This window comes from Lepisosteus oculatus, chromosome 2 (assembly GCF_040954835.1).
Source record: "Lepisosteus oculatus isolate fLepOcu1 chromosome 2, fLepOcu1.hap2, whole genome shotgun sequence".
Classification (NCBI taxonomy): Eukaryota; Metazoa; Chordata; class Actinopteri; order Semionotiformes; family Lepisosteidae; genus Lepisosteus; species Lepisosteus oculatus.
Window position 1 is genome coordinate 73,514,745 of NC_090697.1, and position 72,089 is coordinate 73,586,833.

A 72,089-nucleotide genomic window follows, 5' to 3' on the forward strand; every position below is an offset into this window, starting at 1 on the left:
GAAAAGATCTAATTGCACAGATTGCTATTTCAATCAAGGAGTTCAATTACTAACTTGGAGCTAATTAGGAATGAAGCTCACTTCTGCTGAAGACACGAGGCCCAAATCTGGGAATTTTTCCCTTATACTACCTGTATCTCTCTAAGGATTTGTCCTTCAAAAGATTCTTCTGTGTAAGATGTTTTAGGTATTTTTCAAAGGGTGGAAAAACAGAGACATAACAGAGTTTTTCCTGGTACCATCTCTGTGCAGACAGTGCATCTTAAAAGCAAAAACAAAATGGATTCCAATATCTCACTTATAGTTGAGCAAACTGTTTTTGCAGCTTTCTGAAATTAGTTATTTTACAACTGGAATCAATATTTCCAAATTAACCAAAGATGATAATCTACCATGATGAAAACAGGCTTAAAGCTGTGATTTAAGAGAGCAAGATGTCTTGTTCGTGTATGGACAATATTAAAGCTGAAGGCCCTTAATAGTCTGCTGGCTCTTAACTAACCCTGGAAGACAGCTCCTGTAGGCAAACTGGAGAATCAAAAACATCTGAGCTCAATGAGGGCCAGACTGACTTGATTATGCTCCTTTCAATAAAAGGTTGTAGAGAAGGAATCTGTTGTGTGCACAGCCCTCAGCTGCTCAGCTCAATTGTTTAACCTATGAATATAATTTACCTTTTAAAGCAGGTCATATTCTAAAAAGGTGCATTTGAGACAGTGTGCATACTCAACACATGTGTCTAAAAGCCTTTTTTTTTAATGCTGTTGTGTGTTGCATTGCGTATGTCACAGCAACTTTCTCTGTACTCGGCTAAATGCATAATTTACAGATTTGCATAATAGTCCGGCTCAGGTAATCCCACTAGAACAAATCTGTATGTATTAAATTTGGAAAAATCAGCAACCAGCCCTGTAACTGTTTAGTTCTGAAATTGAACATTATGATACAAATCCTATACAGCACTGCTTCTTTACAGAGGTGATGGTGGTAATACACAGTCATCAGATCTTGTATAAAATCATTTAATCTGTCCCTCCTGTGTGGTCATTGGACACACTGTTTGCACTATCTGAAAACTGAAGCCAAACAGCCTTCCTGCTGCACATGGGAGACACAGTCCTTATCAAAGAAGCTGAGTGTTCATCCTGGCCTTGAGGCTCAACAGCAATAACCTTCTGCTCCTGGAGGGCACTGTGTCTGCAGGTTTTCCAGTCCTGTTGCACGCAGCAACACTTGAAGAGCCAAGAGAAGCTGTTGAATAACAGTGAATCCAGTAACCAGCTGGATTAGCTTGCTTGTGTTGGAATGTAAACGTACAGACACACCTGCATCCAGGCCCATGTTTGGGTGCCCCTTGAGCAAGTAAAGCAGATACATTGCTCATAACGTTATCTGGCTTTTATGACCGCAGCAATATGAAAGGTATGCCTTGTGAGGCAATATAAATTGGTACTTTAGGGAATATATTTCCATATACAAACAACACCGGTTCATAGACTTTGCTCGTTACAAGTTCAGGTATTGGAATATACAGCAGTGCCCACTGGGTGATGGTAGCATCTCCCGGTCTGTGTCCAGATCTATGGCTCACAGATCAATGTGATGGCTGTTTGAATTGCCTGGATATTTTCAGAAGCACCCAGCACAACCAAATTACAAATATTTAACTAAATACAGTATTTGAACCAATTAAAAAGCTGGAGTGTAAAGACCTTGTAGCCTCCAGTTATTTTGAATAAAATATAAGGTCCTGGCGGTATTTTATGTTAACATTTATCTGCTTTTCTGTGTATATGAGCTGTCTATGGTGAAATATTTTAGAAGTGCATGGATTAAGGTTGGCAGGCAAGGTGCGTTCATGACTGATATTGCAACTCTGGTATAATTTTACTATTTGCTGCTGCCCGGAATCTTGACCTGTGAGGTAAACATTGCAGGAAAGGAGAGTAAGACTCACGCCTCATATTAATTAGTACAATGGTGCCTTGAAAGAATGCGTCCTGTTGGAAACACAGTAGATGCTGAGTCAGCCTATTATCAGATTTAGCAGTGGAGAGTGTGTATGGGTAGTGATGAATGAGCTGCAGGATGATTAATACCTCTCTGGGCCCGGCGCTGATGTTAGCCCATTGCTTTCCCATGGGGACACCTAACACAGCTGTCAGGTACTCATTAACTTCCCCCCAATGCATTGTTGTGTGTAACGTGCAGCCTGTTTTTGTGATGCATGCCGTTTAACAATTTCCTTCCCACATAGCAACAGTGTTTAAAGATTTTGCTTTACTCTATTATTAAGTATTATATGCCGTCATGTTGTGTTATTTATTTACCGTTTTATTGATTCTTTTATCTCTCACTGCCTTTTCTTCTCTGCAACAGTGGGGTGAGCCAGGCTGTGGGGCGCCCGAAAGGGCGTAGCGGTGGCTCTGTGGCTCAGGATCTGCGCCTGTGGCTAGAAGGTTGCCGGTTCAAATCCCGCGGCTGGCAGAGGAATCCTACTCCGTTGGGCCCCTGAGCAAGGCCCTTAACCCTAACTGCTCCAGGGGCACAGTACAATGGCTGACCCTGCGCTCTGACCCCAAGCTTCTCTCCCTGTCTGTGTGTCTGTGTCTCCATGGAGAAAAGCTGGGGTATGCGAAAAGACGAATTCCTAATGCAAGAAGTTATATAGGGGTAATAAAGAAACATTATCATTATTATCATTATCATTATAAAAGTGTTCTTGGTTTACTTATCTGGTTCAACCCATCCAATTCAGGGCCATGGTGAGGGAGTCTATTCCAGCAAGCAGTGGGCGCAAGGATTCACCCTGTACGGGATGTCAGTCCATCACAGGCCACAGACCGACACGGACATGCTCATACTCACATCAGGGCACTTACCAGAAACCAATTAATCTACCAGCGTGTCTTTGGCCTGCGGGAGGAAACCGGAGCACATGGAGGAAACCCATGCAAACATGGGGAGAACATACTGTACCAACTCCATGCAGCAGATAACGCCCAGATCTGCAACTGAAGCATGGGGCCCCAGCACTTCAAGCAATAATGCTCACCACTGCAATACTTTGATCTGGGTAAATACAAATATTATTCATAGTATTGTCGCGCCACGCGCGCGCAAGGCGGGCTGAGAACAGCACCTGGGGCCGGGACTACGGGACTGTATACAGTAGGGCGGAGGCTGGGAGACAGCCTCTTCCCTTCGGTTGTGTGTTAGTGCAGCGCTGTAACCCCTGTCCCTGTGTGTGTACCTTTCCCCGGTTCTGGTTATTAAATGTGTAGTTCAACCCCTTTTCCTGATTTCTACGCCTCCTCCATCCCCTGCTGAACCCCACTGTCGTTACAGTACAATACCGTTTTGGAGGGCTTGAGATGAATTTGTTTTCAAGTTCTTTGAATCTTCTATACCGAGAAGAAGATAAACCCAAGAAACTCAACAGTCTATCGCAGCTATATTACAGTATATTACATTGGTGATCCTAGGATTGTGGTATCCGTAGAACTGCTCAGCTCTGAGAGCAGGCCAAACACTGCTATGTCAAGCAATCAAATATTTGAAAATGAATAGACTGTACAGTCTAAATAATGGAAGATTATCTTGCTGTGAAAAAGAGATAGAGGGTGATCGATAGACCTCAGTAATGAATTCAGGCAGTGAAGCTGTTTTATTAACTGAGAGATGGGATCAACAGTTTATTTAAAGATGTAAAAATACGTGATACCGCAGTCATTCACAGTACAGTACCCCATCAATTTGAACTTTTTTCTTTGAAAAAGAGATTTTACCAGAGCTAAAACTGTCTGGCATTGGCCTCTATAAATGGACACGCATGCACAAAACCACTCTACTTCATTTTAATGCAAATCCTCAATTTAGCCTGGTAATTTGTAAATTGGCGGGGAGTTTGTATGTTCTCCCCAAATGTATGTGGGATTATCCTGGGTGCTCTGGTTTCCTACCATAGGTTAATTGGTTTCTGGGAAAATCCTGCTCCTTTCTCATGTGTATTGCATAAAGAGGTTAGATAATAGATTTGTTTTGTTAAAGACAAGCATCGTGTCTTCAACACTCCAGTCACAATACAGTAGGTTTCATTTTATTGTATGGGATGTGACTACAGTATAAAAAAAAACTGGTACTATTGCAGTTAGAAAAAAATATTTGTGTGTTATTTTGCATCAGAGATGTGAATGAGCCAGGCACCTTTGAAATTGTGCGCATTTGGATATTTGTGAGTATCGAGACGAGACATTCCATATGGACAGTTTAGAGTGAGCCGTTTCACTTAGTACGCTTGTTAACCACTAGGTGTCACTATTTTTAAATGGTGGGATATGAACTGGTTTATAAGCTGCACAGACATAGAGTTCGCCGTCGCGTTCTGCGCTGTTAATTAAGGGCTGTTAAGAGTACTATTAATGGCTCAGCATTGTTCATTAATGCATGTTAATTGACCCTTTAACAGAGGTGTTTCATTTCGCCACAATTTACTTTCTATGTCTGGCTTTCAAGCTTTCTCGAAGTCTCGTTGCATTTTTTTCCTTTGGTTGTTCTGAATCACTTCTGCAGATACGGCGACATGATTCCAGTCATTTAATCAAGAAACGTCAGCCCGAAGTGCGGTAATTTCCCTCTAACTTGATAGCCGAAATAACACAGGTGTCACGCATTTAATGACGCCTTAATGCACTGCACCTTGCAGCTGTCACAGCAGTAAGAATTGTCTTAATACAAATTAACAAAGGAATTCCAGTGCCACACAGCCATCTCCTTAATAAAAACTATACCTTAAAATTACCGGCTCCGTAAGTGTACTGCTGATAATGTTTTTCTATTTGTGGAATCATTATTGTTTTCAAATGAACTTGGTCTGGAGATGTAGATGTTTCAACTCTTCACTTGATATTAAGTGTTTGTCTATTTCACACGCGTTTGATGACTGGAAAATCCGATTACGGGCCGGGGAATATTGGTTTTTATGTTTTGTATGACATTATCTGCTGTTGTAATTCTTCACTTAAGGGGAAGTTATTGAAAACAGAACTTCAGTTACAAACGTGATGGTTACACCCATAGTCATTTACCCCTAAATGATGAAAGACGTTGGTTAATTGATACATTTGCAAGTAAATGCGTTTGATAGTAATGTACATTACACAACCAACGTATTTAAAAAAGCATCTGTTTTTTATCATCTATTGAGATACTGTATGCGTGTTTCCTTTTCTTTTAAAATGACGTCGAACACCCACCTAAAGACAGTGATTTGCACTATTTAATATAGGAATGTATAACCTTAAAAGATAATAAAGCACAATCGAGCAGCTAAACAACTTTTCATTCCTGTGTGATATTCTCTCAGTTCTGTATATTCTTGTGTATGTTCTGCGAAGAAGAGGAATAACCTGCCCTTTTACTTTTATTTTGTTTGTTTCCAGATTTTCTGGGTGAGCGATATTTCAGGATGTTTGACCATGTAATCTGACTGGCTGTTTTTGGAATGTCTATATACTGTATATTCCTAATTTGATAACGAACAGCGAAAGTAAAACAGCACGTTTTACATAAACCCGAAAAATAAAGCATTCTCTTGCAAGACGCTGATCTGTACTGGAAAACTACGAGAATGAATCCCTCTGGAAGGAGAAGGAGCTGATTGCCTCATTACTGTGTCACTGAGCAGCTACAGTATCAGTAAGGGATGAGGTGAGAACACTTAGGTTACTTATTCTCTTAACAAACTATTTAACGGTGCAATCTGGCTTGAAATTGGGATAATATGTAATTTGTCTGCTTTAGGCTCTCCATCACTATAGTGTATGCCTCAGCAGAAGGACAACATTACAATGTGGAATCTAAAATTGTCTTCCCTGAATTTAGATGATTGAAAAACAGAAGCCTTTCTTAAATCTTTTACCAAGCATTTTTTTTTTGCTTGGTAAAAATCATACATAAATTAGTTTTATTTAATAGACAAAAAAATTAGTAGACAGGGAAAACGTGATTTAGACATTACATTGTAGTTATATATGCCGGGGTACGCCCAGGTATTCAGCTCATCCTTTCTATTCTTTTATAGTCTGGAAAGATTTCCTTCTATGTACAGTGCATACATACACACATAGATGCTACACTGTCTATGTGAGATGTAGCAAGAAAATGCTGTGTGTATTTAATAAGCCTTGAACAACAATGTTTTTTTTTTTCATTCAGTGTGGAACAGTTTATTGAAGAAATAATTTTGGTTTGGTTTATTTGTTAGCAATATATGACTATCACACCTAATTTATGAACCCCTGGTCCCTCTCACATTTATATATTCTATCAGGACTCCGAGGTATTCGCTCATAAACCTACAGCTGGACTTGGGCACCTTCAGTGTGGAGTTTGCATGCTCTCCCTGAGTTTTCATGGCTCTGGTTTCCTCCCAAAGGCATGCTGGTCAGGTCTGATTAGCTATTCTGATCTGTACCTATGCGTCTCCATGGCCTGGCAATAGTCGAATGAGGACTGTCGTGTCGCCACAGCTCTCAATAGAACAAGCGTTTTTTTTCCGATAGCTGGAATGAATATGGCTTTCACAGTCTTTATCTTATTCCGCAGCAGCATGAAAAAGGCAAGAGTCTAGACTCACGAGCTTGTGTTTTAATCTGTCTCATGGGGCGCCGAGCACAGCCGCATGGCTGAAAGTTTATCCAGTGACAAGGGGATTATGACAGGCAGACCACATATGCAAAAGAGCTGATAGTGCCCCTGACTGTGGCGAGACCAAAGAACGAGGCCTCGTTTGTGCACTGCCCCCGACAGAATCATCACGGCTGGCTGGTGTCAACTGGATTAAAGCTGGTATTTCAGTGCGAAGGGGGTGGGTGCGTGTGGGGAGGGGGGGTGGACAGATGGCTGATAAAGCTAACTAGCATCCCACAGGACAGACCCCCAAAACAAAGAATGGGCCTGCCTTATGAACACCCATTAGATCCCAGTGCAGCTAAGCAACCATGGGCCTTGCTGCTGTGACAGGACATTTTGCTTCCTTGTGTTTATATGGAAACATCATATGTGACCTGGTTTCCCAAAGAAATTCTCTTTAAGGACATTTCTTAATTTAGAGTTTTAATACTTCTGCTAAGTCCTTAAAAAAGCTTTGGAGGAGCCATATCCAGCATGTTCAATGAGTGTTATGATGAATTGGTTTTTGATGCATGAGAGATATTGCCAGTATCAAAGGCTGATACACTCAAAATACAGGTACATTAACTACAGTATGTGAACATTGCAATGATATTGTAACTGTGGGGTATTTACACTTTGAAATACATGTATTTACATATAAATCGTATGATCAATATTATAACTGCATTATAACATTAGCAATGTGCAATACTTTGTCTGATCTCTATCTAAGTTTTGAAACATTGCTAGTTCTGCAGTGTCGTTACATTTTTCAATACATGTAATTGCCCATAATAATCTGAAAACTGAACCAGTAATTAAACTATAAATGTACTTTTTTATTTTAAAATTGTAACTTGTTTGTAATAATTAAATAATGTTCTTATAATTTTGGTTATATGATTATATAGCTAAATACATGTATTTCAATGTAGGAATGCTACATTATCACAAAGTAATAAAAGATGTCTTCTATCAATTATATTATTACACTGTAATTACTGTACCTTTTTTTATTAAGTGTGTCCCAGAACTCTTCAGGAATGCTCTCTTTGAACAGATTTGGTTAAGGAGGAGCAAATGCAATAGGTATAAACGTCTTTTGAACTTGATGCCTTTAAATATAATGAAATAAAGCTTTCTTCATTGATGAAGTCTTCAATGAAGTACTATATATGCCGATAGTATTTACAGAGGGATTTTCAATGCATGTTTTCTTCATAGCAAGACTGAGTGATGTGCTCCCTTAAAGTACTTGCAAACAAGGAAAATATTTGAATGTTTGAATATGAATATTGCTCAAACAGTGCTTGGAGTTAAAAAAATTGGAGCAAATTTCCTAAGCTTTGCACACTGTCCTGTTAAAACACTTATTAAATGTAGTACAGCCCTCATTTCATAAAAGGAGTGTGTGAAGATAAGTGGTACTATCTATGTTCTAAAAGTATTTTCACGTCTCTCATGGATATAATAAAAATGCTAGGAATCAACAGATTTGAATTCTTTTTTCCCTCTCTGATCCATTGTTCCTTTGTTCCAAGCCTCCTGTTCACATCATCATGACCACTCATGGCCCTGTACTATGTTACATATGTGCTGGGTAGTGAAAGGGATTAAACACCACAATTTCTCCAAGCACACGTTTCCACTTTCTGTTCCTTTTTGTTTAGTTAGATACCTGCACAGTCTTCAGTGTAACATCCCTGGCTTTACTTGCAATTGTGTATATTTTATTATCTAAAAGCTTTCTCAACTCCAGTGATTTCCAGGTATTAATCCATATTTACATGATTAAGTCCAAGAGAGAGTTCTATTTGGTAAATTGTCAAAAAAGGTCACACGGTCAATGGTAGGTAATGTAAATATTGGGTTTGGGGGCTCTTCATGGGCTTTTTCCACATCGATTTTTGACCAACAGTTCTCCAAGATAGTGCCAATGAATACCAATTTTTGTCTTTACTTTACATTTTGTATAGTGTTACTTGTCTTAGAGTTCATGGAACATTGATTTAAAAACTTTTTTGTATGTGCTTTTCATAATTAATCGTAGCTGGGTGAGTTTACAGTATGTATATGCTGTATTCTTATTTCTGTAAAAGCTCTGTGATTTCTTATTCTGAAGAGAGTGATATCAGAAGAAAATAATATTGTTTGGTTTTGTTTGTGATCTCATCATTTATAAACCCGGTTCATATGTTTTCAAAAACACCAAATCAAGAAAACACTATGAAGCATTGAAAGCTTTATATAAACAACCTGAAGGATCAAAGCTCTGTTTTATTATTACCATGTCATGTGTCATAGTCACAATCTAGATGGGTACAAAGTTGTTTTAATTATACTGTTTGTACAGCCTTACTCTCCTGGGTATTGATTAAAGTAGTACCTGTACATCCTATTTATAACGGTACTGTATTTCATATAAGCTGGTAGAGGTATTACTAAAATTTGATCTCTTTTTAAAAACTTTTAACTTTTGATACTCTATCATACAAATAAAAATAAACACAAAACTTTCACTGCATGACAATTTGTTCTCTTTTTGGCGAACTGAACAGTTCTATATATACATATAATACCGGAGTGGCTGTGTTAGTTATTTTTATATTTATCTTATTTTATTGTCAAACAAAAAGGTGACTGTTCTTGCTAGTACTGAAGTGTTGCTTCCAAATGGAAGTATTCAGCTCATCTGCCTATGTGGCAGTTTTGGTCATATTGAAACTGCTTTTTTGGGGCTTGACAAGTCTGCTTTCCTCCTTCTGCAGAGAAGCTCAGCTGCCTTACCTAGATTTATTAGAATTCCATTGCAAAGCTGCCTGGCTTGTTTGACTGTTTTGGCTCAAACATTCCTGTTTTCTGATGGAATTTCAGTAACAAGCCAAAACCTGTACATTTGTTTTCCCTGTTTTGTTATATTCCAAGATTTTCCCCCCTTTGTGAGCTTGGCACCTTCATTGTCTCCAGTATCTTTGTTTGGTTAACTTTTAATTGCGCTTAACATACTTGTTTGTACTGTATGTGTCTGTCAGATGCCAGATGGAGAGATGCTAATATTTGCCTTGCGATTTTTCTTTTCTAATCCCTGGCTTCACACAGTAGCATAATACAAGCATTTAGATGCTTCTGAATATTGTATCTGATTGCAATATTTTATTTTGAGAAGTGTTAATGGATGTTCCAAAACACCAAATCTAAATCAAGCTTCTTGACAGACAAATATAGGAGAGAAGATATTGGCTGGGGCGTCTTTCCTCTGAAGGGAGAGTTTTGACAGTAAGCAGTGTAAGGTAGATGTGGTTGGTGTGCCAGTGAGTTGTAGCTTAATTTGATAAAGAACATGTCTTTTGAATCCCTTGATGTTCAATGCTGAGCTTGTTGAACTTGCAAAGTGGATAATCCATTCCACGCAAATGATCGCAAGTCATTACTGCCTAGCGTGAACTCTTCTGAGGTGCAATTCCAGCATCTGCAGTGCATTATAGAGGATTTGGAGGATCGTCATTGAAACTTAGACATGGAAAAGTCTGCTATAATGATTATGATCAGAAGTATTTTTTCATCTTTCTGTCTTCTTAATTACAGTAGTCCGTTAATTTGCAGAAAACCATATAGTGCACTTTTATTTGTGTTTAACATTTTTTCCAGTCGTTCTTTTTGACTTCCTCTTTACCAACAAAGGATTTTTAGTGTCTTCTTTATACTGTTTGGGTCACATGTGAAATCAATATTTTGTTCCCAAAGGGCCTGGTTAACCATTTTCAAACCTAGTTAACTGCACCCTCAGATAAGACTCGATGATCTGTCTTCACGCACCATGATGAAGAATAGTATTCCAGCTTTTGCTTGATTAGATTGTGAGCCTGTGCCTCCAGAGTTAATTTATGCAAAACTCTTTATGCCTGGCTGTCGGGCTGTCATCAGACTCCCAGCAGGATCTGGTGAATTATCATAATATCTTCTGTTAATGCTGATGCCACTGAGCAGTAATATATGAGGGCATTTGAACTGTTGTCAAACAGTTGGAGAGTTTTGGGATGGTAGAGAAACATAATGAAACTCCTCTTTCTTGTATGATCTGTCATGTACACTGCAGACCTCATCTGACAACATAAGAAAAGTATTTTTATGTCATTTGAGAATGAAGAAAAATCACTGATAATTTTATAAGAGCAGCACCAGGAGAATAATTTCTATCGCCCATGTGATTGAAATAAATTGAAAACCTACCTATTTGAAAGAACTCAGACACCTCGCTTGAATTCTGAGACATGCATCCTGAACTTGTCTCTTGCACATGTTGACTTTTGAAAATGTCATGCAGAGAACTTATCTGGTTCCTGGATATGGAGATATTTTGAGATCTATCCTATAGTGGAGGTCTGAGTTCCAGTGAAACTGAAGTTGTTTTTGCTGTGCTTGTCAGTTATAACAGAGTTAGATTTTTTTTTAAAAAGGTATTAAGTAGCATTTGCTGTATATTATATTATTTTTATATCAGGTCTTGCCTTGTAACGTGATATTTCCAGTTGATCTGTTCATCTGACTTTACATTTGCAGAGTTGATGAAAATCCAGATGTTTAGATGAACAAGTAATAGGTTTATTCCTTGCTGAAAAAAAGAATAAAGAAAACACGTTTCGGCCGTGGAGCCTTCTTCAGGTGTGAAAAGAAAACTCGGCCGTGGAGCCTTCTTCACACCTGAAGAAGGCTCCAGGGCCGAAACGTTGTGTTTTCTTTCTTCTTTTTTTCAGCATGGAATAAACCTATTACTTGTTCCTTTGCAGCCTACGCATGCTGACACAGCTACCCACCTGAACTATTGTGTTTAGATTGTGAACAGTTTACATTAACTACAAAATCAATAAATTCTGAGAACATAAGTGAGGTTATTAATGAAAGGAGGCTGTTTGGCTCTATCTAGCCCATTTAGTAGTTACTAGTTTATTAATCCTGGGATCTCAGGGCAAATTTGTTTTTATGGAACAGATTTCTTAGGCTTTTTTTCTATGACCTATTCTAAAATTGAAACAGAAGATGGCCAGCTTTGATTTTGATTATGAACAATGTGCCTGTCTGGGAGGTTTTGGCTCTCTGTAGAAAGCTGAGCCAGGTCATTCTGTACATGACTGAGAGGACCATATAACTGCCCTCCTGTGCTACATAAACGCAATTATTACTCTTATTTGTAGCAGTTTCAAGCTGTTGTTTTGAAGTCTTTCCCTAGAGAGCCACAGCATATTTGTTTTATTGCTTAAGTTGCTTAGTTACTCTCATTGTTTAGTTAAATGGTCAAACTACACTGTGCTCTCCAAGCCACATGAGTGTTTAACAGGTACTGTACAGCTTAGGTTGGCAGCTTTTTCTTTCAATTTTGGTTCATGCAGGTGTGCAGAGCAATTTAAAAAGTAATGGCTGGTCTTCAACATTTAAAATCTTGTTTTCCATCTTGTACTCTATTTATCATTTAAACATTGTAGATTGGTAGAGTCAAAAGTTTAAAAGACTACACTTGGAATGCCTTTAAAGTAAAAAAATGGTAATAAAACAGGCTGTGAGGGTAAGCTGGTGTACTTGTTGTCAGAAGCCCAGATGCGTTAGAGTTTTAAACTTGGGTCTAAAATTTTTAAGATATAACGTCACTGGGTATAATGAGTCACGTCTTTTCTTGAAAAGTTGTTTTTAAGGGATTTAGGTTTCTAGCAGTAAATTGTGGGATGGGGGAGGAGGGATTTTGTAACATGCTTCTCCAAAGAACATCGCTATGAAAGGTGCTTTGGTAACAATATCTCCCTTTACTGGGGTGTTTAATTGAATTTGGGCAGAAGGTTCTGATGCAAAATGATAAGTCTGGCAGAGAGGATGGGGGGAGATTTGGTATAAGTCTAGACAAGTAAAAGCAGTGAAAGGGGATCATTTTGCAGAGTGGATTAGCCTGGAGGAGATATGCTTGCTTCACTGATAAGTGCTCATTCAGAGTGTGACTTCACGACATGGTTTAAAGAGGATTATATTTAAATAGGAGCCTCGATTTAGTTCCTCCCCAGAGGTAATTTTGGTCGGTTTTCGTATTTGAACTGAGACACAGATATCACATGAGCTGAAGACTCATCTGGGCTGTTTTCAGCTGTTGTTGTTTCCCAAAGAGGTCAGATGAAATGTACAGACAAGTTTAAATGAAAAAGTACATAAAAACAATGTTGCATAATAGTCTTTTTTAGAGCATGCTAAAACAGGCCTGGAATGTTGATGTCTGGAGTCATTCAGGAAGTTTCAACGAACGTAAACATCTTAATTGGGACAAAAACCCAGTGGACAGTTGCATAATGATGCAAATGGAATTTAAATACAGTAGCTCCAAAACAATCCATCCCTCCAGGAATAGGAGAATCTTTTCTTATCAATGCATTTCAGATTTTATTCTTAAATAAATAAAAAAATATACAGTACATAAATAACAGTGCATTTCAGATATCTTTTCTTGTGTGTCACCAGCCTTACTGTGACTGTTTATTTCACACAGACGGATATTGACAGTGTTTGAAAGTTCAGGTGCAGGAGAAGAACCTCTGATGAAATTTCTGCCAAGCCATTGGCATCATAACATGCAAACAGAGGAGAAAATCCTGTGCATAAGTGTTCAATTTACAGTACATCCCCTCCCTTCTTTCCAAGAAGTAAGACTTTGACACTTCCAAAGCACTTTTTTTTACTAGAAACAAAATATGAAATGTCATTATTTACATCTCAGGTTCCCTGTTTCTCTCTCATATCCCTTCTTGCTTCTGTAAAAAACTTTATGCTCAGTTTTATGCAAATCCTGCATATACTGTATGCCTGTTTTGTGCAGAGGCATTTTCTGAGACATGGTAGTCTGGCTGTAAAATTTCTGCAAATATCAACTTTGCTCTGACCTGGATTTTCCATTTGTTAAATGTCTGAAGGGAACTGCTCTCCTCCCCACTGAGAGCTGGTGTGTGGTGAGCGTTCTGGCGCACTATGGGTGCCGTCGCATCATCCAGGTGGGGCTGCACATTGGTGGTGGTGGAGGGGTCCCCATTACCTGTAAAGCGCTTTGAGTGGAGTGTCCAGAAAAGCGCTATATAAGTGTAAGCAATTATTATTATTATTATTATTATTATTATTAAGTGATGCTTCTTCAGCAGAGACACTGCTGAAAAATGTAACTCTCTAAGGGAACACATTTGCATATTTAAAATTGTGCTCTACAATGCAGAATTTTACACAAGCATCATGGGATATGAAAAAAGGGAAACTAAGACTTAATTGGCTGCATTTAATGTTTTACAAACTAAAGTTTTGAAGGAGGTTTTTTTCCTGAAATTATTAGTTCTGTCTTGTTTTGCATAATTATTTCTACTTTTCTGCTGCTTCGGTCATTATTTGTGGAGTGCTGATTGCCTTTAAATGGAAACTTTGGAAAAGACTTCTCAATAGTTACCACAAGGAAGTGCGCAGGGGAAGAATATTAATGTTGCTCCCTTTGACCCAATGATAAAACATCATTGTGCAGGATAAAAAAAAAACCTTCCTCATGTCACTGCCCTTTTACCCATCTGTGAGAAGTGTTTATCAGAAAGTATGCTGATAGACAGGTGAGAAATTTAAGCTGAATCAAAAATGTGAAGAAGAAGGTACATATTTTTGTAAGAAACAGGAACACAGTTCCAGGAAAATAGTGTACTTTTAGCGTTCTGTTAAAATGTGATCGATTCTAAAGTGACACACATCCAGTCTTGATTTAAGGCTGAGTCTACCTAGATCGGAAAGATACATGTACCAAGTTGCACTTTCTTTTTATTTTCATGGTATTGTGAAAATGTGACAACTGAGTTCTTATTCGTCAAAAAGTCAAACTGCAGATGACCAAGCCTGATTTCTAGAGTCTTTGTTTTGTCAATGTGTCTACTGAGAAAAAGAAAAGGCACCAGCTTCATTTGGGCATATTTAGCTGCCCAATGGGAAACAACTGAAGTGCATTTTATTCCTGCCTTGGCAAGAAAGAGCCAATCGAAATATGTACAGATCTGTTTTTTGCCCTGATAAGGCTGATCCCCCTTTATGAAAAACACTTGGTTAGTACCCGTATGGTAATGCAGAACACAAGCCAGCTGAGATGAACAAAAACCAAAACCAAAACAAATTGATTGTGCCTAGTACTTTAAGTATTTAATTTTTTACAAAAGATGTACCCCACAACCATATAAGGGTGGATGGTCTAGAAATCAACTCAAGCATGTCTGTAATGACTTTAAGTAACAGCTTGTTTTTGTGAATGTTTCTCTTCAATTCTTTGTTTAGAAGAAAGCCAAACCCCCCAAAATGGGAAGTATCTGTGTTTGCAGCACTCAATCAAACACAAAGTTTCAGGAATAAACTGGGGGAATACATAGGTTGTCCTTCTCATTGTGATCTGTAAGGCTTCTCTTACACAAGTCTGAGACCAGAAAATATTCTGCGGCAGTAAATAGCTACTTAGCTAGATTATCTCCCTACTTTTCTACTTAACCAATGAAGTGACTGGCGGTAAGGAGACTCGGTTACACCTTTAATCCTTCACAGGCTTCAGCATTTACTTGAGTACTTTAAAAATAACCATTTCTAGACCATCTTCCTTTACAGTTACTAGTGCTTTATACTGTCAGTCTTGTCATCTGCAACTTTTGTTTTTTTAAGGAACAAATATGTTCATTTACTGTATCTCTGAGACACATTCCAAAAGATTTTTTAATTACTCTATAAAATGGCAGATGGGTGAACACAAAAAAGGTTCTGATGCGCCCAGTTCAAGAGAATGCTTTTTAAAAAAAACTGATGAGTGCCGCTCACAAAGCAGCAAAAGGAAGATAATGACTCCCTTCTAAATAACGGTGGCAGTGTGGACAAGTCTACCAATTGGCCTATGTGCATAGTACCTGTAAAATATTGATACAAGCCTGTCATGTATTGTTAATAGGGCTTTTATCTCCTGTCACTGCCATTCAGTGCTGGTTATCACTGGGATCTCGTTAACAAAATGCCCCTTTAAGGCCCCTGTAGTGTTGATGAAAAGTCAAGGTTCCATTATCTCGCCTCTTTTGTACCAAGCCAAGCCTTTTTACAGGCAAACACGCAACCCATTAATCAGCTGGGTATTTTGAGGGACTGCTGTAAAAATAATTCCTCAGCCAAACATCTGTTTTAGAGTACCTGATTGTGTCAAATTGTGCTGGCTAAGAGCGTGCAGAAAACCATTTGTATGTTCCTCTCCACAAAAACTTAATGGTAATGGTGGGAAAAATAATATGATTCTCGAGTTCTTTTTTTTATTTTTGTAGCGTTTCGAAACAAACAACAAATTGTTCACCCAAAAGACGGCTTATAATGTTATAAAACTTTTGCACTGTGATGTGGAGTGCTGTTGTGTCTTTCATGTTTCATATTTTACAGCACGTGTTTCAAACAAACAACGCTGGCTTTGACAAGGTACAATTCTTTTCCAGATCTCTCCAACCTAACACCTTAAGGATGCCGAAAATGACTTTGTAAAAAAAAAACAGTGACAGCACGTTATGAATATTGATTATCAGACCCCTCGTGTGGAGCTGTATGTATTTTGAATCCTCCATTTGGGGTTAAAATACTGCGGGAGCTCTAACTAGGTCACTCCTTCTCTCTTCTCTAAATACACAAGACAGATTCTGAGGCGAGAAACTAAGTAACTGTTATTTTACAGTCAGCATTGTGAGAGCAAAATGGAATGATTTAACATTGCTAAAGGAATCTATTGCTTTAAAAACGGTCTTGTTTTGCTGCAAGTATATATATATATTTTTAAGCCAAGTAAGGCATTTATTTTCAAACATATGGCAGAGGTGAAGTATAGTTCTTATACATTTCGAGCTTTTCACCTCTCGAAGGCCTCCACTACTACTCAGTGTTACAATATTGGATCCAACTGCTTTGGTATAAGAAATAGGTAACAAAAAAAGTAAAGGTCAGAAACTTCCACATGATACACAAATCTGACTTGCAGCTGATGTTCATACATTGGTTCTATGAAAAGTCAGCTGCGATCTGTTTTAATTAATGCTAGTGGGATATATGGTTCCTGTCACAGCCTTTTTAAACTACTTCCAATCTTAAAATTGAAGATGCTTTATTTGGCCACACATTGTTAATAGGGATCAGGCACCGTTCATGGCATGCACTGGGGTCAGTGCATGGAAATACTGACGCTTTTAATTCCCAAGGGAAGTTTCCTCAACAGAGGGGTGGATGAGGCACCTTGATGTGACAGGACTGATAAAATCAAAGTAGATCTGTGTCTGCTCTGTTGGTGAAGGTTTCTGTATTTCAGAACAAGACACCTTTTTGCTCTTTGTTGAAGGCCACTGAAAACCCTCTCAATGACTGTGAAAACTGCGCGGGTAAGCAACTTGCTTTGACAACTGAAGGTGGTTCAGCGTTATTGCACGTCTGGTTTTCGGGATTACCAATCTTTGAACATAAATTGCATCATTTTCTGTTACCTAATAGCACCACTTCTGTGCAAGTTCTGAGTCATGCAATAAGTATATTTAGGTCATAATTCTAGTAGGTGAAACATCTATACAGCAACTTATTTGGGGATAAATCCATTAAATTAGATGCGCTGATGCACTGAAGAGATGTACCAGCGCATGGAGAGGTATAGTATTTTGGTACTATTTTTTAGCCAATAAATACCCAGTGGATATCAATATAAACCTCAAGCAGTTGCGACTCCAAACTACTATGGAAAATATCACTGCAGATATCAAAGGGCAAAGTTTATGTAACAAAGATAGCCCAAAATCCTTGGTAAAGGATAAAGACATTTCCTGAAGTGCACCACGGGGAAAACAGACCTCTAGGGTTGGAGAATGTGCTTTTTCCATTATTTTCTGAGACCAGGTCTTGCAGCATCCTGGGAGATCATATCTCAGTGGCTATGATGTCCTCGTAGTGAATGTCTGCGCTTTGGATGTCCATGTCTAGGTCTGTCCGACTCTCCAGCTCGACGGTGAGCTCTTTCAGGATTTTCTCCAAGTCCTGATTCTTCTTGTACATCTGCAGGTAATTGTGCTGCAGCTGCTTCTGGTATCTGATGACTTTCTCTTTCTCCCTGTTCCAGGTTAGTCTCTCCAGCTGGAAACTGCTTGCCATTCTCTCCTTCTTCTGCTTCTCCTCTCTCAGCTCCGCCCTCAGTTTCTCCACCTCTCTCTGAAGGGCCTCTGTGTCCTCTGGTCCTCCCTTCTGGCCCCTGCCTCTGCTCTGTCCGGCCAGCCCCCGGACGCTGGCCTCGGATTTCCTTCTCTGCTGCTCCTCCTTGGCCAGAGCCAGGTCCTGCTTCATGTTCCTGATGTCTGTCTCCAGCTGGCCCACCTTCTCCCTCAGCAGGTCTGCCTCGTTCTTCTTGCGCTGCAGCTCGTTCTCGCAGACCTGGAGAAAACGACAGCAGGCCCGGGTAACGAGCAGATCTGTGCCTTCAGGGAATGTGGCAAAATAATCAAATCCAACCGATGGAGTCAATCTGCGGCTCAGTGCAGTAACTAACCTACTCCTGCCTGAACGTTTTTTTTTTTAAACTGTGCTTTAAAAATATTAAGTTTTATTTACTTTTGTAAACAAGGCCCCAGTGTCAAAGTTTTAAGCATCTTAAATGTCTTCTGCTCCTCCACGTGCTTAAAAGCCATTGTCCTTCTTATAGTAAATTGTCTTTCTCAATGATGAAATTCCTATAAGTTAATTATGAAAGTCTTTAAGTACTTAAAAAATTTAAAAAGAATAGTTGTAGAATCCCACACAAACTCCTTAATAGTTAATGCAGTGATTTTTATAGTCAACTTGAATTAATTATACTCAGCATCTGTATGTTTAATTCATTTGTAAAGTAAGTGTAAGCAAAAGTAAGGGATAGTTTAAGACACAGTGTAGGGCTAGACAGCGTAATTAAAAAGTAAATAATGCTGGCCTTTTCCTACCTCCACCTCCACAGTTCGTGCACGGACAGTCTCCTCCAGCTCCTTGATCTTCTGCTCTAAAGCTTCCATCTTGCTTTTGGTTTCCCTCAGGATGGCTTTCAGGTTAACTATTTCATTCAGTTTGTGACTTACGTCTCCCTGAGATTCCTTCAGCTGCTGTTTTAGCAAGGAGATCTCTCCAGATTTTTGGCATACCTACAAAAAACGTGGAGAACCTTTTGACCCCAGGGAATCTGGTGCTAACTTTATGCATTTCCATGGTTATGCAGAAGCGCTTTCGATTGAGCTCAATTCCAAAAGGCATTGGGGTTCTGGAACAAGGTACCCAGCCCTGTGATTGAAGTCAACACCCTGGTTTCTTTTAACGATCAGCTGGATGAGATCCTTGGATCAGCTAATTACTAAAGGGGCTACAGGGGCTGAATGGCTGCTCATTGGTAGTTTTACACAGGTTTCTCTAGCACATGTCATACAGCATCATAGAGGAAAATCTAACACAACTCAGCACTACAGTAAGAGCATTGAAAGACTTACTTCCCACTGCGTTTCCTCCAGAGTTGGAGCCAGCTGGGTCTGCTCCTTCTCGTAGGATTTGAGCTTGACCTCCAGCAAGTCTCTCTCCTGCGTCAAGTGCATCACGTCGTCCTGCAGCTGCTTCTTCTCCTGCTGGAGCTGGAGGACCTGCAGCTGCAGGGTCTGCTGTGCCCTCACTGCCCTCTGGGAGACCTGCCGCAGCTTGGTGGAACACCTCTGCTTCAACCCCTCCATCTCCTCCTTGCAGTACTTCTGCTTCTCCTCAAAGAGCTGGCAGGTGTCCACCTCTTTCTCCTCGAAGCTGACCTGCAGCTCCTGCAGCTCCGTCTCCCTCTCGAGCAGCCTCTGCTCCAGCTGCTGTATGAGGGTCTCGTCCGTGGAGATGGGCGACCGCACGCAGGCGGCGCTGTCCGAAAAGGCGGCCTGTTCGGGCGGGGTGCCGTCTCGGCCCTGCGGCCTCGGCCCGGTCTCCGAGGAGGGTGCGGCCTTGTTGTTGGCCACGCTGCAGCTGTGTGCACGGCCACTGCTGCTGCCGTTCTGCGACGGGCTGGTGTTCTGAGCCGAGACCCCGCATCTAATCTGCGGGCCCTGCGGGCAAGTGCTAATGTTGTCTATCTGACAGCTCCCGCTGGTGCTGTGGGTTGGAAGACTGGACATGGAGTTGCGCCCCGAGTCCGATAAAGTACCAGAGTTGTTATCTGGCTTTGGCTCCGGCCCATTTGCGGTTTCAGCGGGGCTCAGCCTTTTGCTTATGATATGATTCAAGTTGTTATGGCTTTCTGTAGAATTGCTGTTCCTTGGAATCACTGGTTTAAATGCTGTAGGCCGTATCAATCCCTTTTCAGTGCCCTGACAAAAGAAAATACGAGGTTACATTGGCAGGACACCATAATGTGTTTACAGGCAAAACATAAGGAAGGTCCAAAACATAAGGAATTTTTTGTTTCTGGTCCCCAAAGCTCACTTTTCACCATCTTGTACTGGTCTCCCTTTTTTATTTCCACCACTATTACCTAGAGCTGGGCGATAATTCGATATCGACTGATATGAAAATTCTTATTGTGATAATGTTTTTGGCCATATCGCCCAGCCCTACTATTACCTTTACTCCATAAAGGCCTGTACTATCTCAGTAAAGTGCATTCACCACATTTTGAACTGTATGGAATGCAATACTGTAGATTCAATTTCTCAATCTGACTTGTTACAAGCATTTGGAACCTGATCTATAAACTGAAAATAAATGACACCCTTCTAAGTAATTAGGCTACTTGATTTGCATGGAAAACCATTAGATTACAAATCACTACAGGGTGCTTTTAAAAATCCTTAATAAGTGACTGAACAAAAATCCTGTGGATGCAAATGAAAGAGCTAAACACAGGGATCCTCTTCTTGCAATTAACGACTTTTATGCATTTTATGCGTTGTTTGATATCTGGAGGTTGAAAACAATTAAGTTGACCAATAATCAGGAATTCTTTTAAAAAATAGCATCAGCACCTGTCTGCAGTTCCATGAGCTACCACTAATAAGCTCCTTCACTGAGTTTAAAAGGGATTTGTAAGAACTCGCATTTGGGGAAAACAAATCATCATGCTATCCCTGGTTTAATGTGCATACAATTAAAAATCAAACAACCCATAATATATTGTGAGAGGTCATGGGGTCAGTCCAGGGTGCTCGTTACTGTAACAGAAGAAATGTAGCAGGCTGTTGTTTAACACTGTCGAATAACCCCTTGACATCACAGAACTTGTTAAATCAGACATTCAGGTAAAGACAGATTGTACCAAACATTTACAACATGCAGTTGTTTCCTTGGGTTACCACAGCTTGTCATAAATCTGTGCTATTTTGCATTTTGCCCTAATTCCAGTTTGCTTTTTTTTAACTTGGAGAACAGGAGACTCTACTTTGCACATGGAATTCTGGGAGTCCGGAACAAGTGGATGTTACAGAAGCCGATACGCCATTACTTGTTTCGAAAAAGGGCTGGATAAGATCTGAGATTCAGTTTTGCAACCAAATGAGTTAAATGGGCTAAATGATCTCCTCTTGCTTGTAACCTTTCTTATGCTCTTATTCTGCCTTCAGTCTGCGGGTTGAATTTTGAAATCCTAAGGTTAGGTTACCGAAACAGTGATGGGTACTAATAAATGTAATTAAACTTCTATTTTTAGATTCTTTTCCACTTGTAGTCACACCATGATCACATTTTAATTGCTTGTGGGCCTCTTTTAATAGCTCTGGACCTGAGAGAAAAGCAGTGCACACACTAGGCAATATGTAGAGTGTGTATACATTGCTAATCTAAGCCTATGATGCCTGAGTGGAGGAAAGTTGAACATTTTAATATGTATTAGAGGAATGAAAAGCAGAGAAATTTGTAAAGCAAGCTAATGATTTAATTACACTCTTGTGAGCCAAAACCTACACTGTGAATAGGCAATTAAAACTAATTACTTTTTCCATCTAGCGTATTTTGAGCAATTGGTATTTTCATCCATTCAAAATAGTGCTCTGCACAGATCAAGTAAAAGGGTTATTTTTTGTTAAAAATCCATTAAATTGTTCATTTATGTTATTGTAGTGTATATTGAGAAGTACAGGTCCAGCCTGTTTATATGGATATATGAACCCACATGCTGCAAAGCTCAGGTCTGACCTTAATAGAAGTACTGTAGTTCAGGGTAGAGGGAAACAAAAAGAATTGTGCATTTTAGATTCTTTGTTCCTTTCCAGTGATAGAATATGCAAAAGACTGGAACTGCAATGCTAGCGTCTATGTGCAAAAGGGAAATATAGAACAACATTTCAAAACTGCACACAAAACGTATGATATGGACTTTCAGTTACAGAAAAGAAAAATCTCAATTAGCAGTAGTCGGTTTTTACAAGGCCTAATACAAGAGGGAAAGTGGCCATCATCACATCATTCTGTGTGAGCCAAGTCCTGGCTAAACACAAAAAGTCATTCAGGGATCCAGAAGTAATAAAAAAACGTTTGCTGAGGCTGTTGATTGTCTGTTTGGGGATATCAAGAACAAACATTTTTGGCAAGGTTCAGACAGCTGGTGCCTGAAATAAAAGAGTTTCTCAAGTGGTGAATATGCCCAATTAGAGGATGACCAGTGGCGTCTAGATTTAGCATCAAGCATTTAGACTTGACTGAACTGCTGAATGAGCTGAATGTCGAGCTGCAGGGACAAAATAAAAATGTCATCGACATGAACAGCAGTGTCACCACGTTCAAAACAAATTACTCACATTAAGATGGGATATTCTTTTCTCTAAAATGGGGAACATTACCGGTTCAGTGTAGCATGAGTCACTTGCTTTTATTTGCTGTAATTGTAGGGATGGATATCATTATTGTACTGATGTGCCCACAGTCTGTTTTTCCTATATCAGAGCTTCAAATTCACAGTGGTAGATCGCGCTGGACTGGCAAGTGGAAAACTAGATCTTACATTAAAAAAGGTTGGGCACCCTTGCTTAAGACCCTATAATCCATGACTGGAATTTATCTTGTTTAACAAATTATTTCCATACCAAGTGTGAGCATACTGCATAGGAATGTAGCCTCCAGGACTGTACAGTCATACATGCCGTTTTCTGCTACTACCACTGAACTGCAGGTTAAGACCCCTGCTAGCTGCTCCTACTGCACATGATGTGGACGAGCACTTTGATTTCCACAGCAGTGTAATGAACACAGTGACCATCTTTACTTAAAGAAATAAAAGCTCATGGTACTATACACCTGACTGTTTCATCCAGTTCATGCTGCACAGGCAGTCCTAAGTAAAAAAAATGCTCTATCCCACTGTACACAGGCCTTTCTGTAATGATTTACGGCACCAACATTTCCCATAAAGAACAGAAACCATTGAAGAGAAGTGAAGAAGGTAAGCTTGTTGAATCAGCATTCCTGCTCTCTGACTTCATGCATGAACACTTGGAACCTTTCCACAGTCTCAGGTTCTGGCTTGCTTTGGGTATAAAGAGCTATTGAGAGGAAGGTTTGCTTAAGCATAGCCCTGGCAATGGATGAAATCTTTTTCAGAGATCAAGGCATTCTTACCTCATCAGTCTTGAGCCTTAATGAAGTTGACCTGACAACAGAAAGCCTTCAGAGTTTCGGTAAAGGGCTCACGGATTATTTTCAATCTACTGCATTTATCTTGTGTTGGCCTTTGTCAGAGCTTAGCACCAACTGCCTCACAGCTGGGCTTTTTTCCCCAGCCATAGAAGCATTTAATTCTAGTAAGGATGGCAGGATAAAACAGCTGACCCGAAACACCGCTGTACGCAATCACTTGTGTTTTCTGGTTTTTAATAGTTAAATTGGATTCTTTTACATTGCAGCACCATGGACAAAAATAAAAAAGTTCAGAGTTGTTGTTCTAAAAAGCCAATGTTTGTCTGTTGTGCGGAAGCTAGTGTTTCCATTTTTAGAATTACTAACCTAATTAAGCATATTGGTTTGTGGAATTTTGACTATTTTTATTTATCCCACCAACTAAAAGATGCAAAGTACAATTGTAGGAAGGAGACGCATGGCAACAGCCTCAGCTCCCAGAGGGCACATCCATACTGATTCCATCCATCCATCTTCTAATCACTTTATCCAATCGCTGGGGAGCCAGAGCCCATCCCAGCAAGCAATGGGCCGGATACGCCCTGGACAGGACGCCAGTCCATCACAGGGCTCACACAGACAAGGACGGCAACACACACACATTCACACCAGGGCCAATTTTCCCAGAAACTAATTCACCTACCAGTATGTCCACGGGGATAACATACTGTACAAGCTCCACGCAGATCACACCCTAGTCTGGAATTGATCCCAGGGCCCCAGCTCCGTGAGGCAGCAGTGTTAACCACTGCAGCACCATGCCACCTCCTTAGTTATTCAAGTATTTCAAAGTCAACCCCATGGACATCCCCAGAATTAACACATAACCACTTTGCACCAGAAGATGCACACAGAAACTTAGGAGAAGTGCATTTAAAACTGGGAACAGGTGGTGCTGTTTTACAGAAAGGGTTGCAGGAGTCTGAAATAACTGGTGTTTAACTTCATTAGTTTAACTTCCACTCCCCTGCACATAATTGTTCCCCGGCTGCACCAGTGGCTGTAAGTGTGTTTCCCAGCACTCCTCCCTCCACCTCAACACCACCATTGCAGCATTTTCTCCCTGGCTCATCTGGGGAGAAGGGGTGTGACAAGGCTGATCATTTCCTTAGCCAGGAGAGCTGACAGCAAAGTCAAGACCATTCCTTTATATTTGTCGGCTGTCATTATCCAAATCGAGTGATCTACTGAAACCTAAGAAGCTGGATGGACCAAATGACCTCCTCTGTTTGTTATGTTCTCTGTGGCACTGTGGCTGGAAGGTTGCCGGTTCAAATCCTGCGGCTGGCAGAGGAATCCTACTCCGTCGGGCCCCTGAGCAAAGGCCCTTAACCCCAACAGCTCCAGGAGTGCTGTATAAGTGGCTGACTCTGTGCTCTAACCTCAAGCTTCCCTCCCCCTGTCTGTGTGGCTGTGTGTCTCATGGAGAACAAGCTGGGGTATGCAAAAAGAAATTCCTAATCCAAGAAATTGTATATGGCCAATATAGTGATCTTAGCTTATAAACAAAAGATGAACTCCCCCTTACTTACCTTCTCGAGCTTCCCAGAAAATGGCACCAGTCTGGGGGGCGTGATGTTGCCAGGCTCCGTGCCCGCTGGTCCCTTTGGGTCTTCTGCCACTATAGTGGGCCTCGCACCCTGGCATTTGGGGGCGGCTCTGGGCTTGTGGCTCACCTTGATATAGAAGAAGTCCTCGCTCCTGCCCGCTTGGGAGACCGCTTTGGTATTGTTGTTGGCCGAGTCCTGAGCAAATCCGTAGCGCAGCAATCCGTCGGCATCCCGGCGCGTCTTCTTCGCCTGGGTGGTCTTCCTCAGCTTGTACTCCGTAGCCCGGCAGTGCTTGCTGTGGAGGCTGTGACCCGAGATCAAGCTGCTCACGCTGCCCATGGTTCTGCTGGCTCCAGCAATGGCACGGCGGAAGGGGAAGCACGTTTGGCCTTAACGTGTGCTGTCGAGATCTGAGTGGTAATGGTACGTAGCCCGTTCATAGCCCCAGAAAGAAACCTGTATGGCTCCCATTGGCGAACCTGGATAGAGAAAGGAAGTCGTTAGGCATCGATCACCTCTCCATTGACAGAAACTAATTTACACCAAAAGAGGTTGAGATGTCCTTTGTGCTGCAATCAATCATCTTTCATATTTAAAGCACTGGAAATCAATTGTTTTTGTGATTACAGATGGTCTAGGGGTTCACGTGAGTCTTTACACCTCTTAATAATTGACCTTGAATGTGTTAAATAGTTTTAAAATGTGCCGTTTCCTATGGCAAGAAAAAAAAAAGAATAGGACCTGAAGCTGTTAGACAAATCACAGCTGGAGCAGAAAAGCTACAAAAGCAGAACAGGAAGCTATTGAACACTGACTTTGACAGTGGGCAGGTCTTTTACACAATGCCCAGTCTTTTGCAGTGCACATGTACTACAGATCTCATTCTGGATGTGCAAAACAAAAAGGCATACATCAATATTTCAGGAATACCGCACTAAATTAAAAATGTTAAGCAACTTTATGAGGCTACAAATAGAATAAAATCCTATATTTGTGCTTCATTCATGTCATTCATCCATTAATGGTGATAAGTCTCAGGGTAGAGATGGCTGGCAGTTAAGGTTTTATTATTGAGATTCCACTGACTACTTTGAATGAAATAGACCCGTTGAGAGAAGAGCAGAGGGCCTTAAGGAGGTCATCTGTCATAGTGCACGCTCTCTCATCTAACCTAGCCAGTAAATGATATTGAGAGCTGAAGTACAGGGCAAACACTCTGGCCAAGAATGTATCTGTCTATGTCAGACAAAACGGGAGGTGGCAGAAGTATGGAAAATATAAAAAATGTATGCCAGTTCCAGTAATGTTTAGTGAGTAAGAACCCTTGCAGTCTTGAGCAAGTTACTTAACAGAGATCACACCAGTTAAGGGTCCTGTTGTATAAATGGGTCTCCAGCTCCCCAATGTAGATGAGACTTTGTTCCTAATTGACTTACCTGGCAAAATAAAGGAAAGAAAAAATGACAATTTTTTGCAGAGAAGTCTTAGAATAGTTAAACGTGTAGAAATTTAATCAAGGGCTCATAGGTTAACATTTTACAATACACTGGCAAGACCTCATATAGAATACTGTATGCAATTTCGTAACCATGGCAAAAAAAACAAATTTTTGCTCTGCAAATGGTCAACAAAACAACACCCAGGTACAACCCTGGGCGCACAGCAATGGCCGAATAGTAGAACTGAACACTCCTAGACTTTAACAGAGAAGACTATGAGGGGACCTGATTCTAGCACCGAGAGTCCTTAAGGGTGGAATTCTTCAGAATGCACAGTGAAATGCTAAACTGAGGACACAAGTGGAAACTACATGGAATTTACCATTCGTGGCACAGCTTAACACAAAAAGGATGGGGATCTGGACCAGTCAGCTAGTTGGTCAAACTGATAGTCTAGCTTCTATGAAGAAACCTCTGAATCAGATAACCCAAACATTTAGCTACAAGCAATCAACTGGGCTAGACAGGCAAAATAGAATCCTCTCGTTGGTAACCATTCTTATGTTCTTAATAGGTAAAGGAGTTTGCTCTGAGCACTGCTTGAAGTGTGATCCCCTGTTATTCAGAGAAAGAGCCTTGGTCATGTCACTGGGATACCTCAAGCAGTGCAATCTGTGCTGCCAGGAGCAGGTTTGAGATTAGACATCGACCCCTGCAGACTCAGGTGGAATACCAGCAGGCTCAGGTGGGACACCTAAGCTGACGTCAGCAAGAGACAATCTTCTGCTCCAATTCATGCTGCACCACCTGTGCACTGCTGTACACCTTGAACTACCTGATGGACAGGTGGGTCAGAGGAGTCTGTCAGCACTTCTTTTTCCTCTGTGTGTGTGTACAGGGGTCAGAGCCATGTGCTGAGATGTCAAAACATTGGCGATTCCACATGGGGAAGATATCAAACGAAAAAACAAAAACTGTGCCCGTCACTAGACCACAAACATGGACTGTAGGGCTGTAGGGCTCAACACTAAATGGACACAACTTCCTGCAAGAACACATCACTGATTATAAACAGGGCAAATTAACGCCAAATTTAGGCAACCTGTCTTGAGCTTAGAACTAAGCACCACAAGCGGTAAGTACAAAATGTTAAATGTGCTCACTTAGTCCTATCTCATATTAGTCAAAACTGAAAGCACAGTGATATTAAGCCTGAATCTGACATAAAACCTGAGTTTTCTAAAACACTATTATTGTAATCCAGTGAGTGAACATGGAAAAGTATTATTTTTTCCTGCCTTTATTAATGTATGATTTTGGGTTGCTGCTGGTACAATACAGATGAGGTTGAACACATTTCATCAGTACAATCTTTTTAAATTTACGGCTTGTAGATTCTTTTAGCGATGATCCAGGTGGCTTTCCTGCTTGTTTTCCCTCTATGAGCACTTAATTTAATTGGGATGTGAGCCATGCTCATGTGGCACAGTGAACTGTACTATAATTAAAAACCTCAGATTTAATTTTTTGGGGGAATTGCTTCCAACTTCCCCAGCAACGATCACCAAGCCACAGTTCACTAAGTATAGGCTGCACCACCTTTGGTGTAAATGGGACCCAACCCTTCTTTATGGTCTCCCATCCAAAAACTGCTTATGGGCCCAGGTGTTGCCAAAGGGACATTACAGCTCGCCAGGGACTAAGCTGGAGCTGTTTTAAGTCATCATGCTGGTAACAAAGGCTAGGGAGGGGGCTTCAAAAGTTGATAAATGGGGCTTTAGGCATCTAAGCCACCTGATCCCTGCTTCAGACAACCATTTACTGAATTAACAGGGAGATTTAACTGCTGTGCATTCTCTCTGCTGTAATAAGCAGTGGAATTTCATTTGCCTTTTAGAAGCCAGACATTTTGCAGTTCTTTTAACTACACTGTTAAACGTGTGACGTTTACAAAACGTTTCCACCTGCATTTTTATGTCAGGTTAATGCATAACAGAGAGAATGGGACTGTAGAGTGTCAGGTTCCTTTCTTTTTCTACCAGTTTAACAGATTTTACCACGTGAATGTAGGCATGTAAACTCTAAAAGCTTATCTGGTGTAACAGCAGTCTGCAAAATGAACTGAATGAATTCTCTTTTTTCTGATTTTGCATCGCGCCGTAACTGTGACCCCACAAGCAAGTATTTATTTTTAAACTCACAATGCTTTATTTTTAAACGAAGATATGTGAACACCGCATGTACGTCCTTCAACAAAAAACACCGACTCCGAAGACGACCTCACAGGCACATTTCCCACGCTATACAACTACGCTTGCTCCCTTTTTCGTGAGGAAGTCAGGTACTTTAAAAGTACAGACAATGGTGTAAAAAGTCCGTTTTTGCTACAGTTATCTGCACACCACTGCACATATTCATTCTTTGGTTTGATCTTAATGGGTCTTGTCAAGAATGCATTTATATTTCAGTGCAATTGCGCACATGGCGCGCTTGGGGTAACGTTATACGCTTTTTATTTTGTCTAAGTCTCTCCACTAAATCCACAAATCCCCGAAAAGACGAGACAAGACTGAGAAAAAGCCAACGAGCGTTGAATGTAGGAAGAGATACGACTTACTGGCAGCGCAAAACATCCCCTTGAAGTGACAAGTAGACCTGTCCTTCTCTTCCTCGGCGCACAGAAGACATGCGTTCCCCTGTATGAACCAGTCAGTGAATATATCAAGCCAGCAGCCAGCCAGCAACCATGCAGAGGGGCGGGTTTCTTTCATTCAACAACCACATTTTTGCATAACTGACATGTAAATACTGCCTTGGAATGAGGAGGGGGGGAACCTTTGCCCCCCGGGGGGTAGAGTGTACAATGGCTGCTTCTTAACGCAAACGTGTGCCGCTAAAGTGATTAACTCCCATTCCTCACAATGGCTTCTTCACGCTGACTTTTTCTTCGTTCAGCCGGCACACTTTCTAATAGCCCCCACAGCCCCCCCAGATTTCCTTTGCCTCCTCCACGCGTCGTTCTGTGCCAATAATGAAAACGCCGAGATTAAAAGAAAAACCAGTTCTCTTTGTTAGCTTACGTGTGCCACCTCTCTGTTTAAAGCTGATTTCCCCCCCGAATGTTTGCTGAGGAAAGCAAGATACTGCTGCCGACGACGTATTCTTGAATGGATTCTGAAATACCCCTTATGGTTGAAACACAGGATTTAACAAAAGGCGTTTTTAACAGAGGGAGCTACTGTATCAAAGTTTTCCTTTTCTATTCAACACGAACGGCGCGATACGTTTGGGGACTCTTTTCAAAGCAAGAGTAACAATATCTTAAACGTTGGTGGATATAGTGACATATATTGATACACGAGTCTTTTATAAGTTCGTTTTTATATATTTAGCTGAAATCCAGCTCTAGTATCCAGTATTACAGCACGTGTTAAAAAAAAAAAACACATCGAACCAACAGCTCCACTTTCCAGTTCACAATGGTTTTGTTTTGTTGTCGAATGGTCTTGATGATAACTGAAGTTTTATCCAGGACAAGCGCCTTTTATTTTTTTTCTCGTCGCGCAGGACAACGTATTTCTACCGCATTTGTTAACTCATCCAAGCAAATCATTTTCCTATCCGCATCTAAGAGCTTTCAGCAGTAAGCCATCGAATTCTCAAACGGGGTTGAACAGGTGCAAATTTATAAAAATCACAAAGCAATCAAATAAATGGTGCTTTTTCTGGGTGGTAAAGCTAGGGTGCTCATTTAAAGGTTCAGAGTGAGTAGGAATTTGTTAGTTGATGTCCTAAACTGTAAAAAAAAAAGCGGATTTATTTTAGCTTGCCAAACTGATTGTCAAAGAAGGAGTACAGTATACTGAGAAAGCCACTAAACACACAATAAATTCTATTGTTTCCAATACCAATGTACTGCATCTTAATGCCATTCCCTGTATTTTAATAATCGTTATTTCTTTGCTGCAGCATGGATACCTCTATCACAGAATAGCAATGAGCTGTGTGTTGACACTGGGATAGTTTCTGGTCCTCTATGATGGTTTGCATTATGGTCTTGGCCACAGGCCCCTGCAGGCTGCCCCTAGGCTGAGCATTATTCTGAGATTGAAATGGCTGAATTCATGCCAGTGGGCAGGACAGGCACCAGACGCACTGCAAGGGGTGAGGTGAGGAGGGGGGAGGCAGACAAAGCAACAACAAGGAGTTGTGGAATAAGAGCTGCTAGATCTTCAGGAGGGAGACATGATGGCACAGTGGTTAACATTGCTGACTCGGGCCCTGGGTTCTATTGCGGACCGAGGGTGCTATCTGTGTGGAGTTTGCATGTTCTCCCCGTGTTTGGGTGAGTTTCCCCCCACAGTCCAAAAACATACTGTACTGGTAAATTAACTGCCTACTGGGAACATTGACTGAGGTGTGAGTGTGTGTGCCTGTGTTTGTGCCTGCTCTGTGATAGACTGCCATCCTGTCCAGGATATACCTGGTCTTGCACCCATTACTTGCCAGGTTAGGCTCCAGCTCACTTGCAACCCTAAAAAGAGAAGACGAGGAAGGGTATCTACGGGGCTGACACACTGGTGTATGAGAAATAATCTTCCCTTCAGAAATGCACCAGTTTTTCAGAACAAGTACTCCGACCTACTGGGTTAGCTCAGTAGCCTAATAATTTCAGTAAACACAATATTAATTCATTAAACAGCCTTTCTTGAAACAGGGGCAACAAAATGAGTACTAAGTGAAAGAGACTAATGGGACTTATATGGTGAATGGTATTGTCTGTATGTCCCACACAGTGCGTAATAACCATGAAGAAAATTAACTACTCCATATCGAATTTCAGCTGTGTGTTGCTGAAACTATTACAGCGGTATACAGTGGATGATATTCCCTGGATTCATTTCTGTTATATGAATTCCTTGTGTCGCAGTCTGGGGCTGTACATTTTAGAACTTGTTTTCTAGGACATTGATTCATTTTCTTTGCTCGTTTTCCCCCCAGCCTCTAAGCAAGCCAGCTTACTTTTAACTGGAGGCTTCCCAGAGCAAAAAAAGGAAGAAAGCAACTAATTAATTTGCTTCTCAGTTGGGAAACCTAAGGCACACAATGCTGCTCTGGCTAAGGCAGAAAATTATGGTGCCTAGTACACGGCAGATGACTGCAATTGTGCTTTATTATTGCCTCCCCCACATCACTCTGAAAAATCATTTAATCCTTGGACCAAAAATGAGAAGGCATCAAAAGCAGTTCCTGCGTTGAATGCCCTCAGTAAAAACTCTGGAATAAAACAGGAGTGTTTGTTCTAAAACATTCTCCTCCAGGTCACAGTGAAGGGCTCACAAAGCTTAGGCTGCTTATTGGTCAACAGTTCATCCACTTTGTGTGGAATTGTCTTCAATTTGCCTTCCAGGGACGGAGGAGGACAATCAAAATTCTGCATTTCTACAGCAGACGACGCTATAGCAGAATAAATCTGATTGTAGAGCAGGCAAAGGTGCAGTGATGTCTTTTGTGAAATTTTTAGTCCTGTAAAATTAGGAGGCGGCTTTCTGTGTCTGTCTCCTGCTGATTGTCCCAGTAGTACTATAACTGGAAAAGCTTAGGAAATCCAAGCTTGTTTTGCAGCTCTGATGAATCTCCTTTCGTTTGTTTAATTCATAGATGTTTTAAAAGGTTGTGGACTGTGACTAGTATTCACTGGTGCTGTATGCGGTTTTGTGAACTTCAAAATTGTCTTCTAGCGTTTCTCAGAATTTCTTAAGCACAAATAACCAAACCTAGACAGATTTTACCCCTCTCAGCGCTTCTGGTTTTCTGTAGCTGGTCTTGCATGCTAAAATGAAGCTGTTTTCAGCTCTATTATATAATGACCTATATCAGTGAGAATAACATAAGACTGGAAGCTCTTTTTTCAATTGCATCTCAAAAAGGAACAAAAATTGGATGTAAGGGGAAGCTTACACAAGGAAGAAGAGATGTATGTTGCTAAAGAGAGACTTTTAAAGACCAAAAGATGAGTGACAGATACCAAAAATGAAGAAGTTACAACGATGACGCAGTTCAAAAGGAACACTGGAAAATGTCATGACGTTTTGTATTGTGTTTCATTGCTATTGATCTCATTTTGGGGTCAGCAATGCTTTCGCATTCTGGATTATATTCTGGACCTGGGTGCTTTCCCTGTGGAGTTCGCATGTTGTTTCTCTGTCCACTAGCATTTTTCTTCAGATTATCTGTTTTCCTCCCATCATGTGAAGACATTGACTAGGTTAACCAGTGTCTCTGCATTGTCCCTGAAAGTTTCTTCTGTGTTCTGCAATGGACTGGTGTCTCAAATGCCTTGTAGCCTAGGCAATCGTGCTTGAAATTAGCAGTTCTACGATAATTTGATAGATTACCTCTTCTGGAGAAGTGGCATCTACAGACTCAAAAATTAGTTTAGTTATATGACCAGTTTAACAATTTTCCACTGAATTTGATGTAACTAATGCAAGATGATCATAATAAAAAATAAAATTAAGAAGTTGGGATAATGGACTCAAAGATGCCTGCTGTACGTGTTCAGTGATGCAGTCCATGTGTAAACGATTGACAAGTGTGTTGAAAGCTCCTTCATGGATGACGCAAATTGTGCAGTTGGTAATCAGGATTTGCACAGAGGTGTGGTTATTTTTTTCTATGGTTGACTGGCTTTTGTGTGCTCGAGTCTGGACAGCCTAGCAGTCAGAGCTATTCTCTTAAACTGGGTCCAGCACTACAGGAACATCTGTTCAAGTGTTAAAAATCCACAGAACAGCTAGCACCTCCGGCTCTTGTCCAGACTGTGTGCAAAATACATAGTGGAGCACAACACCTGTTTTGAATAAAGAGAAAATGGTGATAAATGATGATGAGCAAAAATAGAAGGACTTGACTGACATGCTTGACAGTAACACAGGATAAAAATAAACTGATAAAAATTGATGTAGCTGTTTAGGGTTCCTGGCAGCAATTGTTATAGTTTTTATTTTGAGGAAACACTCGACAACTTCTGCATCTATTCAAATGTTTCTTTCACTATATGCGGTAGCGCTAGGAATTTATTTAAATTCCCACTGTTCACCTGCACTTTCATTAATACAAGCTGTAGTCAGAGTGATGTTAAATCTATTTCGAAGTAGTTTAAACCTTCAGAACATCAGTGGTAAAATGATCAGAACTGTGCCTCCTTGACAGCTGCTCCTTCCCAACAGTTAATGCATCGGGCACATCATCAGTTTTGGGATCAGAATCTGGAGAAGCTGCTTGGTCAGATCGCATCAGTGAAGACTGTAACAAGTGAAATTTGTAGGACAATTGCTAATTAGACTTCAAGGGATTGAAATTTTTCACCTTAAATTTTGGCTTGAAAATGGAAAAGCTTTTTAAAAAGCCTTTATGTCAATGTCAAGTTCTGCATTTATTACGTCAAGCTTTTGTATTAATGTACAAGCCCTACCTGTAAAGCTCAACAACACGTATGCTGAGTCACATACTTTATCACCTTGGCTTAGAAGACATAGGGTACTGAAAACCTGTACTGATCATGACGCTCTGCAGGATTATTTTTTTGACAAATAAAGCTGCCTTTCAGATCTCATCTGGTTAAATACAATTACTAGGTTGAAGAAGAACTGTAAGCACACTATAGTATTTTTCTTCCTTCTTGAATTCCTTCAACTTCAAGCACTCAGTCCATTAAACTCCCAGGAAAGGCAACTTCACATTGCGTCTCGCCATAGAAGTCTGCTTTTACTTACAGCTTGCACATTCAGGGCCTGCTGTTATTCTCCATCTCCCCTGCAAACATTCATTAGCTCAGCGGCAGCTCTTTCTGCTATAATGGAGTTTTCTTTCGTGCTCCCTGTACCTGCAAGAACACCACTGCTGTACAAGGGGAATGCTCTTAAGCTGCTTAATAGGTTTAAAGTGCAAAATGGAGAGAGAGGGGCCCAAGCACAGAATAATCAAAGCAGTTACTTACAATGCTGAGTTTAAAAAAGGTGCTTTTTAAATCGAGACTTTCTTTCAGTTTCAATTTTAAAAATGATTTTTGTATGTTTTAGTAAAAACCTTTCAACCTCATGCTGTTTAATATCTGGTATGTGTTGGCTACTTTTGAATTAGTTGAATTAAGGGCAATAATTACACATGGTTTCTGCCTTATTCCAAAGTGCCATGTCATTTTTTTGGTTTTGTTCATAAATCAGTGTCAAGTCATTTTGTTACTTCTACATGTGCGAAGGTATAGATGGGGTGAGAGGGGGAGGGGCATGTGAGAGAGATACCGCATGCAAAGAGAACATCTGGGTGCAAAATGGATATAGGCAGGCAAGCAAAAGTGTGCGAGATTAGGATCTAACCTTCCTCCCGAACTTCTGTTATAAACCCCATCACTGATGTCATCTCTTCTTAAATGACAGAACAGTGTCCAACATTCTCCTTTCTCACATTTTTATTTGTGAGGCGTAAAAAGTACACTATCCCCATTTTGTACTGGATAATACCGAAACCAGATGGTAGAACCCTTAAATACTGTACATACTATATCACATTACGTGCACCAGTGAGGATTTTAACAAACAGATGCTGGGACAAATGCACATTTCCAAGTGACATGAATCAGCCTTGGAAAAAGCCCGTTTTTAGGTTAGTAAGTACTGAAACTGTGGAAGATGTTTTATCTGTTTTATAGGCTTTGTAGGCTTTTTAGACTTTGAGAGTAAGTGACTTTTCCACTCCTTTAGCGCCTAAGACATTGACCGGTATAGAAAGATTTTACACATAAGGGTGTGAGAAAGAACCACCGACGTGTGAAGAGCAAGAATGTGTGGGAGTTATGTACTCTGAGTCTGCACCATTCCAAGTGCTACATGACAAGCCTGCCAGAACTTGGCTGTCTAGGTGGATTAGCAGTGGAATGTGAAGAGTTCCACCTGTATTTGTAGCTGTCTTGTACAAATGGATCCTAGAATGATTTCTGTCCATACACGTTGCTCACCTATTTTTTAAAGACTTGCCACAAATAAGGACTGAAACCTTTTTCATGATCAGCATATCTCCTTTAATGTATTTATTTCCACTGTTGCTGCTTTTGGCATCTGTTTTATAGGAGATTCATTGAAACTTCATTGAAATCCTAGTGCTGTTGTTAAGGAACCATGTTTGTAACTCTAAATGACCTTGGATGCAAATGTACAGTAATACGTTTGAACTGTCTAATGTGAGATGTGGATGTGAGATGTTTTGGACTTTGTTTACCAAATATTCAGGTACTTTGCAATTGAAAAAGCTATTTGTGAAAATCCCACTTAATCTGCTCATTGATTTTTAGGGGCAGTGTCATGGCCTGAGAACCCTTAATTGTTAAATATTGCACACACTTCTACAAGGGCCAATTATTCTAGAAGCCAATTAACCTACCAGCATCTCCTGGGACTGTGGGAAGAAACCAGAGTACCTGGAGAAAACCCACATGAACACAGGGAGAGCATACAAACTCCACACAGACAGTACCCCAGGTCTGGAATTGAACCCAAGGCTCCAGCAAGGGAAGGCAGCAATGCTAATTACTGTGCCACCACACTGCCCTTTAATCAGTTCTTTTTAACAGAGTACCAGGATCAGGCCATTTGGACTGAGTACTTCAGTACTAAGTGTGGAAATCAAGTCAGATTTTGCACAGTTGCTGAGCCATGATATCGAGAAGCCCCATGCTAGTGATGAATACTTATTTCGCTTTGTTATGCCCTCTGGGAAAAGACTGTGGAGGATTACCCAGGCTAGGAAATACATTTAGCCAGTTACAGGCAAACAAAATCAATGAGGATGGCTGTGTGTCGTCCATTGTCATTGGGAATTACCATTACAACAGCAAGAGTTTTTGGTTCCTCTCATTAAATTAAGCAACAAATGTGGTAGAAAAATAGAGTTGTGGTAAGGTGTAAAAGATAAAATTTATCTTGTAATTTATTGTGCTAGGGAGTACTGTGACTAGTACAGTGATTGTGATTGTTTTGGTCTAGAGCAAAATGTACTCCAGGTATTCTAAAGTGATTATATTATATTAATTTTAAATGACTAGAAATCAAACAAATTGGAAACATGAGACTTCATCTAAACTGTGCACATCTAGCAAGAGTGTCAAAAAAGGTAAATAAAATGAACAGATATCTTACGCAGTATGCTGCTGCTGCTGTGAAATTCATTACTACTATGAAACTTCATCAAAAAATAATGTCGTAGTTATGGCTGTAAAACGTTGCACTCAGCCCGAAAAACATTCGCTCATTCCTTTTAGGTCAGGAGCAAAATATGGAAATCTAAAATCTCAAATGTTAATTCAAGATTTAACTATCCATAACACCAATATCATTTTACTTACTGAAATGCTATTCTCTTTTTAAATTCAGATTTTGAGGTTGTATTGATGCACAGAAAAGTATAATGATATTTTTTTAGAGCTTTAAGAACGTTAGTTTGTAAAACAGATTCCTGACCTTACCTATTCTGCCTTATTAGACAGACACGCATATGTCACAGTGTGTGCTTTTTATTAGGCCCATCTGTTCTTATACAGGCTTATTAACGTGTCCATGGGGTGTGTTCAGTAAGCAGGGCACTATGTAATGTTCTGTTTAATGCCCTGTTATCTGAGAACACTACGAAATGCTTTCTAAGAGTATAAAGAAGCTGTTCTGCTGGGCATATCTGTGAGAGTAGAGTGATGATCAGCCTGCTACATTGTACAAAATCTAAACAATGTGCTTGACCCTTAAACTATCCCATATTCTTGTTTTAATCTATTCTTGGGCTATGTAAATATTTCCAATCATGGGTTTCGTATCTTCAGTCCTGAACGGCCACATTCCTGACCTACCTAATTATGTCTGGAAGTACATATGCATGTATGTGCACGAAACGTTTTTTTGCTGAGGTTTTTATAGCTTCATTCAAATTTGAAGCAATTTGGATAATCACTGGAATAATTGATAAGTTCAATATTAGATCATTGAAGGTTGTGATACTGTAAGCCTCTGCAGCACTGTTGCCTGCTGGGAGTACTGGGTTCCAAAAACCACATTTTCAATTTCACGTTTTCAACCGCAGGTCTTGTATTCAGATCTGTAACTTTCAGGGATATAATCTTGCCCTTTTCTCATCATCATCCCCCAGAAACACTCAGCACTAATGTTATTCACCCGCAAAATAACCTCTTTTGTGGTTTGTATCAGCTCAGCTTGTGCTAAGCAATAACCGTAAGCGTGGGGGTCCACTCTCTTTAAAAAGCTTTTTCTTAATTAAGCAGAGCTGATACAATAGCAAAGTGTAAAAAGACCAAGAAATGACTAGTTGGTTGTCAAGGCAAGATTAAGTCTTTTTCAGAAAGTGGCTGTTGCAGTTTTCTGTGGCAATGCTGAACCAATACACTGTAGTTGTCCAACCCTGGTCTTGGAGGGTATGTCTGTCTCTGGTTTTTCTTTCCTGCTCAACTCTTTATGAGCTAAACTAGCTGGTTACTGACTTAACTGGACCAGTTTTAGCAGCTTCTCCCAGCTCGTCGGGTGCTCCTGCTTTAAAGAGAGCTTAAAGCCTGCAGACACACTGGCCCAGGACCAGAACTGGATATCCTTGGTCAAGGAGAACAGCTCTGCTAGGAATGTCAACGAGTGGAAGGAGAGGAAGGTGAAGGCTGTGCAAATGATAAGAGACCCACAGCTGTGAAATGTAAGCAAGGAACCAAATAATTTTAACCCTTTAGGTTAAGGGTTTTCATCCGCACTTTAGCTCCCTGAAATGGCTGATTCACATTTCAGGGGGTGCAACAGATGGAGAGCTTGAAGTAAAATTCATAAAGGATTCACCCTGATTAAAACAAAAAAAGCAAACAGTTCCCAGAGGTATTTCTATTTGGGGTCAGGGGAAGCTCTTGATTGGAAAAACAAAAAAACACTAAAACATATGTTTGGTGATAGTAAGTTCTTAATTAAAACAGCTCAAAAGCACTGTAATTCCAAGTGTCTCTCTTCAAGAAACTCCCCAGTATGCCACTGTGACACGTTTGCATGCAGACTGTCTTATCTAACCTAATTATTCTGTAAGCCATTTTCCCAGAATATGTTGGGCCATCTGCCCAGCTGCTTGCTGATGAATGCGTCGGGGACTGGAGTGGGCCTCCCCTCACTTTCTCTTTGTTCAGGTGACCACAGTCCTGTAAATGAACAGACTTGACCGCTGACCTCTCGTGTGATGAGGTCCTGAATGTGTTTCCTGGCACTCGGTGAGGATTTGAAACCTAATTACTAATAAATCAATATCAAAGAAAAAAAAAGATGGATGAGGACTTTTGAAAAGCTATATCTTATAAAATGAATTATTAATAATGAATTGCTGCCACCTAACTGTGCCCTATTGTACTCTGGCTAAGACTACTACTTAGTAAATTTATATCACTAACAATGGCTGGCTTTTACTTTTACTCTATTACCAATAACTCAGACATAAGGTTGAGCAGCCAGGTACCTGAAAGAAGGTATTAAGTGCAATAATGTTTTTAATTGACGTATTTTGCAAAGAAAGAGTTAGGTCATTTATGGAGCTCCCATTTATTCTAAGAAGTGCTAGTGAATAAGATCATTTAAGATGTAGGGAGTTGATAATTACTGTATGTCTGCAAGTGCATATGCATGTACTGTATGTAAAAGACTTTTTCAGTAAGGGGACAATTGTAATTTCTGTTTGGATGTCTCTGAGCATGGCCTTTCTTGCTGTGTTTTAAATGAATGCATTGGAACGCATTCAAAGGCATTCATAAAAAGAAGTACCTCACACTTGTGTGCACTTAATAAACACCACTATTTGTTTTTAATATGCAATTGAAATGTAATATCCTTTTTCCCCCTGAAACGTGCCTTCTGTTAATTGGATCCGAGAAGCGTATCTATGTGGAAACAACCCTGATCCTATTTCAGCCCTACAACTAAAATGAATTTCATGCATCTTGTATTTTCTCACTCACTTGAAATTTAGATAGACATTTATTATGGTGTTTTAGTCTTCAGAAATACTTAAGTATAATTTCATGTCTCGCACTTCACTGTGCTGATGTTTATGATCAGTCACAGCTTTTAGAATTACTACTGCAATCATACTCATTGTCAGAATAGTCTCAGAACAAAAGAAACATCACCACTGTTTTCCTGTCCCATGTGCATTGAGCAGATTTCTCTCACATGTATGACATTTTGTTGTGATTTATTTTTCTTTCTTTTGAGGAAGTGTAAATGTTGGGGAAACTGGAATAACATAGTAAATTAGAAATAACAATGCTGAAAGTTGTTTTTTTGTAACATAAGATTAAGAAATAACACTGCCTTTAGATAAAGATAAAGCAAAAACACAATGTTGCTCAAGATTATTCTACTACAAAGCACCAGTGGAGATTTGCTCAAAATTAGTGAACTGGCTTGCAATATACAGTGCCTGTCAATACATCTAATCTGGATCAAACTGTGAAGCAACAGACATTCATTTTGTGCCCTGGATATGGTGCCCAGAATTCAGTTTTCACATCTAAGCTCCAAAAGAGTCTAGCATCTTTCCAATTTAAATGTAATACTGTTCAGAGAAATTGTCTCAGTGGGTGTTACCCGTTGTATCCCAAAATATCCCCAAATGCTTCATGTGTAAGAAGGAACCCACTTGATCCTCTATTGAAGTGCAGCTCCCTCCTGGGTGACACACCACAGTCATCTGCAACAGCAGCCACACTACCATCGGGTCAGGTGGAGACGTGAGAAATGGATTCACCATTTGAATTAAGAGGGGAATTGAAGGAACTTGCATGCGCAAGCCCAAAGTGCAACAATGCCATGAACATTGTTAATGACCAAGTAGTCAGGATCTCAATTTACATACAGGACCACCATTGGACATACAGTATTTTATATCAGACATGTCTACCCTTGGTTCTGTGGACACATTGAACTTGTTCTTTGACTAGTCCAGATCTGCTTGATCTTTAGTCACTCAAGGATATTTGTAATTCCTTAATGATTGGGGCTTTTCTGAGACCAGGGTCCAAGTTCTAAATAAATAGTTGTAAAGGTGATCATTTAAAGAGTTAAAGCTCCCTAATTTGTTTTATCTTCTTTATTTCCAGTGTGTTTTTCTGTATTTTTAGAGTACAGCATGTTAATGTATACATTACAGACTCAGAATAGACACACTGCCGGTCTGAATCTCTTAGTTGCAGACAGATTAAAGCAGATGTGGAGTCACAATGGTAGAGAGGAATGTAGTGCAGAAGTTAAAAACATTATGTGTCAATAAACCTTTGAAAAAGATTTAAAATTAAAATGCCCTGTAATAGATGTACATACTGTAATTAGTAAATGTCCAGAAAAGTAGTACATTACTGTTATAATTCCACAAAAAAAGATGTTTCTCAAGATCAGCTTGGGATACAGTCATAAAGCCCCACATGTATCCTTGGGATTAGACAAAGGAAAGAATAGGACAGAAATGTCCTTTTCATTTAGACATGGAAGACCTGAGACGCAAGACATTATTGTTTCTCAAGTGCTTTATGATCTAACCAATGCAACCAGTACTGTCCTGGTGGGAAACCTACAGACAATTCCATTGTGATTCTGATCTATCAGTTCCTGCAACAAAGAGCAATGATGCTTTGGCCAGCTGGCACTCTGCTTTGCATATAAAATGCATATTCACAGACCAGTGAGGAACAGGGAGTAAAGATTTAAACTGGAATAATTGTCAAATATTTTTTTTGCTGTACTTCTTGCAGGACAGCCACATGCTCTGCAAGAGCTAGCTAGATAATTTAAAAATACAGATTTCCAGCACTCTACTCTACTCTACTCTACTTTACTCTACTCTACTCTACTCTACTCTACTGGTATATAACTCTGCTTTTTTCTTTGATTAATTTTTTACAGCAGTTCTTGTAAAATACGTATTTTCTTTTCTAAAAGTCATTATACTTTTTTCACAATTTTATGAAAATGTATTGTGCTCAATAGATGCCTTCTATACATGTGATCTACTAGAGTAAAGATTAAAGAGCAGTGACTAAAAATGTAAACACATGCTCTTACAAAAATTGCCTAAAGCTTTCTATATATAGATGTCTCAATGTGTCTTTAGAAATTTACAGTGGTTAGGAGCGGTTTGGTTGTCTAAATTCTGCAAGCAAGGATGTTATCGTTGCAAAGTGTGTTTTAGAGTACATTTCTAAATAAAGAATCTCAACAAGAGTATTATACTCAGTTTGCATTAATAAACAGTTAAAAAACTTGTTACATTTTCAGTCCTCTATTTCTGAGAAGGATTACAGTTTGTTATCTGTTATCTGTATTCAAAGATGTTAATTCCTTTCATTCTTATTTGGAAGTTTAAGCCTTTGGAATCCCACTTCAAAATTTGTTTCTGAGTTCTTAATCTCCTAAACAGAGGTAATATTTCTACTTGTTAATAAGAAATTCAAAGTACAAAGTTTATCCTTATTTAGTTTGATTTTACTTTGCATTTGAAAAACTCTTTTTCCGATTCAGGTAAACCACAGGACACTCACTGACGGTTATTCAAAACCATTTACATATATTTTGCCTGTAGAAAACAATTACTCCTCTGACTGTGTTGGTATAATCTAGGACAAGCTGAAAGACTCAGGTGTTAAATTTGTATGGAAATTGCCATAGCCCCCTTATTTGCTTATGCTGGTGAAAACCTTGTAACCAATTCTTCTTCTTTTCCCTTGTTTCCACATAAAATATTTTCATTACACTTAATGTGAACCTTACAACATATTTTGCAATCAGTCCATGTAAGGAAGCCCCAGTATTATTTCTCAGTCAAAAGAAAAGTAAAAATGATTCCTAAAATATGAATATTTTCAAATATTCTGAATCTGAATATGAATGTGGCTATCGTACAGCACGAAGGTCTGTATTTTTAGTGGGGATTTACTTTCCCGGAAACCCTTGTGGTTGAGATTGACTCATAAATCCCAGCTTTCAACTGTGTGTTTTCATTGTTTTGTTTGTTTTAAAACATACATACATTGCTACCCTCTGAGAGTCCTTTAATTATCTATTAAATAATGGGCTGTTAGATTTTAGCATTTATGTTTAGTTTTCTTTAAACTGCCAACATAGCTCAACAGTGAGTGGTTAAATTCAGTAAAACCTGTGATCACCGAAAAATCATATTAATGTGCTAATAAGGTCAGATTTGTTCTCACATTTTCTCATATTAAGACTGCAGGAAGGCTTAATGATTTAGAACAGATCATACCTATCTGTCTCTCCACATGTCTCATTTAAGAACTTAGCTGAATAATCTGTTTTTTCTCAGTCGATGCGGACAAAAAACAAAACCTCCGCAGGAATTCTAGAGATTGAATTTGTGCATTTCCCCCTAAGACATACATCCTTGTTTCAGGGACCAAAGATAGTTACATATAGTTCATTTCTCAGACAAAACAGTAAAACAAGACTCCTTCATAATACAGGGGTGGGTGGTGGTGGTGGGTAACAGCAATAGGAGAGGACACCTTGTTAGCAATGGTGAAGACAATTAGTAATTAGGGCCATTTGCCCATACAGCTCAGGCTTCCACTCATTGAAGATCACTGTAATTTTTCCTTGGTAGCTTGTTTATATTTATATTATTTATTGCATTTACAGTATATCCTTTTAATTAAGAAAAGTTGACGGAATGGGATTCTCACCAGCATTTTTGTTGCTAAAACATAATCTTGTGTTAGTAAAACATGACATTAGCCAAAAAAAAAAAAGCATTTAATGTCCTTTTAGATGGAAACAAAAAAAAAAAACATGCATTAAAGCCTCCAGGTGACCACTGGAAAACCAGGTAGCAAAAATACCTTTCCCCAAAAAACAGATTTTGTTTAGAATATAATAGGTAATGGAATAATGAATTTGGCCCTGAATGAAAATTCAGTCTTACGATAAGACATCTTTTAAACATCTAAGCCATACTGCCCAAACAAGCATCAAACCCTCTGTCATACTTGCCTTCACTGGAGCACTGAGGATTAGCCTAGCTACAGCAGGAGCTGGCTACACCTCTACTCATCTGTCAGTCAGGGCCGGTTGTCATGGATACACAATCAGACAGGAATCCTGTTTCACCTGTGGGCAATTATGACCTCCCCTGTCTCAGGTGAAGCAGTGCTGCACATTGGTGGTGGAGAAGCGGAGTCCCCATTACCTGTAAAGCGTTTTGAGAGTATTGTCCAGAAAGGCACTATGTAAATAAGTGTAAGCTATTATTATTATTATCAACATCACTTTTTGTGATAGCACAAGGAGTGTCTATGCTCACACAGATATTCTGACAAGACAGAGCTCTGCTTGTTTTTCCCAACCCTGCTCCCAGATTGCCTGAGCCCAAGAGCAGATTTCTTAGGGTAAACTGTGGATGAATTCTGCCAGGATGCTTCCTCTTGTTCTCTCAAATGCTGGAATCATTTTCTGTGAGCAGCAGGCACGAACAAAAATGCTGAGAATGTATTCTGGTACAATAGGAGACAATTGCCGGTGGGCATTGCGCAGGGGCCTGCTGCATTATCAGACTACTGCACTACAGTTATTTTTTTATAAATATTTTGTGTTATTTTGAAAGCTTCCTGCACAGTGCTAGTGGTACTTGGTAGGTGTGACCAGTGCCTATATAGAGTCAGCATGTCTTTAGACTGTAAAGTACTATACAAGTAGGTATTCTCAGAGCAACCCTCCACCCTGTTCTCCTGTAGCAGAATGAACCAGAAACACATGGTAATGATTCTAGAAAGCACCTCATTACATGTGATGAAACATTGCAGTACTTTGCAAACCAAGACATGCAAAATATATCAAATTTTGAAAAAAAAAAGTATTAGTCCAGTTGAGACAAGATCAATAATACTTCTTATGACTTATTCTTTGTCTTTTCTGTTAGCCATTTTCTGGTTAATGAATGACATCTAAGCACGGTAAAAGTATGTGCTTTTAGAAGAAGGCTGCAAATAATGCATGCAGGCATGAGTTAGAAGACTGGTATCAGCTTGTGAACTGCATCACCCTGCTGTGGAAGACTTTGCCGTTGAAAAGAAATCAGAAACACGAAAATCAGCAACACGAGACAGAGGTTTAAATTCCTGCCTGAGAGAATAAAAAAAACAGCAAGACCATAGCTCTTGCGGTTCGTTTCAAGTTGCTATAAGCTCAGAACCCACAGAGATATCAGGCCTGAAAGTCTATGAAATCTAAGACCTCCTGCCTTTTACCAAATATGTTAGGACAGCAGTATGAGAGAATGTCTTCTAAGATTAATTCCAGAAAACTATTCAAGATTACCCTGGTATTAGCTATCAATGGGGTTTATAAAACAGACAGACCAAAAGTATTGAATTTCAAGGGTTCATGGAGTCTAAAGTCCCTAGTGTGTGTGCTTGCTGCTTGCATACATATATTAGACTTCACAGGAGTGATCACAGTGAATTGATCTAGTGTGGCTGTGTATTTAATTTTCCTTTCAAACATTCTAAAGAAGTTCAAACATACTGCAAGACCTTGAAATGGCCTTATGTTTGTACAGCGTAATTGTCTGTGTTACCACAACCGGCTATTCACTTTCCAGGTGTAGCTTTTTCAATAAATGAAAATGTCTATGTGCATTGCCTATAATAACCTGCCATCAAAAAAGACCGACTTACAAAGAATGATGTAATTTTGTAATTAATTCTTTAATATACACATGACAAATTTGAACTGTAGTAGCTCAGCCTTGCCTCGAGGTTTTTGGCATGAAGTACATTGTGTAACCTATTGTTTGCAGATAGTTACCAACTCATTCAGTCATCTGCACAACATAAAGATGCCATTTCAGACTTTGATGTAGCCCATAAGTGTTTAATCAAATTAGTCTGTTTTGCAAGTTCAGAATCATGCAATCATGAAGACTCATTGAAAAATGAAATTGAAAGTTTTAATAACATAAACGACTGACACACACACCATTGGATCTGCTCCTATGTTAATTGAAGGCCATTTTCAGCACATTCAGAACTGGGAGGTGCTGCTTTACTCAGGGACTTGAATTTCCTGCTCTGAAGCGCTCCGTGCTGGTGTCAAGGTCTGTGCTCCACAAAGAGGGTGTTCTCTTTCAGCACCCAGACAAATCCAGGAAATTCCATGTGCTCCTTAATAGGCAGCTGTGCTGGAGCTGGCTCCTGGTTCTGGCTGCAATGGATCAAGAATTCTTCCTTCATACAAGGGTCACATTTGTTATATTGTTTGCAGTGTCAGGACCCTACAGTGTTTACTACATAACAGTAAAGTCTCAAAATATGCATTTGGGTATTTTCTAAACAATTTGAGCCTGTTGTTCAAAAACATATTGTGTAACACAACCAATTTTATTTTCAATATGATTGAATACTGCACATATTGTATGCATCTTTTTATACACATACAATGGATTTTAAGATTCTGCAGAGCTACACATACTGTAGGATTTTCATTGCATTTTCCTGCTGAGTTTTGGACTTTGTTGGTTAAAATAGTGTTGGTTTGCTTTTTTTTTTTCATTTTTGCTGTCATACAAAAACACCCCACCGAGACGCATAAGGTTTTCCTAAGTAGGTCTGACCAGAGAACAATTGAGACTATCATTGACTTTTTGCAGGATGAAGTGCAATTAATTTAAAAATAACTCCTTTTCCTTTTTCATTTGATAGACACTGGTTATGTTTCCCAGTGAATGAGAAATGGTGTAGACACTACCATCCGTCCTAAGCAAATTGCCAGGTTTGTGTGAATAGCAGGCTTGATTCTCTGAACTCTTGTCTTGGGGCACTGAAAACAGTGAAAGACAAGCTGTATAATCAAGTGCTAGTTGCTCCTTATTACAAATGCATTACATGTCAGCAGCACCCCACAAAACAATATAGAGCTCGCTCAGGCCGAAAGATGCAATTGTGATGCAAATTATGGGGTGGGGAAATTATACCATGTGTTAAAGAGGAATTGGAGGGATCTTTCTATAATTGCACAGCACAAATAGAAGTCGGTGCTTATAGAGCAAATTAAAGCACTTAATTTAATATTTGTCCCGGTTTTACCATAAAAGGCAAGAGTGGTATCACCAGTGAATGGGGCAATCTGGACTGCTGTTAAAGTTTTCTCCACATGAAGCTCACTTTTTATCAGACACATCTGAAAAATATCATTACTTTAGCAGCTTTCAAACCCTAAGAAAAATAAAAGAAAAACAGCAAAACAAAAAAAAAACCTTGGAAAGATTTTGGTTGTACCTCTTAATACATTTTTAGATTATCTTATGGTAGGGTGTTGTATCATTGCTGAGCAAAGATATTTTTCTTTCTTATGAAATTAATGATTTTGGAAAAAATACTGTACATGAAAACATTAGCTGATTATTTATACAGTATATGGTTTAAACTGTATATGGTTTCCCAACAGGTACAGCGATATATTATTTTTTGCAAGGATGTGTTCCTTTTGTCCTACTGTGTAAATGTTATGCATAAAGTTTTGTTCATTGTAGCGTCAGTAATTAAAATCTGCTGCTATTCCTCTTTCTCTATCATGTGCATCTACGAGTGACAGATACAGGACTGAAACAGCTGAGCCCAGCATTAAATCACAGCTTCTTCCTTAAGAAAAGTCTGCTTGATGCCAGCTTCCCATCTGTCAGATGCTTCTTGCAGCAACCCAGAGGAAAGGTGCTCTCAGATACTGGATTTAGGACCTGTGGACTCACTTCTGATTTAATATGGGCCCAAATATGTAATGTCTAGTCTGTATCTAAATGGATGCATTTGTAAATCTGGCAGTAACCAGTAATCTGGTAATCAGGTTGTATAAAATGCTTGTAGGAGTAGTATAGACCCAAAGACATGATCTGGATATGGACAGAAATCTAAACACATCATAATCCCTTACAAGCATATGAACAGATCTTTCAGGGACATGCATAAGCATAAGCATAAGCATAAGCACAAGTCATAAGCATAAGCAGCATAAGACATAATGAACAACAGCTTCAGACGTCACAATGAAATTACAACATGACGTTTCTAGCTGCTTAGCCTCACTGGTTCCATTGAGCATCTTGCCGCCACCAGCTAGACTCCCCATGAGAGGCTTCCAATGTAGATGTACTGTAGATTTGCCTGTGAGAAGGTGTTTTAATCAAGATGGATTGTCACAGTAAAATTGCTTGAAATCTAGCCAGGATGACTTGCCGCTGCCACCCCCACATTGAGCTCACAATACAAAATGAGACACAGTTCAATTCGCCATTGAAGTGAACACAGCAGAAACCAAGCAGGCCTTTCATACTGGTTTCCTATTTAAAAGTCACGACACCGTGCACTGGCTGTCCTCAAGAATACAATTAAGTTGTTACAGCCACTCAGTGACAGAACACTAGACCAGACTGTAATTGTATTGTGAGTAAGCCAGGTAGAGCATCTTTACTTTTCTAAAGCTGCCATTTCTTTTTTCTGTTATTTTCTGTCAAATTTCATTATTGTGTAAGAAAAAAAGAACAAGGTGGACATTTGAAGAATGTAGGGAAGCCATACTCTTTTCTCTGTTTCTATCAGCTGACAGCTTGGTCTTCTTTGGGCCTGCTCAAAAAGTTTAAGCTTGAGAACTTGGACTGCTTGCAATCTTAATCCTCCTTCCCTTGAGTTACATTTCTACACAAGGAGCATTCATCTCAAAGTATTCCTGTGGCTGTGAGAGTGTTTTCTGAATGCAGTCAACTTTAATTGGTTTGGGGGAAATGTCTTTGAATTTAACAGGCATGAGGGATTCACTAATTCTTCAGGCAGGTCTGGGGCTGGCATTATCACAAGGTTTCTATGGAAACAGTTTTGGCTCTCTGCTATATATTTTGAATTTTCAGGTTCATATTCCACACATCTAATACCTACTGTCTGGCTCCCTTAATACCAAAAGCAACTTTTTATCAAGCAAAGCTGTTAAACGTCCTGTGCTGTTTGAATTTGGTTTCTTCCTTGGAATAAGAAAAAAGGAAGATATCGGAATGAGGACATTTTTTAAAATGTGTCTGGGGCTGTGAAACCCTAAAGGTGAATTGCTAAGATAGTGCTCCATAATCTCTCATGTGTTGCCTGAGAAGAAACGTTTATGGATTACACCCAGAGAAACGATTTTAACAATCTGTGAGTTCTATTAAGAAAATGGCCTTGCGTTTTATTACGTCAGACCAGTTGAAGTCAGAATCCTTAACTGAAAAGGTACTAGACAGAACATTAAAAACCGGTACCTGCTGTAGAGAACTGCACTTCTCATCACAGAATTGAAGGTAAATAAAATTTGTACAGTTATCAGAATCTGGCAAAAACTGTTGAATCACACAAGCATGCCTCCAGGAAATGAGGACACCATTTAAAGTTGTGGAAAGAATAGTATCTGTATCATCAGACTTGTGTGTGCCAGCTAAAGACTTTACTCTGATCACACTGAGACAAACAGCAGGACTGTATTGAACTTATGTTAACTGGTCTGCATAATCAAAGGACAGTAGTTAATTCGTGAGGAATCATTATTCTGCTGTAGAGGTAAAATGTGAATTAAATATTTTGTGAAGTTGTTTTCTCTCATCATATTAACCTTATCATGGCATTTGTAACTTAAGGATGGTCTTACACTAAACCTCAATGTCCACTACAAAACTCAAAGGTACAGTATAGCCAGTGAATATACTGATGGGATGTGATTTACTTTTACCTTACCATGATGCACATTACTGATTATATTGAAAGTTAGAGCAAAGTCACAAAACTGTGCAGATGAAAATTCCAAGCTTGCACACCCTGTGTCAAAAACCGTCAGTGTCATTGCTCATTAGATATGATGTGTCTGGTATCCTTTGGTTCCTGTTGGTGTTTGTGGATTTTTGCAATAAGTCTAAGAAGTCGCTGATAAGAAGGGTTTGCGAAAGCTCCTGGCAGCGCAAGAAAATTGTAGTACAAAACCATCTGTTGAAATTTCAGGCCTTGGTGTGCTGTAGCTCGTGCGTACAGTGACACTGACATATGCAACGCATGCATTTTGTATGAGAAGAGGGTCTGCAGAGTTCAGAGCTGCGTGGTTAAAAGCAGAGGCATTTACATAACTGAGTGAATTATTGAAAAGGAGAGAGGCTTTCCTGCTGCAGTCACTCAAGGACCCTTATATCTGTGGTCTGAGTCTTTTATTCAAAGCGTCCACTTAAGGAGCATAAATGATACTTTCACATTAGAATTATTGAGGCTTAATAGTTTTTAGCATGTTGGACTGCAGCATAAATCTTATCTGTCACATTCTTTGTAATTTACCTCCTGCGCTCAGTGCTGTGCATGCCCCTGTTCAGTTTTTTAAGCGTACAATCGCAGTAAATTGGATAATCCACTTAGTTCATTTGTGAGGAGTCAGAAAATGAATTACCTCTTGCAGCTGAGAAGTGGTGATTCACGTTTACTTATTACTTAAGCACACAAGGAACCACGAGGAGCAAGTGTCCTTTGTCAATGAGCAGCTTTGATTGCTTTTTAAAGAGATGTGAGAAGCAGGGCTGGACAAAAATGACTTTTGTGAAGGTTAAAATGAATGGCGCACATGTGCAGTGGGTGAGCTTCTCTCTCCCATACCTCCCATACATTTCTAATATTGGGCTGTGTCCTCTTAAGATATCCACCCTCTTTGCAAAAGATACCAAACCAGGTTTCACCTTAACTTCATCTTCACCCCAAAGTGTGACTTTAATGCAAATCAGAACACACACACAAAACAGAAATAACAGTTGGAGTTTGCAATCATTGCAAAGAACATAACCCAAGACTGCTGGATAATGTTAATGCCAGACACTTCATTTTTCAGGAATTAGTTGACTGCCTTGTTTTCTGCTTAGGATCGTTAATCTAAGGACAGCAAAGATACCGTAGCCATTAGTGCTGCTAATTCATGACGTCTGGATTCTGTTCCAGCCCTGGATGTTTGTTTGTTTGGAGTTTGCGTTTTTCTTCCATGTTCATAAATTGTTTTCCTGAGGCGATCCAGTTTTCTCCCCTCGCAAAGGCTAAATTTAAGTGGCTAACTTGTCCCTTTCTCTGTGGCTTTCTGATGGACTGATGTCCTGTCCAGGGGGGTGAAACAGTCATGTGCTGTCAGTTCTTGCTTACTCCCTGTGCTTCTGTGATAATCCCTGGTTTATCATCAAGCATGCTAATATTATAAGGTTAAATTCTACTTTTGTGGATGGACATGGGCTGTTTTTAAAAAATTTTAGAAGCCTTTTTGTTTTTGTTTTAGGTTAAGATGAAAGAATAAGTCAAACCCACATCATTTAGTGGCTGGCACTACATCATCACCTTAATAAGGCATTGAAAATACTGAAGCCTTTACTACATGTGTTCTAAACGCACATTGCTGATCCTATACAAACAGCACCAAAACATACTTAAATATGACTGTAGTCTCAAACTTGAGCTGACAAAATGACGTGAATCTTTAAGAAAACTGGGCTCAAAGAGAACAAGGAAAGAATAACCTGTGCAAAAGAAGGCAAAGCATTTTTTTCACAAATCAGACTGTACAATCACACAGGAGCCTGCAGCAAAGATTAATGGAGATGAATAACAGACTGTCATCCTCAACAATGACAGTCAGCAAAATCATCATTATCATGTCAGAAATAGTACTAAAATAAATAACTGCTGTAAATATCCCTTACCTTGGTAAACTGACTCTTTTTATGCCAGACTCAGTGGTGTATTATTGTGCCTTTAATTTCTAAATTAATTTTTCGGCATTTCTTTTTTTTCTTTCAGGCCTGAACAGTTATACACTAAGTGTCAAACACTAGTCATAGCTCAGCACCTTGAGATCAGATCCACTGTGATTGACACAAGTCAGAGTCTTGTATAAGACAGGACCACAAGATCTTTGAGCTACCCACTGGCAGTCTGTTGTGCGAGATTTCCTGAGCTCTCAGAAGACCTGTGTATTCCTATTGCACATGGCAGTTTGGCACTCTGTCATGTTAAAAGAGACAGAGATTCCTGCACTGACAAAGGTCGAGGGACTGATGGACATGGAAGTCCTCTGTTTGATGAAGATCATTTTCCTGATCATGGAGGAATGACAACGCAGTGAAGATAAAATACAGTATCTCTAAACACCTCCAGGACTGACATGGGTTAAATGTTAGCAAGGCGGCAGTTCTTCATCTCCAGGAGAGATTTCAGTCGATAGTTTCAATTAATTATTATTGCCTGTCAGTAGGGCACTCAGTGTTCTCAGGCAGCTCGGAGCACTGAAGTGATTGGAGCCTATCCAAAAAATCTTTCAGACAGCTTGAACAGATTGTTCAAGACATTTAAGTTAAGCTATTAGACCTACAATAATTTGTACCATTAAGTTAAGATATTTAATGCATTTCAGTATCAGACTATTAGGTGATGGATAAACAGTTTTTTTCTCATGCGTAAATAATACCCCATGACATTACTCCTCTTTTAGAAAGTTAGCAAATCTCTTTGTAATTGCATTACTTGTACTAATGCATCAGAATTGTTTCTTGATTTAATTTCTCCGCTTTCTTATGACTTTGGATTCTACATTTTTAAAGCTTCTCGTCTGAAGTAGAAGCCAACTGATTTGTCTTGTTTGCCTAGAAAATTGTATATTGTGCCCTTTTCCCTGAGGTCTAAAGTTATTGTTCCAATATTGTGTGGGAAGATTTTACCTTTATGTTTATAAATTAGAAGCTGTTTTGCTTCTAATTTGTTTCTATCTTTTTAGAATAAGCGATTTTAGAATTATGTTTTCACAATCAGTAATGCTAATGAATTGGGCGATTTTAAAATCTGGGAAATATATACATTTGCTCTCCATCTGGATTGAATACAGAAGAGGATTCAATGTTGATAATGCTGTTCTCCATGTGTACGGTATCTCTTTGTGTTTTGTTTTCAGGTATACAGTATTCAATCTTGCACACATATATTGAAATAAACAAAACAGACATTGTAGGTAGTCTCTTACCTGCATTCTTCTGAACATTATGTGTATGTAAGTCATAGCTAGCAAATGGATTCTCCTGAATTTTTTATACATTGATATCTGGAAGTGAATTTGCAGGTTTTGCTCGATTAGGATTTCTCCAGGTGCTCCTGTTTCTTCCCACATTCCCAAGACGTTAGGTATGTAAATTGGGATCTGTAAATCCCCCTGTGTGAGTGTGACTACTGTAGGTATGTGTGAGTACCTGTGATGGGCTGTGTCCTTTCAAGTAAGCATTCCCACATTCTGATTTTGCTTCCAGGATAGGTTCTGAGGTTGCTGCCTCCCTTACAAGGAATAAGCATCTTTCTGATCACAGAGGAATTACATGTACAATATATAGAATTATCACTTTGAAAGCATATTTAAACCACCTATCTGTTGTGTTTTCCATATAAATTTGATGCTGGCTTTGACCACAAGGGAATGTATTTTTGTAAGAGTTTCTTTCATCTTCATATGAGCTGCTCCTGGGACATTACAAATGCTGAAATCACATTAGGTGGTCTGAATCCAAAATGTATTGGTGGTTCTCTGCAAAAGTGGCATAAGGTTATGTATAGTTGTTGTACAATGTAAATAGTTACAAACTCAAGTTGTTTTTGATAGCATCATCAATAGATGCGTCTTTTTCAAAACCATGACTTTCATGGGAAATGGGAAAAAACAGCTCAGATCCCAGAAGGATGATGTACTTGTTTGATGACAGAAAAACACCCACAAGGAAGGTAAAATGCGCTTTATCTTAAAAAAAATAGAATTTGCCAGCTCGGCTCTAGATGTTGAACAAAGAAGAAAATCTGGCCTTGAATAAGTACCACTTGGTTAATTAAAAGTATTTTCATTCAGAACAGGGAAGGCAACAGAGATAATGTTTTGAAGAAAGTTTTACTTTGATCTGCAAAGGAAGTTTCACTGCCCAAATTCAAAAACATTCCTAACACTGCAGAATCGTACTCTTCAGTTTTAACCTTGAACATGAGTGGGTCAATACATGCGCTTAAATCATCTATAAAAATATGTCCCTGATTCCTAAGTAGCGAGATATCTTTTGAAGCAGAGAGGGGAGTATTAATTCTATTGGGAAAACTGATGTAAAAAGGCAAAAGTACGCAGTAGCTTTAATGAGTGAGAACCGAATTTATTTCTGCTCTATTTGCCTGCAAGAGATTGCATTCGTCTCAAGTCTTTTAGGACATACACAAGCAACGCTGGGGGGAAATCTTTGACAAGAATAATATCTTTTCACAAGCCCAAGACCAGCCAAACTGTTTGAAACTGTTCTTCAGCTGTTCCTGTTGTACAGACTTTTTTCACCTTTCTGTTCTCAAGTCCTTGAAGTGGTTTGTATTCCTTATCACAGCACATTTTCTTTCTTCTGTTTGTCATTGAAGAGGCCTACTGTGCATGTGGTTTTGAATTGTACTTTTGTGGCAGGACCCATGCAGATGTTGGTTATCGGGTTTGCCATGATGAAAGATAATATTCCCCTTCACCAAAGATGAAAACAAATCAAAATCATTCTCACAGCAGGATCTTTGTCAAAACCAAACTTTGACCCTTCAAGCTGACCACTTATGTGTTTCTCTTTGACCCATATAGTAGGAATGTCATTTCAGAAGGAGTAACGCTTTTGTGACTATTTTAGTCAGAGCTCAAGCTTGAGCTTCTTAAAATATTGAACCCAAGAGTGTGTCACATGTGTCATTAAAGGACATTTTTGCAGGGTCTTGTAATAATTACCTCATTCTCTAAAGCTACACACAGTACGTGCTGACTGAAGAACTGACAAATAAAGATAATATGATGATAATGTAGTGTAGATTGCCACTAGTCTGGTAGATATCACGTTGTCTTAGGTCATCTTCTCAATGTGATGTTTCTGCACATTAAGGCTCTGAGCAAACTTTTTCCATCTCAAAATTTCGAACACAAGTTATTATCTGTCCGAACCTTTTTTGTGTAGATAATCCCTTCTCGGCAGAAGTGCCTTTTATTTGCTTCCATAATTGTGAATGATTCACCCTCCGCACCCCTAGTGCTCAGCTGATATGTTACAGTAAGGGAACAGGTAACGGGTTTATTCCATGCTGAAAAGAAAAGAAAGGAAACACAATTTTTCGGCTGTGGAGACTTCTTCTGGTGTGCGGAGCCTTCTTCTTCACACACCTGAAGAAGGCTCCACAGCCAAAACGTTGTGTTTCCTGTCTTTTCAGCATGGACTAAACCCGTTACCTGTTCCTTTGCAGCCTACGAATGCTGACACAGCTACCCACCTGAACTACAGTACATATTACAGTAAGGCTGAGTTTGAATCAAGCTTTTGGAAAGGATTTATCAGCCCAGTGGAGGTCCGTTCCTGAGTTGAAGTACCTGATACAAGGGATTTCGAGAGCTTAAGGACCAGTATTTGAAAGTAGTTAGTGTAAGATAAATCTGTAATCTCTCACAATTTTCAATTTGCATTTTATTATGTTCCATACTTTACTGTTGCCGGAATGCTAATAGTGCCTGGCTTGAGTTTCAAATACTGTATGTACAGTGTGGTGGAAAAGTAAGCTCCCTGGTAATGTAATGCTTGAACATACAGTATTTGGACATATTTGAACTTCACCTAGGCCTCACCAAGTACTAACAGAAGACAACACTAACCTGATTTGACAAATAATACACAATAATTCTGCTTTGTCATTGCTTATTTGAGCTGTGATTAGCTATCATTGGCAACCCGCCAGCAGGAGGGCATAATGGATAAGGGCAAAAATCTCTGATGAAGGCTGGGTTCCATCTGATGGCATCAATTTCTTGCCAACAGCATCCATAGAGGTAACCAAAAAGAATAAAAAATAAGCCAGCATTCAATATCTTCGTGTGAAAAAGTAAGTACTACCATCTCAATGGAAAGAGTATATAGATTCATGTGCACCAAAACATGTGCAAACGATTAGATGATCATTAGGAAGTGATTCTAACTGTATATAAAATCTGAATCTTTGTCAGTCTGGTCTAAAGCACGCAGGTTTGTAGTAACACATCATGCCAGAGTCAGAAGAAATCTATGGAAAGAGTCACAAAACCATTTCAAAACAATATGAAGTCCATCATTCTATGGTAAGAAAAATAATCTACAAAGGAGAAGTTCATTACCAGTGTAAAATTCTCCCCAAGATCTCACCATGTGGTGCTCCTTGAAGTCTCAAAGAACCACCATGAGTCCACCATCAGACAAAGATTGAGACTTACAGTCCAACAACTAAAAGTGGATCATGCAACAGGACAAGATTTGCTTGTGTAAAAGAGCAAATCCACAACAGAATAGTTCAAAAAGAAGCAATTCTGGATTTTAGAAGGACCAAGTCAAAGTCTAAACCTAAACCTTAAACAGATGCTTTGGCAGGATCCAGAATTCCTCCCAGGCAATGGGAGAGACTGATTAACTCTTACAGGAAATGTTTAATTCAAGTCATTCCTGCTAAAAGAGGTGCCATCAGTTACTGAATCAAGGGGTGCACTTACATTTTAACACAAACTTAACAATGTAAAATTATTTGAGGATAGTTTTATCTACTATTACGACTTAGGTGAGGATTAGGTGAAGGTCAAATATGTCTAACTAGTATGTTAAACCATAAAATCTTAAGGAGGTGTACGGCATCACTCTATTTCCTCAGTGTTAAGTGGATTTTCCTGGTATGTGCTGGGAGAGAAGCACACCCTATGATATTTAAAGCTCAGGCCTGCCCTGTGCATTGAGCTAGAAAATAGCCGTCACTAGGGAGATGGTGATAAACTTGTCATCTCGGAGTAAAACCATACTCTTGATGTGTGGCATTAGTCAGCAAGAGATGGTTTAGATACCTTCCAAGTCAACTGACTGCAGCCTGGTAAAACGTTTCTCTTTGGGATCATCCCCATTCAGCCATTCTTTACTCTGTTATGATTTTGAAGGTGTTGATTGCGTTTGTGAAAATACTGAGTTCCAGTTCCCACGTAGTGCATGCACATTGTGAATTTGACCGTCGGTATGTGGTGTCGCCACATCTTCAAACCCGAATCGCAACTAGTTAACGGGCTTCAGGCAGCATCTATAACTTGGTGCCGAAATCAAACCTGAAAGGGACTCACTCCTCCTTACAACACGGAACACTGGCTTTCCCATGTTAGAACCATCTTCACATGGATGCGAAACACACGTGTCCATTAATTATATTCTATACTCGGATATTTCAACAGTGACATTTGGTACAACTGGCACCCCTGCCAAACATGCCTCTGCCTTGATTAAAAGACTTAAAACTGCCCTGTCTACATATGTTTGAAATGCCTAAAAGCAACTCTGCAACCAAGATCTGCAACAAGTTCTACTTTGAGACAGAGGTGTCAGGTTTATAATGAAGGGGACAGTTCACAGGGTGGAGAAAGGTTTTATTCTATCACGTAAAGGTTAAGCTCTATGCTTGAGTCATGTCACCTACTAACTGTGACCACAATTTCCCACGTGGCAGTGCACTACTGGCTGGGAGCCGCTGACGGTAGGGTAGAATAGTGGACTGGGGCTCTCTCGGCCCTTATTGTCACAGAGACCTCTGCCATCTCCTAGGCACTTATAGGCTATTGATGCTGTGGGTGAGGGACATGCCACCCCCCCAATCAGAGCTGATTGTCTAGTAGGGGGTGGGGTTACTTGTGACGTATTAACAGATGAGTGGCTGGAAGGTGAAGAGTTCAGACCTGGCTGTGTACACTTCCTCATTTACTGTTAAGACGTTAAGGGGAGCCTAACTGTGAGAGAAGACACAAAAAAAACTTTGCCACTGGCTGTTCCAGATCGGCTTAATATTGCGAAAATGAAGAATAGTTTTAAATTCAGAAAGAGGATGGCTCTTAATTTCTATTTAACTGTTTTGGATCACTTGAGCGCTAAATAGTTTGTTATCACTCTTTAAATTCCTGGTAGTTTCCATACTGAAAACAACCTTTGTAATGACTCACATTTAAAGCATCAGATTCCCTCAAATTCAGTGCCACCTACTAGGTTGGGATAGAGCATTCTAGCAGTATCAAGGGGGAACGTAACCACATGTCCAAGATTATGAGTTTCTGAAAGAGGATTCTGCCCCCGCAGTTTCTATGTACACACCCAGAGATGCATCCTAGCATGTGAAGAGGCTGTTGTCATGTGAAATTCAACGTGTCTGTACAATTCACTTGTTTACCTCTCTTCCTCAGTGTCTCTCTACTTTGTGAGTTAAGCCTAGCAAGAGTGCCACATGATCTCTATGTAACATAATGGGAAAAGATGTCTAAACTGAAGCAGAGTTGTGTCCACAACAGATATCAGATTCCCTAAAAAACATTTGCTCATAACTAAACACATACTGTATAAATCAAAACAGCTATTGTGTCTGCTGGAGGGATGTCCAGGGATCTTTAGAAACCCTTAACAGGTACTGTATAAATAAAACCAAGCAAAGTACTTTTCCTCTCAAGTGTGTCAGCAAAGGTCAACCTGCTGAATTAATATTCCACTAAAACATTCCTAAGTCATTTGTCCAGCAAAGATAGAAGGATGTTTCTTCTTTTTTTAAAAAAAAAAGTGTCACTTGACGTACAGTAGATCATATTATGGTTCATTAGTCTTTGAGGATACATTCATAATGCAAATTATGAAGTTACTTGAACTTCTCAGCAACGGCACAAGAGCGCATTCCACAATCCATAAAATGAACACAAGCCTAATTGGTCAGCACATGGGGCCATTTCATACAGCTGTGAAACCCTAAAAATAAACCCTAGGCGCGTGGCTCCTCTGACCAACTGAGCATCTTAAAATCTACTTGTATTTTTAAACTAAAACAAAACTGGACTCCTGAGAAGGACCAATACTGACTCTTACTGTGTAAATGTATACAAATGAACTGATCTCTACCTGCCAGCATCAGCAGGACAACAAAGAACTGCCATAGGGGCCTGCAATCAGTCTGTGAAATCTCACCTCCCCCCCTCCAAAAAAAAAGTGTTTACAGCTCGGATGTCCTACCTTCGGTCATGGTGTCTGTTCAGGCGTTTATAGAGGACGACTTTCTCCAAGCTGCTGGCTCTGTGGAGGCTACGTTGTGTTTGGAGCAGCGCGGGCAGACGGTGTCTCCAGTCTGAGGATTTGCGCTGTGCTCATGAGTGCTCAGTAAGCCCATCACCCAGGATGTGCACACAGTCACATTCCAATATAAACACACTCTCTCTGGCTCACAGCCCAGGGCCTCTGCTATCCATCATACCTCAGTGCTGCCACCCACCAACAGCACACTGCCTGCTCATTGGAGCCCTAGCGCTGCTAGCTGAAGAGACATGGCATTTCCAGTGTGTGGCTAAAATGAATTGCTCTGTACAGCAGAGAGCTTTATATTCTCTGTACCTGTCCTACAGACCTGTACCTAGATGATCTATTGTATAAGGGTAAAACTGTTGTATTGGTCTCAGACACTCAGCTGTAACTGAATGAGAAACAATAGCTCTCAGGTGAAATGCTGCTAAAAGAAGACTTCTCTATTCTTCCCTTGTTTAAATCACTCTTTTGTTTAGATTTTTCTTTTGTGCACTGCTTTCGAATTTTATTATTTCAAAGCATTAAGAAGACACTGGACATTGTAGAAGATGAAATTGCAGGAAATTAAAAGGAACTATCGATGGTGCAATACATCAGTCCTACAAAGTTTCCTTTCAGACAAATGCTACAACACTTTGCCAATTGCTTTAAAATGACTTTGTTGTTGATAAACCCCATAGGGTACAATGATAAAAACCATCTGATGTGTTCCTGGGAGGTTCCTGCGTAGAGACAGCAGGCTCTTGTGTGCTGCTAAAGGTGAAAAGGGGGTTGCACACTTTTTAACCCAAGACCTGCATGATCACTCCACCCAGTTTTGTGGCTAAATTTGATTCAATCAATCAAACTGGCTTCTCAGATAAGCTTGATATACTGTTTTAATATTATAATTGGGGGGTGACATGGTGGGGCAGTGGTTAGTGCAGCACCAGGGCCCTGGGTTCTGTGTGATATCTGTGTGGAGTTTGAATGTTCTCCCTGTGTTCGCGTGGGTTCCCTCCAGATGTTCCGGTTTCCTCCCACAGCCCAAAGACATGTTGGTTTTCCAAAATTGGCTTTTGGAAAAAATGGCGTGAATGTGTGTGTGCCCTACAATGGACTGTCATCCTGTCCAGGGTGTACTGTACCCTGCCTTGTTCCCATTGCTTGCAGGGATAGACCCTGGCTCCCCCACCACCTTGAACTGTAAGGAACAGTTTGAAAATGGATGGTTGGATATTTTAATTGGATATTCCCAATTCCAATTACTTTTGTAGGAAATCCCCACGTATTGTTGCTGCATTTCACAGTAATGCTATATATAGGATAACCTAGGGGAGCAAGATTTTGCTTCCCTTGCTGAGCCTTGCATTTAGATACACTTAGTGTATCAAAGGCAAAACGTCCAATGTATGCGTGATGTAGACCTGTTGAATAACAATGTTTTTACTGCAATTTTCTCTGTAATATTTGTCCTAAAACATGGTGCACTTTCTGGTTTCTGACAACTGACCAACATTTATTTCAGAACATCATAAAGTATATAAATCATCCATGAACTGTAGTGAATGCTGCTGTGTTACGTACTGAATTACAATTCAGACCAACATTGTTTTCAACAAATTCATGGATAACTCTAAGTACAACACAGGACAGGGAAAATCTTAGTATCTAAGTGAAAGAAAATTTCAGTCTCTGACATTAGGAAAGCTGAACAAGGTAATTTCCTTAGCTACTTTGAAATCTGACAAGGATGATGATTAGCATTTCAGTCTGGGTTTTGTTCTAATAACACAGGACCTGCTGAAAGATGGGAGGTCTCCTTCCAGAATTACCAATCTCCAGCATGCACCTTGACACAAACAGCCAAACAACTGCAGTCTGGGATGGGCTCAGGTAAAGACTAGTCACTGATTGCTGTTTGTGTCCAGGCACACCTCATTTGAACTTACCAAGCAGGTGACACAGTTATTTGCAGATACAGACATGATAAAAAGAGGTTCTGCCCAGCAATGAGTCAGAAGCAACTCATCTCATAGAGGTGTATGAGCTTTTGCAAGTACATTGAACTGACCATTATATTTAATTCAATTTATATCCTATATTAAATGTTTGATACATTTATTAACGTGGTGTTTTGATGAACAATTTGTCCTGAAAAAATAAACACATAATCAAGTGTTTACATTATTTTGTATGTCAGTTTTTTCCAGATGAATTGTAAAGATATATGGAGGAAGCTGTCACGTTTGCTGAAATGAATGTGTCACATTGGCAGGGGTTTCAAGAAAAAGTGCTACAGAGACTTGTGTGCACACGAAAATTTGTGTGTTTTGAAATGTTTTATATGCTGGCAGATAACAAAACCAAAGATATGGTAAGGAGGGACCAAACTCAACATTTTCTTTCAGACAAGGTGTTCTTCTGATCAGTTTGAAAAACTTTCAAGTGCTTTTTATTTCAATTGGTCTCACAAAATTGTCAAGTGTTTTGTTTTGTTTGCATTAGTTTTGCTGACATTCACTATTAGCTTATATTATGATTTCTTTATCATAGAAATTATTAAGGTTTAATATTTTTCAAGGGTTGCTAAAACTTGAAAGGTTTTATCCCGGCACTAAGGATTCTCAGTTGGCTTTCAGTTTTATTAGGAGCACATGGGCTTTGTGACAAAGTGAAACAAACTCCAGGAAGTGTGGGTGCTTCTAGCATCCAAACACATGCAAAGCTTGCTTAAATAATTCAAGGCTGTGACAAGGCCTTTTTAACTCATCCCCCAATCCCCTTGTTGGTAGTTGCTTTTAATTCCTCCTCTGAAGCCGTCTGAAGCAGTGTATTTTTGGAGGAAGCATTAACACCTGCCAGTTCCTCAACTACAAGGAGATACCTGTCAGGCTTAATTAATAGGCCACAATGTGCAGGTTAGTCATCAGAAGTCACATCACAGATGGACCAGTACAGTATTGTGAGATCTGGTTCCTACCACCCAACGTGTCTGTTTGTTCCATAAGGGAGTAAAAATCAAGTGCATTCAAAACTGGTTGAAAGGTAATAGTGTGTAGTAACTCTCCAGCATTAGAACACTTTGAATTCTAAATAAATTACATTGGGGAGCAGACAGAGAAGGCACTGGAGCACTCAATCAGTGAACATTGAACCTGATGTAAATGGCTCTGTCAGGGTGGCTGAATTCCTTCTTTAAAACTCCTCAATAAACGTTTCATCTCTAGAATGTTACACAAATGTTTTTGAAAAAAAAATATGATTGCTTTTCCAAAGCATAAATTTTGTTTCTGCTTCAAAGAATGGCTTTGGGTGGCAACAAACTTCTCTAGAACAAGCATCTTGGTGATAAAGGACTGACAGAAACCCATTATACAACTTAAAACTGATGACAGTCAATGAGCTGTCCTCATTTTCCTAATTATTAGTTAATGCACTGAAAGATATTAGCCTTCAGACAACAGTGTTTAAAAGCAAATGTTCTGCCCACGGTAGTCTGTTTCTTCATCTCCTATCCTGCAGATGTTTTTTTCAGGGAATCAAAAGAAGGCTATTAAATCGAACGGAGGGCTAATCCAATTCAGAACCAAGGTCGTAACCTTTGACCCTGTCTGCTCTCTGCAGCACTGAAATCTTATTATAGCTGTCTAAAACCTATTAACGAGTCAGAGAGACAGGGATTTTTGAATGGTACGCTGAACTCCAGTATTGAGAACAAATTGCCTTTCTTTTCTGCCACAGCATGCCATGTAAAATTGTGTCTTCTAAAGATGAATTCTATAGAAAAATTGTGTCAATCTTTTCAGTTGTCCAATCACTCCACTCTAGTGCTCTCCATTCTTGGTCCTAAAGTATCTATCTGTGCTTGATTAATTATTAAGTATTAAAAGCACCAACCTTTTACATTTAAGAGAGATTATTTTGGGTAATACCTTCTGGCCACACACAAGAAATACCAGGAGTATGCTGTACATGAATTTGGTCATAAATTAAGAAAAGGGTGGTAGAGTTTAGGAGTGAAGACATGTTTGTTCTTTTTTATTACCCTTTCAATAAACTTTCGATGAGACACCTGTCACAGACAGGCTGCAAACTCCCGGTTAAAAACAACATCATGTTGATGTCTGAAGAGCTTGTTACTTGCTTTAAAAATGAATAATTTATGTGTGGATTCACACTTTAAATTTATTATTGATGCTGTAAGAAGGAAGACAGAAACCACTGATTCAGGACGCTGCATATTCAAAACAAGACCCTGATAAGGAAGACACCATATCAGGTAAAATGCCACCAGATACAAAACATCTGTTAATTGTCTTGTCCAATGTTCTTGGACTAACATGATGAACCCTCCTTGCTGTGTAATTATACCCATCTTCAAACAAAACAGCAAAGTGCTCACAGCACAGCTTTCAAACTGCAAAGGAAATAAAAAGAGGAAACTGCTCACAAAATATTTATCAGCTGCCACTATGCTTTCCCTTTTGTTTCTAGGTTTTAATCTACAGTACTGCAACCAAAACCCATATTAATTATTCACAACCTTTCCCTCTCCGATGCAAAAAGTTATCTAAAATTTTATATTAAGAATTTCTGTGAACTGGTACCTCTGTCATGTACAGCAGCATGCTGCACCACAGGACAGCATGCTTTTCTTGTTGAGAAGTTCTCAACGATCTTTGGTGCTCTTTTACAATGCAATCTTTTCATTATTTTTGCAAGGGTTTGTAATACGTTAACTTGAAATAATTTTTTCAAACAAATCTGGTCAATTAGCATGACACAAAGATTTTAAACTGAAAAGCGCTGTTGTTATTGATACAAAGCAGTAATATGCATAAGAGTGATGAGGCATTCAAAAAAATCTTATTTATTAGCAATGCAACTTGGCAGTAATGTCCTGTAGTTAGGAAGAAACCAATTGAAGATGTCTGAGGTATAAAGCCTTTTGTTTTTTTTATAGGGGTCTTCATAAGCATACATTAGGAAGTCATTATCGGGGACCTGTATTGTCAAGCTGATGATGCTGATCTGGTAGCGTTAAAGCACTGTTCTACCAGGGTGCATTAATCTTCTGGTATGCACTTGGACTGGAGGAGAGGACCCAGAGATCCAGAGAAACTCTTGTTGATGAGCAGATGTTAAAACAGAAAATAGACATTGATTCATCTGTATTCAAATCACCACCGTATCCCTGCAGAACCAAAGGAAACTATCCAGTAACAGCTGGAAAGGACTATCTATTGTCTGGACTTGATTTGATCAAAGGTAAGACAACCTCTACTTTCAACCCATCAACCTTTACTTTCATGGAATATACTATGTGAGCAACCAGTGGACAAATTACACTTCATTTCAAATGAGAAAAAAAGGCTTCTTGATTTACTTTTCTTTTTCAGTTTTTGAGAAATAATTTGCTTCCTGGCAATGTTAAAGGAATCTCACACTGATGGATATTTGTTGCTTTGAACTGCAACAGGGTCTGTAAATTATAAAGGCTTTGTTTAAGGAAAATATATCTCCTGAAAAATAAAAATACGATAACACTAATTTCCTTGATGGGCTTGCTGTACTGTTATTCCTGTGAATGTGAAACTGCCTCCTATTGTAAAGGTTATACAGTTCTTTCTATTATTGTTATGAAACCAAGATTATTTTAAGTTTTGGCTGTAGTTGCATCCTCAAGTCTAAGGTGTGATATGTTGGATCTGATGTCAAATTGTGTATTGCACTAATGATAGCAGTTCTACTTACTCTACATTGTTATTATTATTATGATCACCATCATATAGTACTGTCACTGCTAATATGCCTATAAATCATAAGTAAAAGTCCTTGCACTCCTGCAAAAAGAAACCACAATATCTGTAAGTGGTTCACATTTTGGTCAGGTGTTTCAGGCTATCAAACAGAGAGATCCCCCATCCCATGGACTGACCTGCAAGATGAGTTTCTGAAATCGCACTGTCCACTCTGATTAGATGCTGAATAATTAAAGCAGAATTGCTGTTACAGTGCACATGCCAGTCAGAAACAGTACAGTGAACATGAGGCTAGAGACTAATTAATTTGCGTGACCTAACAGAACAAATAGAAAAAGATCTGGCATGCAAACTGAAGCCAGGAGATAAATTAAAGGACCTAATTGTTTCTCAAATATGCACAACACAGAAAAAAAATCCAACATGCCAGTTATGAGCAGATGTGGAATTCATTGTTTCATGTGTGTCAAAAAAAGATAATATCACTTTGAGAAAAGTCACTCTTCTGTATCGACCTTCACTTCAAGGACAAATATTAGACATTCATAATTTTGCTGATAACTGATATATGTCAATGACTTGTGGGGCTTAACTCACAGCATAAACCATGGAAAGGTAATGGAAGTACTACAGGAAAAGATAATAACCTAAGTCTTTTAAAAGGTTTTCAGAGCATCAGACCTTCATTTCATTTTTTAAGGCTTGTTTTTGAAGTCATTACAGCTGTGTGGGTGATGAAGTGCAGAGCTTTAATTTAGATTTTTGATTATAGTGATTAATGAGGTGAGAACATTATGCATAATTACTTATCCATTAATTGCCGCTGAAAGACGTACACCTAGTTCTTTATCAGTATGATATTTGGAAGTGATTCACATTAAAAAAAAAATAAGCAAAGAAAACTTCCTTGATTTATCCTCCATAAACTACAAGTTACTTGAGCCATGTTGGAAAAGAATGTTAAGAATTTTGCAATCTTACTTAATCCCCATGTCTGCATTTTCCCCTTTAAATTAATATACATCAGTGACCTCATAGCAAACCAGTCAATATTTCTATTAAATACTAACTTAGCTCTGACTTGTTAGAAAAATAAACATTTTAAAAAGCTGTGCATATTCTTATTTTTTTTTTATAAATTCTAAAATTATTTTTCTCTCAACAAATAATTCAACAGGCACAAGCCTGAATTATCAGACTTTTCAGGTGTTGGAATGATTTTCACCTTTTTGGATTATGTGTTGAGCTCTTTTAATTTCCCTGAGCTGATGTAAATTTACATTATCAACATTAGTATAACTAACATCATCATCTACAGGGTAGATTTCAGTAGGACTGGAGCTACAACGCCACATTGGGCCAGAGCTCTTCCTGGTTTCCAAGGAGTTCAGTGGATAGAGAGCACATGACCCCAGGACATCAGTTTATCCCAGGGATTAACCCCCTGCAATGCAATGGTTCCTATTTATACAGCTGGATAGACTGGAGCAACTGGGGTTAAGTACCTCACACATGGGAAGCTACTGTACATGAAGTCTTAAAAATTCAAACTTTTGTCATGGCACTCGCAACGCATTTGTGAAAAAACAACAGCTTCTTCTGACACTTTTTAAAATTGTGCATTTATAAAAATGAGCATTTGAACATGAACTCTCGCCTCTTGAAAAACACTGTACCAGCAATGAAAAAGTCGATGGCCATTATCACTTATTCCTATACAAGCGAAAGCCTTAAAAATTTACATCATTTCCAATAAAAGTTTGTCTCAAAGTCTTGATGGCCTGTATGTTTTTTATACAAGTGAAAAATGGGATTTCCAATAAATCTTTACTAAAGCACTAAACTAGGAAATGCATTAGGCCTACAAATATCTTAGGCAGAAATGACATGCCTGGTACAGTAGCTGTATAATGCTTACATGCAGTATGTGATTGTTTGTAACTGATTTAAGTGTTTGTCCCAAAAATAAAATTGAATGGTCAATACTCTTAACCTTTTAAAAACAGCAGAAAACACCAAACAACTTAGCATGTTAAATGTATGTTCTAATGGAATAGTTCAATTGCGAATATTAATGTGCAGCTTCAGTGCAATCATTGCATGGTATAATCTGCTGTAAACAGACGGGACATGAGACACAATGGACACCGAGGGCTGTCCAGAAATCATCTGTATGAGAGAGGCTGATGGGTGGGATCGATAAAGAGCCAGGAAAATGCATCACCACACAGCTTTATTTAGTTGCTGGCTGCACATTGTGCCCAACCCCGCTGACATCAAATCTAATGAAACGAAAAGTGGGAATGAAAACACAGATCAATACTTTCCATGAATACGAACAAGGTCCCGGCCCTGACCCCGTGTGACCCCGCAGACATGCTCGCCTGACCTCAGGGGACTCTCGGAAGGGCGAGGCTGAATTTGACACGCGTTCCGTTTTCCGGATGACCAGCGGTGCAGGGAGGCTAGGCCAAAGATTCAAAGGGCTGCTGGGTTTATTTCAAGTGATCTGCGATTCACATTTACACTTGTTATTTCTCGAGAGATGCAAAGCAGGCTGGTGATTTGGCCTGTCCCTTACTAGTACCTATTGTCCTCATTCTCACTGACTCTGCCCACTGTTCTCCTTTGCCTCATATCCTGCCTGCCTCCCTTTCTCTCCCTCGCACCTGAAGAAGGATCAACAGCTGAAGCACTGTGTTTCTACTTTTTATTTTCTGGGGAATTAACCCTTACTTGTTCATTTTCAGTTCCTGCATTATGACTCAACTGCCTGCCTATATCCCTTACCAGTTTAACACAAGGAGCAGAAATAATGAAATCGCTTGAATGGTTTGGAGTGATCAAAATCTACCAGGTCTTTTTAGATATTTGAAAATTCCCACGGCACCATCTTGGTTTGTTAAAGACAAATGTTTACACTTGCCATGCAACATTGTATGAATTAATGGCATTAGAAAATCAACAGCTCAAAGGACTAATTCAGCAGTTACTACTTGTTTTGCTTTCAATCGCACAGTGATTGCAGAATCTCACTGAGCCATTTTCCAGATGATCCTTCTATAAAACACCGGGATAGTTTAAGACACAGCACCAGTGTGTTCAAATTTCAAAACCTTGAGGTTTCTGAATGCATTAATAGAAAGTTACATTAAAGATTACCTTTAAAATATATTGACCGTGACTCTGTTCGCTCTAGGGTGTAGTCTGAATATGCTACCAGTAATCAGGAAAACCTATGAAGATTGGAAATTGGATGGAAATCTTTGTTAAATAATAACTGTCAATGCAAAACTACATCCCTGGCCAAAGAGGCATGCTTTTGTATGCATTTTACATATTGAAGAATGCAATCAATCATTCGTTTCTTTTTATGGTTGTTTTAATTCTTTGTCGATTTTTTTTTGAGAATCCAAAGAAATGTATTTGCGGCACCATAAGATTACCTGAATACTGTCTTGTATATAATTGATTAAAGTAAAGTAAGGGCAATTGGCCCTTGAAACTGAACACTTGCAGAACAGGCCTACCGTAGCAGTATCTGTCGCTGATGCCACCCATTGTGGTTTTCTGGATGATATAAATCTGTAATTGATGTCCCCATCATGGTGTCAACACATGAAGTCTCTGTCCTAGAGCTGTAAGGGTTTCGGAGCAGTAATTAAACTCCAGGTGACCAGCCCTCATTGGCAGTTTGTGGACAGGCATCTGTGCTTCAACATGATTAATTTCCACAACCTGACAGTGCTTGTTGTGCAGAATTTTCCCTTGACTAGTATCTTTGTAGTATATGTATATCAGTTTACTGACCCCTCACAGTCTGGTTCTACACTTGCCTCCGCAAACAGAATATTAATAATGTCTTGAAATGTGCATGTGATGTATCATCAGCAATTTGCTTGGCAGCTTTTCTTTTTTTTAGAAGAGTATCATTCAAGGACAGGAGGCTTAATCATAAATGAGCTTTTGCTTTGCTAGAGAAGTACTTCTTCAAAGATAGTCTGAATTAGGAGTCTTTAAAAGCAAATTCAAAGTGCCATCGCAGGTCAACTGTGTTGGTTTTGCAATTACAACTGAATGGTTTAGTGCTCCTGCAATCAAGCACATCTTATAGAAGTCGGGCTCATTAAGAATTCCTTATTAGTTTCTAAAAAGCTAAACTTCCCGTTAATGGCATGGTTTGTTATTGATAGAAGAAAATGAATGATTCTTTCACTTTATGCCTTCTTATTTTTTACTTGCTCTTAATCAGACTTTGAAAATGCTAGTTTGCACACATGACCCTACCTCCCCACCCCACCCCAACACAAGAAAAAAACAAATCTTCTCCAAAGCGTAACAAGAATGATCACTCAAAAGGAGACAAGCCTTGATCTTTCTTGGATAGCAGTTTGTCATGATTTGTCATTTCACAAACAGCTTTTCTAGAAGCCAGTCTGCAGACCAGCACGGTTCACCTTTTGTGTTTCCGTCTAACACTTTCATCTGTTGATGAGCTTTGTTGTATTTGAAATATTGTAGCTACACTGCATTTTTCTTCCAATATGAAATGGAAGAAGCAAATTCAGTCCCTAGTGCTCGTGCTGTTAATGAAAATGTATTGATCACTCAGACATTGAACAAACCAATTTCCACAAATGCCTTGGTGATTTCAGGTTTTATATGCATCACTTAAATACTTTAAGTTGCACTTATTCTGTCCAGTATGGGACATTTATGCTTCATAATGCAGCTTTCATTTTAAGAAAATGGATATCTGCCTTTGTAAACTGGAATATTTTTTGTACTGTATAACTCCATACCAATACAAAATATCCTTACCTCGGAGGTTCCTCTTTATTTAGATCATAGTTTTGTGTTTATGCTTTACCACTCATTTATGATTTATGATTTATCATGCAATTTTGATTAGCTGAAACATTTCTCCAACAATTTACATATGCAAATGAGTGTTTAAATTGTTTGTGAATTATACCAGCATTTCGATAAGTAGAGATTGTCTAAACTTTAGAATCTTACTCTGACAGTGAGGGCTTTGTACAGATGCACAGCTAGTTTGGAAATAAAGTTCATAGCACAGGTCTTGCCTCTGCTGAAGAAATACTCCACCTTCCAAGTAATTCCATTTCACAGTTTCAAATGTTTTAAAATTCTGCTTACAACGATGGATAAAGTGGCTGGGCATATAAAACAGGTAAATAAGTGATAACATACAATAAGTGGTATATTCAATGGGGAGAAGGGAGATAGTCATAAGATCTTTAATTTCTGTCCTCATTTGCTTCCTTTAATAAAACATATTGTAAGTAAAAAATAATATTTAAATTGCTTTCTTTTATATAGTGCTCCTGTCTTCCAGAAAAGAATACAAATCAAATAAAACAGGAATTCACTGAGGGTTTAGAATTATTTTTCTAACCGGGTTTTTGTTCTAAGCCCTGTCTGAGTTACAGCTGATAAAAGGGGCCACCTTACAAGCAGGACGGCAGAAGCCTTTTATCTTAACAAAGAGTGATTGGATTCCAGTGGGGATGAAGGGCACAAGAGTCGTGAGGCACAAAAAGAAGGAAATTACAACTTTGGCTTTCGAATGGCCAGAAATAATTTAAAAATCACTCAGTGTAAAATCTCGAAATTTAAAGGAAGCACTTGGAAAGTAGCTATCAATGAAGGAAATTTTAGTGCTGTAAAATCGTTTTTCGGTTGTTCTTGATCGGAGATTTGCCCAGAATGGGTATGTGGGCCTGGCAACTATCCATTGCATCCCATAACCATTTGATTATGCTCCTCATTAGCTCCTATTTTCTTGGGATAATAAACTATCGTATTTAAATCTGTTACTGTGCTGTAGCTGTACCTGTTCGCAATTTAGGAAAATCACTTCATATGCTAATTAATGATTTTTTAATTTTGTTTTGCTGGAGATTAATTGCTTATTCCTTAATTTTGCTTCACAAATTACGTGCTGTGACCTGAAATATAGTTTGATTATCTTCATTGTTTGACATTTATATTCACTTTTTAAACCATTGTAGAAGTGTGTGATTTATAAGCACCATAGTGCTACTTCAGCTTTTGAAAAGTGACAGTTCTTCCTAGTATGAGAATTAATTTATCAAGTGAATCCTACTTGTCAGCAAATTAACAGATAAATTGCTAAAAACAGATTTTTTAGGCAGAATTTTAAATCCAGATATTTTCACCTTCATTTCGTTAACTTTGAATTACTATTTCATTCAGTTTCACACTTATATACTGTAGCACACACTGAATCTAAGTCGATATAGTTTCTACTGTAAGTTATTAAAAATAAATAATTATTTTCTTGTTGCAGTACACAGTATGCCATCGCTGTCATAAGTTATATGAATTTCTAAGCCTTTAATTGTAATAACGTTTTCGCTTTTTTCCTTGTAAAATGAGCGTGAAAGTAAACAGATGTTTTCTTTGCCTTCAGTGCACATAATAAAACTCGTAAATATGTCTTTGAAGATCTCAGTAAGATCCAAACTAGGCCTTTAAATTTCCAAGCAATGTATTCTCTGAGGTACTCTGCTGCTTGATTGAGTTACAAAAGCCAGTTATTTTTGTGTCCCATAATTTTTTTTCCTAGTTGAGTTAAGTAGTTATATACTGTAAGATAACATTTATAATATGTTTGTTTTCTTTGTTTAAAGGGCTTTGTCTTATGATCTCATTCAATTGTTTGATGAGGCTGTTGAGCCCTGTTGTAAAATAGCAATGTTAGGAAATCCTGAGTATGTTCATGGGATTTAGTGTGTGTTGCTCCTCTCACACTGCTTTGTCTTATGTTGTATAGCCTTTTTGTATCAAAGAGTGGTCTTTCTGACACTCCTAAGATGATATGAAAGGCATACGCAGGGCAAATGTTTTTTTTTTTCCAACAGCAACACTTGGAAACTCAAAACACCTTTGTGTAACATTTTGTGTTCCTCGACGCAATTCCCTTTGGAGGATTCTCACTGTTGTTTGCACTGTGTGAGTTTAACAACGCACACCCTCCTACATCATGAGAAACGTGTCAGTTATACTTTTTTTTGTTATTCTTTCTTGTATTTTGTCATTGGTGTTTCATAGTGCTGTATTGAAAAAAGATCTACTGTCAGTTTACTACTCAGGAATGACAGATACACTGTACACATCTTTACCAGTGAGAGGCTCTTTGTTATTCCAGGCGTACCTCCTAAGACAATTGTGTATTCAGAGCACTCACCTCTCTTTCCAAATAGACTGGGATTGATGTAGCAGTGACTGATGCGTATTTATTTAGTCTGTGAATGCAAAAAAACTTCTGTTAGCTGGCTGTTAAATACTGTTTGCTGTTGCAAAATGTTTTGCACTCACATTTAAAATGGTGACAAACAAGCCTGTATAATATTCAGGGGGGCCTCGATTCCTGAAACAAAATTAAATGAAATTGCTGCATGAATGGAATAACTCTCAGCTCAATACATGTAATAAATAACCTAATGATTCAATTGTGAATTTACAAAGTGTCTTACTGGCTTTTATCCATTGTAAAAATATAATAAGGTTATATAACACAATGGTGTGTTCACTTACAATTGTGTATCAAATAAAATGGCTTTATTATTATTATTATTATATTAATATGCGTTGTCATGTGACATTGAAGGGTTAATAGTAGTTTATTATTCTTCGAGTTTAACATCAATTTGAGATGAGATGTGATACTTGGTAATATCAAAACCATTGTATCTTTTCAA

The 72,089-nt window shown here is 39.2% G+C and overlaps 1 protein-coding gene across 4 annotated transcripts; it reads right to left on the reverse strand.

The window, feature by feature from the left end:
- Positions 1 to 13,067: 13,067 nt before the first annotated feature.
- lzts1 (leucine zipper, putative tumor suppressor 1) lies at positions 13,068 to 58,696 on the reverse strand. 4 transcript variants are annotated; one of them, XM_015338563.2, is made up of 5 exons: positions 58,532 to 58,696; positions 24,891 to 25,387; positions 19,215 to 20,063; positions 18,681 to 18,875; positions 13,068 to 18,138 (listed from the first exon to the last, which is right to left on the reverse strand). In XM_015338563.2, exons 2-5 carry the CDS (start codon positions 25,245 to 25,247, stop codon positions 17,632 to 17,634), a joined length of 1,908 nt encoding a protein of 635 aa, XP_015194049.2. In that variant the 5' UTR covers positions 25,248 to 25,387; positions 58,532 to 58,696; the 3' UTR covers positions 13,068 to 17,631. The 4 variants fall into 4 exon arrangements, with proteins under 4 accessions (XP_015194049.2, XP_006625359.2, XP_015194672.2 ...); XM_006625296.3 differs by lacking the exon at positions 58,532 to 58,696 and adding an exon at positions 28,965 to 29,173; XM_015339186.2 differs by lacking the exon at positions 58,532 to 58,696 and adding an exon at positions 28,961 to 29,173.
- Between the last annotated feature and the right edge of the window lie 13,393 nt (positions 58,697 to 72,089).

What these genes read in the sequence shown, in the direction of transcription:
- lzts1 (XM_015338563.2), bottom strand. Translation starts at nt 25,247, where the DNA reads ATGGGCAGCGTGAGCAGCTTGATCTCGGGTCACAGCCTCCACAGCAAG. An exon ending in TGGAGGAAACGCAGTGGGAA is followed by an intron (nt 18,876 to 19,214) that starts GTAAGTCTTTCA and finishes CGTTTTTTGTAG; the next exon opens with GTATGCCAAAAATCTGGAGA. An exon ending in CACGAACTGTGGAGGTGGAG is followed by an intron (nt 18,139 to 18,680) that starts GTAGGAAAAGGC and finishes CGTTTTCTCCAG; the next exon opens with GTCTGCGAGAACGAGCTGCA.